Below are 71,449 nucleotides of genomic sequence, written 5' to 3'. Positions count from 1 at the left end.
CGAAGTAGATAGAGAGAAAAGAAAAGATTTTGGGTTTTAGGGTTTTGCTTGAAAATAAGAGTAATTTTCGTTTTGTGAAAAAGAAACGAAGAAAAAACCCCTTTATATAGTGAAATAACAATGGGCTAACTATGGGTCGGGCTAAAATCCACAAACGAAGTTATCCAAACGAAGATAGCCTTCGTTTGGACAAAATAATTTCTAACTATCAGAACGAAGATAACAGTTATCTTCGTAAGAACAAATCGAAGTTAGAAAATATTCCAGAATTCAGCTAAGTTTCTGAAAATTTTCAGATTTTCATCAAAGCGATCTTCCAAAACACGACCCTTCATCGCAATCTGTACATAGCAAAAACTCGTTAGAAAGCAACTTGTTCATGCCTTGTACTAAAAACGTGCTTATCACCCAAATTCATAATCATAATGTAAGTATATAACCGAACATTATAATCTTGAATGAAAACCCATGGTTTAAACACTAACCATCAACAAACCTGAAAATAATCAATTTATATATGAACCTCATTACCAATGACGATTATGACATCGAGAACTTCCTTTGATCATAGATATACGTGACGGCAAACCATCTTGAAACACTTAAGTCCCATACTAGATGTCGTCTACAAAACTTAACAAACAATGTCCTATCCAACAAAAATTCACTGAAGAACTTAGTAAAGTTTCCAAAAGGATGTCATAAATCACAGCATGAAATTCAAAGAAAACAAATATCAAATTTGATTATTTTCATTAAATACATGAATCATAAAATAAATAACTATTCCAAAAACAAGTTCATGTATTCATCCTTCACATGCTCAAATCTGCATCACAAATATTATCACTACACACCAAGGATCTTATCGTCATGATATTATCCGTATAAGTAACAATGTATTAACAGACTTCAGCACTCCAACTTTATCTTCTTAACCTGAACACTGCACACTTACTACAAAACTCATTAACGCATTGAGAACAAAACAGTATAATGCAGAAAATTCAAGCTACAAACACACTCAATCAGGGTTAACAAATATGAAATAACTAAAAATCTAACAAAAGATCAAGGGAGGTCATTTCTTGTCAAACCCTAAAATGTCACCAAGTTACTAATCAAATTCTCAACTTGTTACAAATTAAAATTGTGAGATTTCAAATAACTTTGACATTTCACATAACACTTAAAAGATCATTTTCTAAACTTAAACAAATTAATGTCCATATTAGAAAATCTTCTTTGTAAACAAACCACACAACCTCATTAAAAATTCACATGAAGGAATTCAGCAAAACATATACTCAGAATTTGAATAAGGTCTCTCGTGCAATAAGAACTTATAAAAATACTATTTTGACTCAATAAAAAGAAAAATAACACAGAATAAAAATTGCAGAATAATAAACTAATCTAAATTCTAATTAACTTGACTTTATACATTATTCACATTATGCTTGATTACTGCTGATTAGATCAGATTAGCATATTACATAAGCCTGCGGGTAAGAAATAATTCTCTTATTATACGTTATGAACCGTGACCCAACAGCGATTACCGGTATGTTTGTCCTCTTAAACACTCGGTACTTCCAGTCTCCTTTGAGTTATGACACTTTCGACATACCCTGGCCAAGGACAGTCACCATGTAACCCGAGTAGCCTAATATGCCATTTGAATAGTTTGCGAACTTATGTAACCCACATTCAGATATACTTCCGTAATCGATACAAGCACTAAGATAACAAATATTCAATATATTCAAAAACATCCTTACCAAATCATGAGACACTTTATAGATAACTGAATTTAATTACTTTGTGATTTCACATATTTGCTTCTGCATTTCATGATTTATAAGGAACCCGTGATTTTCTATGAGATCCATGTAGCGAACTTTCTGACAACCTATCCCAAGTTGGAAGCTTTAGGTAAGCTAGGTATTCAAAGATACCCCGAGGACATACTTGTCCGAATCTCAAAGACCACATTAGCCCCTTAATTTGCATTCATTTGATTTGCATAACAATATCACATGTACTTTCATGCTCATGATTGGTAGAGGTTCTTGCCTATACATTGAACAAATCTTATAGTAATGCTAGATCTTTCACAAAATTTAAGGACTAGATCAATTCATTACTGAAAAGCAAGCCATCTCAGCCATATATCTGAATATGTTTCCCACAAGAACATTGTATAAATTAAGTTCAGATTGAAGGAAACCTTGGTACTTTGTGTCTACCGATATATCCCAAATTGTAATCACTGAACAAATCAGTTATATTACGATTAAGCAGGCTTAAAAGCTAAAGTATCGTCACTTCTCATCATTTAGTGCAGTAACCTTACTTTATTCATATTTTTTGGATTTTCGATTTTTCAATGTTTTTGTATTTTTCTGACACTAGATATATACAAACTTATACTAAGACAACTCTTTTTTGTATTTTTTATGACGCTATCTATGTACGACTTACACTACAAAGACACGAAAAATAAATTTAAGTTCTTTGAGAGAAACTACTCGGCATTCTTCATACCATTGAGTTGAAATAACAACTCAAGACGAGGTCCATCAAAAGCTTTAGTGTATAGATCAGCAAGATTATCATCAGTAATAACCTTTTCTAAATGAATAAGCTTTTTCTCAAAACAGTCACGTATGAAATGATACTTTATATCTATGTGCTTGGTGACTTTAAAGTTTTTCGGATTCTTGTAATATCTATGGCAGACTTATTATCAATACAAATAGGAGTATTGGAGATATTCATACCATAATCGCGCAATTGTTGTTGTATCCAAAGCACCTGAGAACAGCAATATCCAGCAGCAATATACTCTGCTTCACAGGAAGACTGTGCAACAGATGTCTGCTTTTTGCACTGCCACGATATAATTCTCCCCCCTAAAAGCTGACATCCACCGGACGTTGATTTCCTATCCGAATTGTCACCACCATAATCCAAATCAGTATAAGCTACGAAGTCAAAAGAACCATACATGGGATACCAAAGACCTAGACGAGGCTTGGCTTTCACATAACGAAGAATCCTTTTCGCAGCTTTCAAGTGAGACTCTTTCGGATTAGCCTGATATCTAGCACACATAGAAACAGCAAAGGTAATATCTGGACGTGAGGCTGTCAGATACATCAAGGATCCAATGATAGCTCGATATTGAGTGGCATCGACGTATGGATCATTAGGCTTATCAGGACACAACCCATGATTAGTCTTAATGGGAGTAACAACATCCTTAGCATCAGACATTCGAAACCTAGTAAGAAGATCTTTGACATACTTGGTCTGATGTATAAAGAAGTCATCCTTCAGTTGATCCACCTGTAGTCCAAGGAAGAAGGTTAATTCCCCCATAGCACTCATCTCAAACTTAGCCTTCATGCTCTGTTCAAATTCCTTGCACATATTATCATCAGATGAACCAAAAATGATGTCATCGACGTAAACCTGTACAAGCAAGTAGTCCTTCCCTTTCCATTTAATAAACAACGTGCTGTCTATAGAACCTCTGGTAAAACCACTTTCCTTCAAATGTGTTGACAATTTTTCATACCACGATCGAGGAGCCTGATGTAAACCATATAAAGCCTTATCGAGACGATATACTCTATTAGGAAAGTCTGGATCCTCAAACCCGGCAGGTTGTTCTACATACACTTCTTCTTTAATGTCTCCATACAAAAAGGCACTCTTTACATCAAGCTGATACACCTTAATACCTTTATAACTAGCATATGCCAGAAATAATCGAATAGCTTCAAGTCTAGCTACAGGTGCAAATGTCTCATCGTAATCAAAGCCTTCTTGTTGCTCAAATCCTCTAACCACCAATCTTGCCTTATTGCGAGTGACGACACCTCTGTCATCTCTTTTACAACGAAAAACCCAACGCGTTGTTAAAGGAGATTCACCCGGAGGTAGGTCAACTAACGTCCATACTTCAAGCTTTCGAAACTGAGCCAATTCTTCTTGCATCGCCTCAACCCATGACGGTTCCTTAAGAGCCATTCCAACATTCTTAGGCTCAACCTGAGAGATAAAGCAATAATACAAGTACCAAGTAATTGCCCCAGTATCCTTAACTTCAGCAAACATACACGACGGTTTCTTAGATTGATTCCTCGTGCGAACAGGGGCAGAAGCATCACCAATGATTTGCTCGACTGGATGATCCTTGTTGACCCTAGTTTGAGGAACCTTATCGACTGAAAGATCATCTCCCAAATTTGTCTGCACATGTTGCTCTGGAGTTTTATAATCTGGAGTTTGAGGCTCCTCCTGAGTTTCACCTTCCGTGTCATCAGTATCATAGAAAGGAGAATCAGGTAGAGGTACATGCAAAGGATCAGTAGGAACTATAGGAGCAAGCTCTAAGGTAGAATCTGCTACTTTTGTCCCACTAGATTCTCCAGATTCAGAAGTAGGCTCAACTATTGGTGAGGAAACAGAAGAAGAACCAGAAACCGGTCCACCATCCAGAGGATCATGGAGAGTAACGACATCCTCCACAGTTGGAACACCTGCAAAAGAAACAGGACCACGAAAAGAAGTGAAGACACCATCATAATCAAAATTATTAGCAGGACCAATGTGTACAGCAGGTTTATGACTGACAATTACGACATTTGTACCAAGATCTACTTTGCCAGTCTTCTGATTGTACACACGCCTAATCGGTGTACTTGGGACATACCCAGAAAGAAACCCTCCTCAGATTTAGGTTCAAATTTCCCTTGAGGAAGAGTTTTAAGAAAAGTGCAAGGAACACCGAAAGGCTCAACATTCTGCAAATTGGGCTTTTGTTGTGCAACAGTTCATAACTAGTTTTCTTAAACCGTTTAACTGTCAAAACCCGATTCAGAATGTGACAAGCTGTATTCACTGCCTCTCCCCAGAAAGTAATAGGAAGCCCTGAATCAGCAAGCATCGTCCTGGCTGTCTCAATCAATGTCCTGTTCTTCCTTTCAGCCACGCCATTCTGTTGTGGCTCATATGGTGCACTGTACTGATGTTGAATTCCTTTGGTCAAGCAAAATACAGTAATAGTATTATTCTTGAACTCAGTACCATTGTCACTCCTGATTCTCTTAACTTTGACTCCATGGACATTTTCAACTTGCTTGATAAAATCCATAAATCGTTATGCGGTCTCATCCTTGGTCTTCAGAAAGAATACCCATGAGTACCTTGAGTAATCATCAGTGATCACCAAACAGTAAGACATCCCTCCAATGCTTCTTTTGTTCACCGGGCCAAAGAGATCCATATGAAGTAATTCGAATGGTTTGGAAATAGAGTTGAGTACTTTGGATTTATGCGGATTCTTATGTTGTTTTCCTTTCAAACACGGTACACACTTATTTTCCATCCCAAACTTCTTAACTGGCACACCGTCAACTAACCCAAGACTAGTAAGTTCATTCATCTTCCGAAAGTTGATATGTCCCATTCTACGATGCCATAGGAGAGATTCAGACTCATTTGCCTTGCTCAACAAACAAAGGGGCTCCTTTGGATTATCAACACCTAAAAGTAAGCCATAGATGTCTCTCTTCCTAGGAGCTTTGAGCATTATCCATTCTTCTGGAAAAACAAAACCCGGCTTCAAGATGTATGCCTCCTTTTCTGTGAAATGAACATTGTTGCCCTTATCACAGATCTGTGAGACACTCATTAGATTGTGAGTAAGTTGTTCCACATAGTTAACTCTTTCAAGAGTTAGTTGTCCATTGACGACATCTCCTTGACCGGTGATGTTGTCGCCCTTGGATCCAGCAAAACTAACATACGACCCATTTATACCAGTATAATTTGACAAAAGCTTCTTGTCCCCTGTCATGTGCCTGGAGCATCCACTGTCAAGGTACCACAAATGAATTGGTTTCCTAGGAACTCCCTGCACATAAAATGAGAAAAATTAGTTTTCATTGGGGACCCAAACCTTCATAGGTTTGGGTCGTCCCTTCTCATCCTTGAGAATCAGTTCAGTCCAATATCCATTGCTAGAAGTCGTGGGTGTGACTTGATTCTCAACTTGTCTTCTCACTGGAGAAGACTTTTGACCTCTCGTCGGAGAAGGTCTTGGGGAATGAGGGTGAAAAGAAGGTCTAACACTTGAGTGAATTCTGTCATAAAATGAATTACGACTTGGAGGTGTTTGTGACCGACTCGAACTCCCACTGGGGGTAGTGAATCTTTGTTCCTTAGGAGATAAACCTTTTGGTGGAGATTCACGTCGGTGAGGTATAGTAAAAGGTTTTGTAGAAGATTGAACTTTAGTCTCATTAACCTGTTTATCATTACCCAACCCCCGTTTTCCTTCCGAGGTGGAAACCTTTGAAGGGGAACCCGATCTCCGAGGTCGATTAGGACATACACTGTAAACATGACCTTTTTCATGACAAGCAAAGCAAGAGAGGACCTTAGTCTTTTTCTTTGTATCTACCTTATTATTAGTACTTACAGATTCACTATTGTCCACTGACTTACTTGTTTTTCTAGAATCCTCATGGTCTCGTTTGGTCGGTGATATCCTAGACTTACTTGGGGACTTCTTTCGTTCAGGCATTAAAATATGCTTCAAAACCTTAGTTGCTTCGACATTAACAACTAATTCATCTTCAGATTTGCTATCCCTAGACTGCTTAGGTAAAGAAGTTTGACGCAACTGACTTAATCGCTTCATATCCTTAATGTCAACATCCCAGACTTTATCAATCCTCTTAGGGTCAATAGATGCTAATGGAAATTCTAACTCAATGTAGACCCTACTACTCTTTTGAAGTGTAAAGTGAGTAATACTGTCTTTTTGACCATAAGAAGTGGACGAATCTAGGACGACACCTTTCAATTTCTCTTCCTTGGTAGGTTGAGAAGAAACTCCTTTAGACTCTGTTGTTTCCTTAGTCAAATTTGGCTTAGGAGTTGAGTCTTTTGATTTACCATCATCAACACTAGGTTGAAGTAGGACTTCAGGAATATTGGGTTCTACAGGAGTATAGTTATTGTTGAAAAGAGGAGGCATGCTATTGTAAGAAACCTTAGCAGAGTTAGAACTCTTAGATGGAGAATCCTCAAACTTTTTCATATGTATTAAAAGCTCATCATGTCTAGCAGAATCAACCTTAGCTTGTAATTCTACTATTTCTATCCTAGCATCAGCAAGTTCTTCTCAATTGTAGCACACTTTTTAGCTAACAATGCATAAGCTTCACCACCTACTCTTTCTACAGCCACAGCATGTTTAACTTTGTCTTTCATAGCACTAATGTCAGACTCTAAAGATTTAATCCTATCCTTTAAAAAAATTTTCTCTATCAGTGACAGTTAAATCTTTTTTAATCAACTTATCTCTTTCTTCATGAGCAGCATTGACAACAGATTCTAAATGCTTAATTTGTTCATTTTTTTTGTTCAATTTCATCAAACATTCGATTAACAATTTTACAAACATGAACAATAGTATGTAGAGAGTAAGATACCTGTTGATCTGCTTCTTTGCAGTCTGCCATGTAAGCGACAAAGTCATCCACACTCATGCCTGCTGGAATTTCATACTCCTTCATCTGCTCTTCAATTGTCTTTTCAACCTTTTCAGTAGCAGAATCGTCTTTGTTCTCAGCAGCATTCACCTTTCCAGAATCTTTCATATCATCAACCTCAACCTCTTCATCAGACTCATAATCAGTATCATATACCTGAACAGAAGATTCCATGTTCGAGCTTTGAACATTTTCATACAAATGCTCATCATTGTGGTAAACTGTGGTGTCCAAGAAATCCTCAACAAAATCTACTATCTGAGCCATATCATCAACTATTTCAGCCAAATAAACATTATTGGTCTCATCCTGTGGAAGATCCCAAACATAAGAACCATCAGGTTGAGCAGCTACGATAGCCTTGTCATTGTCATTTCCAGTAGTATCATCAGTCAACAAGAGAGCTCTACTTGCATTCGGATTAAAAGGACGATTACCACCTCTATCTTGACGTGTAGGGGTAATATTGACGTCTCTCTTTGGTCGTTGACATTCTTTGGCAAAATGTCCAAAGCCATCGCAATTATAACACTTAACCTTTGACTTGTCAAACCCCTGAGTACCCCCAATAAGCTTTCTACCTGTTCGTTGCATAAATCGTTGCACTCTCCTGGTGATCATCGCCAAATTCCATTTCAGATCCATTTCTTCAACATCATCTGGATCTATTTGGTCATAATCTTCATCAATGAGTGCTGGATCTGTGATCCTTCCTGCAACAAAAGCTTCATGTGCAGCACACATTGCGGCAAATACATTCATCCTTCCCTCGGCAGATTTCATATCCATGGGCATAGACTTGTAACCAGCAGAAGTAGATGAAATGTTACCAAACGTTATATTTCCTGGCTTTGCACTCTCATTAGTCTTTTGAGCCTTGTAACCAGCATCAGAAGCCATGAAACCAGCAGAATCATCTCCATCCATAACACAATTAGAACTCTCTTTCGTGCCAGAAGTACCAACCCCAAAAAAGAATGCATTAACATCAGCTGTTGGATTTTTCATAGTGGCATGATAAAGAGATGGATCTTGTGTGAAGTTGTCTTGGAGATCCTTTGCCTTATCCTTCATTTCTCTGTTTCTTAATGTGGATATAACACCATCTATACGAAGAGATGCATAATCAGCTCTTTCTTGCAATCCATGACGAAACTCTTTATAAGCTTTCGGCAAACCATCCAAGAATTTATCCACTATCTCAGTAGGAGTGTACTTAAGATCAAAATAGGCTAACTCAGCAAGAAGATGTTGAAATCTCAAGATAAGATCCTCAACTAGTTGTTCTTGGTAGCATTAAAGCAATCAAATTGTTTCTTAAGCATCTTAATTCTATTTTGCTTCAATAATGGATCACCTTCACAGTGAGCTTCAATAGCATCGAACAATTGCTTTGAAGTCTTGTACTCCTGTTTAGGAAACAGGTGCACTAATTCTTGAGGAATGCACATCCGAAGAGTAGAAAGAGCCTTAACTTCAACAGCATACAAAGATTTTTCTTTCCTTTTAACTCTCCTACCTTGTAATTAGTTGTAACACCGTTTACAGTAAGAGTTGGCCATTCATATCCTTCGGTGATCATTATCCACATGTTCAAATCTTCTCGTTGAATATAATCTTCAAATCAGCCTCTCCACGCCCAGAAGTCAGCCAATGAAACTAACTTCGGTGGAGAATTAGTACGTCCAACAAGATGATCATGATAAACAAGAGAATTCAGGTATTGTGCAACAGCAGTGTTGGTTGACGAGGAAGCCATTGTTTAAATTCGTTTGCTGCAACTTAACGAAAATAGGATTAAGTTTGTTTGAAGGAAAGAAACGAAGATAGGTCTAACTTCGTTTGAAGGAATTGAACGAAAATAAGGCTAAATTCGTAAGGTGAGAATGAACGAAGATAACTTTAAATTCGTTTGAAGGAACTTAACGAAAATAAAGCTAAATACGTTTGAAGAGATTGAAACGAAGATGAGGTTAAATTCGTTTGCTAAATTCGTTTGAGAAAACGAACTTAGCGACAGTTAGGGTATCGGGAGGTTGTTTTGAGAGAAAATAATCAAACAAACGATCTCGAACCTTCGATAAGATATCGATTGGCTCTGATACCACTTGTAAGTCCCTCGATAGCTACAGATCGCTCTCGAGATCGTCTATTGTTATGTCGTGAGTGCGGAATCCTCACGAGATAACTAGTTTGATTAGTTAACGTGTATATCGCTAATTATCAAGTAAATAATCAGCCGTATGATGCTATATTCATTTCTATAAGCTATAGAACGAACTTAGTGGTCTGGTGTACGTGTATGTCGAATGTGTTCCTCATTTTAGGGTATTCATTCGTATATATATGTTTCAGATCGAACTGGGCTTGCTGGGCTTTGTTCTTACGAACTTAGCTGCCCAGCCCATGTAACGAAGTTAATCTTCGTTTATACCAAACGAAGTTTATCTTCGTTTGCCTCTAACGAAGATATACCTTATCTTCGTTAGATGTAATACTTGGTTATATTCCTAAGTGTTTCATCTTAAGGAATCCTAACACATATTATGTTTGTATTTGTATAACACACAACAAACATCATACATAACACACATATATATAACACCAAAACATGTAATCGATCATTACCAAAACATAAAGTCCATAATCTATCAATTACATATATATAGATACGACATAGAATAACATTATGTCTTAATCTAAAAGACAGATCAAATCTAAGTTGTTGTTGTCACATCAACGTGCATCAACAGGTTTATGGTTGTATGTTGGCGATTCCCTTGCGGTAAGGTGTGAGAACCTTTTGTACGCCAACTATGTGTAGTATGTGTTGAGAGTGTAGAGAATCATCTCTATTGTGTATATTGTGTCCCTATTGGAATAGATTTGTTGCTACTTTTAGGGGATTCATAGTTATCTTCCGCGTAACCAACTGTGTAAGAGATAAGTGCAAATCTTCATATTGAGAGAATGTATATCTTTTCTATAATTATCGGATCTAAGGTAGTCTACGTATAGGCTCCGTAGTAAGGCTGCGTGTAAGCTCTGTAGTGAGGCTGAATGGGTAAAACCAACTTTTTCCAAAATTAAAACATACTTTAAAATCTCAAAGTAGAAGAAATAAATATGCAGGGAACATTCTCCACGTCATAACTCATAAATAATGAGTCATAAAAATGATGGGAATACATACAGTATAATGCAGGGGCATGGGAGTGGATACAAACGTCACCCTGATTTCTGATAAACTCTCTTTTTTCTTGGGATCACTATCACTATATATATCTATTTTATCCACAACACTACACTTTCTCCTTTTCACATTCTTCTTCATTTTACCATTTCATATAACACAAATTCAACTTCAAAACATACTTTCATCAATGGAGGAGGTTAAATATCAAGAGGTTTGCTTCTTAGCTAGTTCCCCTTCACAAACACATTTTTTTTTCTTCATTTTTCAATGCTAAGATTCTAACTCCTAGTGATGAGTTTTATATATTGTGACAAAAGTTTAATCTTAACTAAATTAACAGGTGTTTTGTATTTATCATGTATAGAACAACTATTAATGAGTTAATATAAAACAAATAGAATAATAGGTTTATGTGCATCGTGAAAATCATGGTGTACTGTATTGAAATATATATTTGTGCTCCGTGAGTTTGTGCATCAATTCTATCATTATTTAAGGGTCAAAAGTTTGTCCTATTTTATTTTACTTTAAGACTTATTTGACAATAACCAGAGTATGTGTGTTGATGTCCTGCTAGCTAGAGGTCTTATTTCGAACCTCAGTAAGTAAACATCTAGCGAGTCACCAGAAAATGAATCTTTGGTGCATAATGTGTGTTGTGTATATATCATCACAGGAGTGTATAAAAAATTCAAGAGGGGTACAACTCTTCACTTGCAGATGGCTGCCTATTTCTTCTCCAAAAGCACTTGTCTTCCTCTGCCATGGTATATATGATTTTTATCTTCCTTTTTTTACACACTCAAAACATTAGCAACACTTAGAAAAGTTTCTGATCTTATGATTTACTAATGTTGATGTTTCTTTTGCAGGTTATGGCATGGAATGTAGTAACTTCATGAGAGGTTAATAGATGTTGTTCGAGAATCCCATTTCCAATTTTCTCATGCTATTTTGATTTTATATATATTTTTCATCATTATCTTTTTGTTCTTTTTTTTTTCTTTCAAATTATGTGTCCATCACTAGGGATAGAGACAGCTTGGGAAAACATAAAATGGTGTCGCATAGATTTTTTGATTTCTAATGCACTCTTTTAGTAAAATAGAAACTAGTTAGTAAGCCCGGTCCCATTATAAACAGGGTATTTATGAAATATTTATCATATGAACCATGAAATAACTTTGATAACCAGAGGCAAAGCTAGTAGCTAGGAGGCTAAAAGGTGCTAATTGCTAAACCCCCCAATAACTAATATTTAAGTTTTCATTTTAAGAGTTAAATCAATATTATTTTCTCTGACAATTGGTTACTTCTAATCAAACAACCGACCCCATTGAATGTCAAAATTTAGCTCCGCCACTTTTGGATTGCTTGTAGACTTCTAATCCAACTTCGGGCGATATCCATTATTTTTTCCATTTTCTTACTGACTTAATAGTATATGAAGCATCTTGTCTGTACATGGGTTATTGATTTAAGTGTTATACTTGCTCGAGTTTGGTATTTTAGAATAAATAGATGACGTTTTGATTGTAGGATGTGGGACAAAGCTAGCAAGCTATGGGTATGCAGTGTTTGGGATAGATTATGAAGGACATGGCCGGTCTATGGGTGCCCGTTGTTATATTAAAAAGTTTGATAACATCATTAGCGATTGCTGCAACTACTTCAAACTCATTTCGGGTAGGTCCAAGAAAACCTCATGTTTCAATCATGAAAACCATGATGGTTCATTTCAATTCATTGAGAAGCCTTTTAAGTCATATACAAATACTTTAAATAAAGTATGGAAAATATATGTGTTTCAGGAAAAGATGAATACCGGAACAAGAAAAGATTCTTGTATGGGGAGTCAATGGGTGGTGCAGTCGCGCTTCTTGCACATAAAAAAGAAGCAAATTTCTGGCATGGTGCCATTCTTGTTGCTCCTATGTGCAAGGTAACTTATATTGGGTGCAAACACAATCCTATATTAGAAGATAATACAGTTATAAGAGAAAAACACCATTATATAAGCGTATAGACTACTTTCTCTGTCACCTAATCTTTTCGGTGTGAACCTCATCAGGAATTGTGATGGACCAAGTATTAATCCTATCAACTTAACCCTCTAAATTAAGGACACTAAAAAGAGGCATGATCATCATTTTGATTGGTTGGTTTGCTAATATAAACTATTTTGTATATATAGATATCTGAGAAGGTGAAGCCTCACCCGTTAGTGATAAGCGTTCTAACAAGAGTAGAAAATATAATTCCCGCATGGAAGATTGTACCTACGAAGGATGTTATTGATTCCGCTTTCAAAGACCCTGTTAAGAGAGAGAAGGTGTTGATTGACTTCCATTGCTACTCTTCACTCTGCCTCTTACATCTCAAGTCCTATAAGGCTAATTCAGCTAATTCACATGTGTTTCTTTCAGATTCGTGGTAACAAGCTTATTTATCAAGAAAAGCCCAGGCTTAAAACAGCTCTTGAATTGCTTAGAACTAGCATGCGCCTAGAAGACACGCTAAATGAGGTCATTTAACATCATTTTCATCCTTGTGTTGACAATCGGTCTTGTTGGCCTTGTGTACTAAAAATAGTTCACTTTTTATTTCCGCAGGTAACGTTTCCCTTCTTAGTGTTGCACGGAGAAGCTGATTCAGTAACAGATCCAGAAGTAAGCAAGGCTTTGTATGATCAAGCAAGCAGTAAAGATAAAACCATAAAGTTATACCCTGGAATGTGGCACGGATTAACTGCTGGAGAGACAGACCATAATATTGAGATTGTTTTTGGTGATATTATCTCTTGGCTTGACAAAAGATCAAGTGATGAGCTTACAATTACTAGTACTACCTGTGACACTACATCAGCCACCGTATTAGTGGACAAATCCGTACAGCACACGAACCTTCGTGGGTGGAAAGTACTGCTGCATTCCTCCATGTAGCCACTACACCCAATATGGTTTATGTTGTTCAAGTTGAAGAGTTCAAGCAGTCAAGTACTTCCAAGTTTCAATGCATATATGGTTCGTGTGCATAACCTCACTTATATCTAAATTTTGAGTAGTGATATATAAACATATCCATTAGTAAGCCTAATCAAGTCAACTATTTACGGATTTCACTCAATCACTTTTCTCGTCTTCACCTTCAATTTTGCCATTCGTGTCTTAGATTTATTTCTTAGTGTTTGGGCTTATGAATTTTAGTCATATTTATCAATTTTGTTAAATTTTTGAACTTGCAAGTTGTGAGTGTAAATTATAGTAGATCGAAGAGTTAAACATTTCAATAAAGGCTTGGTTTGGTAAATGTCATGACCGATATATATAAAATGCTGAAATATATGTTGTAACTGTTGTAGAGATTGACCTACAATAGTTGTGGAAAACGGTTAAAATGATCCTTCTTGCAGTACTGTATACTCTTGCAGTACTCGTGTTATCAAAATAAGTGACATCGCCTAATTAGTTGTTGCGTAAACTCATATTGGCAACTATATAGGCAGTAAACAGAGAAAGACAGATGGTGTAGGTACCAAGCCTGTCTAATCAACTATGCAATAGCACTAAACTCCGCGAATGAATTTGTAAAATTAGTTGCAGGATTTGACAAACACAAAAGGATTAATATATAAAATGCAATTGCATTATCATCAATAATAAAGTGCAGGTGGTAGGCTACAAGGTAAAACTTCTCTCTGTAAATTACCAATTAAGTTCCCACATCCTGTTTTTAAGATATTAATAAAATGACATACATGCCCGAAAAGCTAATATAGCCGACTCAAACCCATTACAATGGTAGAGAAGGGCGTAACCTCTGCTATAATAGTTCATGGTAAAGGGAACCGTTGCTTTAAAGACAAAATAGTATACGCCTTCCGTTTCCTGCTTCATATCATCATATTTTACTGGTATAAAAGTGTAGTCCTTTAAGCTGAGGTGGAGGATGATGAGGTGGTAGTCACACCGTTGTCCTTATGATCACCAAAGATACGTTGCCTAAAGTCAGACACCATCATAGGGAGACCTTTGCGTAGAGGCACCTTTGGCTCCCAGCCCAAGAGATCTTTTGCCTTGGTGATATCGGGCTTCCTCTTATGTGGGTCGTCCTCTGTGTTTGGCCTGAACTCTATCTTTGCATTCGGGTCAATTGTCTCTTGAACCACCTATTCACCAACGTTTAGACAAACTTCAGAAAAATACTTGATTGTTTCTGAAATCCATCATAATCATCACATCACATACATACAAAAAGAAGCATTTACCTGAGCAAGTTCAAGCATGGTGAATTCACCAGGGTTTCCAAGATTAAACGGCCCTACATGTTCACCTTCCATCAATCTCATTAAACCCTCCACCTTTGAATTCAAAAGAAAAGAAAGTTAGGACATAAAGCATTTCTAAATTGAATGATATAGTAGCAATAATAATAATCCAAGACTTGTTCTCTTATGCTTTTGAAATATTTATGTCCCACAGAGTTTAATGACATAGGACCAAACTTTCCACCCACATGGTATCCTTTGGCCCTTAGCATAATAAATTATAAATCTTGTCAATTTCCATTACACACACGCTCGTTGGACATTGCAATAATGTGACATCTATTTCTTTGTTCCTTAAATTGCGACATCACCGACACCTTTCAGGTGATCTCTTCTATGTATCATATGTCATGAGAATTGCACATTTAATTTGATATAACTGTTTAAAAAGAAGTGATTGATTATTTAACAAGTAAAGTGTACATTAACATAAGTAATATAGAAGGGGAACCATGTGATCCCAACCTAATAACTATCATTTAATTATTATAACAGGAAGATTAAGTAATTTACACGAAAGCATTCAAGTAAAACATGTTCTAAACAAGAGCCATAACCGAAATGGAAAGACCCCAAAAAAGATCATTTGTGATCCTATTCCCTAACTTACTACTAACCATATAAGCTTCTTTACCACTACAAGTAATTAGGACCCATTCGATAGTTTGGTACCCAAATGATGTAGATACTCAACAAACTAAAATCAATAACCTTTAACTACTTTTGCTATTTTCAGATTCATGAAGATAGATAACGATTGGGGGAAGTATCATACAACTCTTTTTAAGGATATTATTAGGCTAAATTGAGTTGAATACTGAATCGCCCAAAAATAACAATTACCCGATATAGAGATTGCCAATAAGCATGACTATTCATAAAGTTATACACAAAAGAGATCAAATACGCATAAAGGCAAAAAGACAATTAGACATAATAATACACAGGTAACTACAAATTTGTTAAAGTAAACAAAGAAAAACATATACTAACCAAATCCGAAACAAATTGGAAACTTCTTGTTTGCTTTCCGTCACCATAAACAGTCAAAGGCTCTTTCCTAAGTGCCTGCGTTATTATTTAACAATAGACTAATCACCATCAAAGACATTATTCCAAAGACAAAAGCTACTTTTTATTAGTCCATTTTAACATCTTCAGAAACATAATTCTTGAAAATGATCATGATAGATAATCTACCTGAGCAACAAAATTACTGACAACACGACCATCATCAATGCACATTCGTGGACCATATGTGTTAAATATCCTTGCAATCCTAACCTACATTTACAAACGAAATCAAAATCATTAATTTAAACAAACCCATAATTCTAACAAACCATTGAATCATATGCCAATATTTAGTAGCTTTTACTAATACAGACCTCAACGCCAGCACCTCTATGGTAATCCATCGCTAACGTCTCAGCAGTCCGCTTTCCCTCATCATAACAACTTCTAACACCTGCCCAAAAACATAACAATCAAAATCAGATCTCATTTCAGCTCTGAATTATACGGGATTTCCAGTACCATATATTATCATAACACAATACAAACAAAAACTAACCAATAGGATTAACATTTCCCCAATAAGTCTCGACTTGAGGATGTTGCAATGGATCACCATAGACCTCACTAGTACTCGTTAGCAAAAACCGAGCCCCAACTCGCTTAGCTAATCCTAACATGTTCAATGTCCCAACCACATTCGTCTTGTATCGACAAAATCAAAGTCAAGGAAACCGCAATTAAATCGTTAAATAACAAACAAAATTCAACATATAGGGATCCTTTTTCAAGTAAAGTTCGAGCCTTTTGGCCCATTTCCTACACCATTTATCCATCTTATCCTAAATAGGCATTATAATTACAAAATATATGCATATATAGATACATTTTATAAAATATGCATAATGAAATGTAGAAAAAGGATATAATGGTCTTGACAGGGTTATGTTTATAATGAACAGGGGAAGCAGGGCAAGCAAGATGATAGATCTGATCAACTTCAAGTAACAAAGGTTCGACAACATCATGTCTAATAAGTTCAAACCTAGGATTCCCAAAATGATGCATCACATTATCCTTATTCCCCGTGAAAAAATTATCCACAACTATCACGCTGTCACCACGCGCCATCAACCTATCAACAAGATGACTCCCGACAAACCCGGCACCACCGGTCACAACAATCCTCAACCCTTTTCTTTTCAGACCCAACGGAATCTTCCCACCCGAGTTCATCGACCCGAACCCGGAACGGAATACGGGTCGGGTCGGGTTGATGAGGGCGTCTGACGTGGAGTAAGCGTCGCGGAAACTGATCCGGTGGTTTGAGGTGGGGGATGATGATGGTGAGGATGATGAGGGGAAGATGGCGATGAGACACGCGCCGATGAGAATGCCGACAAGGGTGAAAAGGAGGCGGTTTTCACGGAGGATGTAACGGAGAGGTCTGATGATGGAAAGCCATGGTTTGTTGGGTTTAGGTGAGTATGAATCCGACGTCGTTTGGTGTTCATGGCCTCTAAAGGTTAGTTCAGATCCCATCTTTGATTAGTGTGTTTTTTTTTAGGTGTGTTTATGTGTGTGTGTATATGTATATATTGTGTATGTATATATGTAGGGTTGAAAAATGTGTGTGACAGGTGGCGGTGGCTTTAAGTTTCCGGCACGTGAGGAGGGAAGGAGAGTGGAGACACGCGCCTGTTGGGGGTTTAGTTTTTACAAAAGTTGGGGGGGTTTTTCTGGGACAGGGGGGATTCAAAGATGGGCATGTAAGATGAAGACAAGTGGATTTTACAATAATGTCCTTATATTTTGGTCTGTACTTTGAAAAGTAAACGGTTGGTGGATTATTTTTCGATTTTGTTTTTTCAAGATCTTTTGTGCTTAATAATCGTTATTCACCTGATTTTTTGTTAGAAAATGGAGTTTTTCTTGAAGTCTGCTTTAAATTTCGTGAAACATTTTCACAAAATACATTAAATGACCGATGATATTATAATCAGTAAAAATTTTCATCCAAAATCGTATTTATATTTACAATACAAAACGGGGTTTGTCAAGGTACAATAAATGGTTATATGTGTGACATGTTGTTAGACTTTCTATCACTTGTTGCGTGTAACCAAAATTATTTTGTACATATAACCGCCATTATTGTGCATAATAATTTGTTGAGCAAATACATCAAATGACCGATAATATTATTATTGTAATCATTAACAATTTTCATCCATGATGGTATCTACAATACAAAATGACATTTCACGCGATACAACAAATGGTTATATACTATGTGTCACATGTTGTTAGTTGTTACTATTCTATTACTTGTTAAATGTAACTAAAATTGTTTTGTACATGTCGACCGTTGTTATTGAGCAATATTTAATTGTTGTTAGTAATACAGATATGCTATAACAAGTGATTGTATGAATTTAGTGTGATGTATAATGTTATCATCATATTTGGTGCAATATATAGTAGTTTAAATATTGTTGCATCAAAATATTTGCATAACTCTGATATCTTCATTGGAGATGGATTACATCAAGTTTTATATCGTATTGATGAACTAAGTATTAAATTATTGTCAATACTAAAAACGTCTCTAGGTGTTCTTAATTGTCTGGTCAACCGTCAAATCATATTTTTATATGTGTATCATTAAAATCATTTCCTATCCATAAACTTTTTAATCTTTGTCTCTAATTATACAAACATCCTTACAAAGATTCTTATATATTACATGGATTTTTCTTAAAAAAGGGCAAAAACTCAAAAACATATATGCTACAAATATGTCTTTAAGGTTTAAACAAAAATAAATACCCACAAACGCCACAATTTTAAAAATGCTTAAAGAAACTATAGCTAACTAAAAATAGTTACTTAATTGGAGTTACTCTAACTCTCTAACCATAAAAAAAACCGTTTAAATTTACCAAAGTACTCAATTGAGTAAAAAAAAATATATATCATTGTCGACAACTGTATCACATTACACATTTTATTTCTTACAAGTTCATTAATGCATAACTTGTCGAACCATGTAAACCAAACAAACAAATCACTTTTATTGATTTAGAAGAGGAAGATAGCTACTCACTATTAATGAGTTTCTACAAAAACACACTCAAATTTGATGTCGACATCATTAGCGTAACCATAGGTGCCTGAAATCCAAACCAGGAAATGAGAACCAGTACCACACCCCGTACTGACACTAACACACCCTCCCGAACGAACTGATTCCAAGAAGGTTTCTCATTCGCTTTACTTGATTTGAATGTCTGACTTAGCTTAGGAAAGCAGGTGAGAAAAGACTCGGAAGAGACACTTCCTTAAGGAGTGAGAAAAGCCAGACAAAGAATCTCGTATGTGATGTTAGAGAGCATGCTCAGGTTAGTTGGCGGAGGATACTCCGATAACGAATTCTGCCTTCTCTTTACCTGTAACGGAAAAGGGTTAAGGAATATCTCAGAGCTGATGCGCGATCTCCTCAAAATCTTGTGAAAGCCTATTCTAGGAAGAGTATGGCCCAAATTTTATGATGAATTTCACGAAATAAAACATGGAATACAATTCATAAGTAGCGAAGCTTGAAAATTTTCAGTTGGGGGTCGGGATCTAAATTTTCTTTTCCCTAACACTATTTTTTTTTAAAATGAAGGGTCGAAACCGAGTATATCAAAAATTTTCTACACGAAAACAATATACCTCTTACATCGTAAAAAAAAAAAATTGGGGGGGTCGGGCGCCCCTCTCCGCCCCTTAAAAGCTACGCCCTACATTCATTAAATTCACGAATTTATTTGTAGATGTTAATTAACAAGTTATTATAAACAAAAAGAAAGGTATAGTATATCCGTCAAAATTTATTTCTACAACATGAATCTCTCCTTATGAAGAACACAAAATTTGAAATAATATAATAACTTGGGCGTGCTCTTGAGATGAGCAAACTCATCCCCGTTCCGGGCTTTTTTTTACCAATTTTTATATACTAGTTAATTAACTCGGTTTCAACCCGGGCTTATTGATAGAAATTTTGTAATATTAAGTCACGTCGATGTGTAAGAACTATGAGATAGTTCAACCATATGCATAATTTCGGAATAGTATACCCTTATATTTCGAGTATATATGATTAGCTTATTAACCCGCATATCATGCAAATAATTTAAAAAATCTATTATGATAAAATTATTTCGATGATGAAAATCTAAAAGACCATGTATAAAATATTAGAGTTTTCAAAAAAAAAACTATTTTTGTAATAAAAAAAGACATCATAAATAAAAATATAAAATTTAAATAAACTTAAAGAAGGAAAATGCTTATAATATCATAAGTAAATTAAACAAAAAATCTAAATTTAAAATAAAATGATGTCATAAATCAAGAAAATAAAAAAGATATAATTCATATGAATAAATCCAATAATGACAAGTAAGCATTATTTATAAAATAATGATATCATAAAAATTTTGTTTTATTAATATATAAGATTTTGTATACTTATTAATACTTAAAATATAAAAACGAAAATGACTAAATTTATGACCTAGATTTAAAATTTTGAAAGCCCATATATGTATAATTTTTAATGATTCAAACATGTTACTCCAGACTTTCGAGCATAATAATAATAATAATAATAATAATAATAATAATAATAATAATAATAATAATAATAATAAAAATAAAGAGTACACATGTATCAAGTATAATGTGACGATCGGTTTTTAACTCCCTTAGGACCATGAGCTTTTTTTGAGGCTTGACTAAGACAGTTAAATTAGATAATAGCTTAACCACTTGAGTTAGACCAAGTGACAACTACTCCATATGACGAGGCTTTCGAGTATGAGGTAAAGGGAGTTGTCCTTAAAGGGTTGTTTGGTTCACATAATGTTTTTAAAGAAAATTCGAATATGTCAAAAGAATTAGAATTTAAAGAAATGGGAATTTAAAAGTTAAAAATCTTATCATTTGTTTGGTTGACATAATTCAATATAATTTAGTTAAAGGAATCTGAATTCAAAGTATGGAAAATGACAATAATACCCTTTATTCAACTCTTTTTATAAAAAATAAAAAATATATAAATAATTAAAAATATATAAATAATAAATATAAATAAAAAAATGTTAATATTAATATAAAATTTATAATAGAAATTTTAAATATTAAAAATAATAAGTATAAATAATAAAAAATCTTAATATTAATATAAAAATAATAATAAAACTATTAATATTCATAATAAATATTAATAACATTAAAAAAACATCAAAATAAACAATAAACGTAATTTTAATTGGCGTTTCTGTAATAATAAAGATAAAAAATATATATATATATATTAATGTAAAAGTTATAATAGAAATAATAATATTACTAAATATTAATAATATTAGTATAATAATATAAATATTAACAAAGATATAAATATTAATAATAAAAGTAACTTTAATTCGCATTATTTTTATTAATAATAAAAATAAAAATTATAAATTATAAAAATATTAATATTAATATAAAAACAATAAAATATAATGATAATAGAAAATAGTAATAATAATGTATAAATAAATAATAATATAAATATATAATTAATAATAAATAATAATAGTAGTTTATAAATAATAATAGCAATCAAATAAGTAATAAATAATGATAGAAAGATAACAATTATTATAATAGTTATAATAATAATAATAATAAGATTAAAAATATTAATAATAATAATAATAGCAAAAACAGTAATAGAATGAATGTAAATATTAAATCAATAATAATAATAATAATAATAATAATAATAATAATAATGTAAATATTAAATAATAATAACAACTTAAAAATAATAATAATTGAATATAAAAATATAATATGAATAATAATATGAAAATAATGTATACTAATAAATGAATATAAAAATAATTAAAATAATTTAATTAAAATAGTTATTAAAATAATAATAGTAATAATAATAACATAAATAATAATAAATTTTTATTTGTTTAAGGGTTTTTTTGTAAACTTACAAACATTCCATTCCATTGTAATGTTAAACTTTCCATCCATTTTGTGATGTTCCATGATTTAAGGAATTTGATGAAAAATTTACAATTACAATTTCTTTCTTTCTTCTCAACCAAACATGGTAAATGATTGAATTCAGAATCCAATTCAAACGAATTCCTGAAAATTTCGCGAACCAAACGTCAGTTAAAGATGTTGAGTCTAAGTCTTGCTAATAATTTCTTCCTTAACAATATTTCCTAAAGAGAACTTCTCCTAGAGGTATATCGAGGGGTTACGAGTTACTTGAGATATACGGATTCATAAATGGCTCAACTCTCTAATCTAGATTAATATAGGTGTTGTTCAAATAATAATAATAATAATAACAATAATAACAGCAACAACAACAACACTAATAATGATAATAATAATAATAATAATAATAATATGAATTTTATATGCAATGAATGTTAAAATAGTAATAATAATAATAATAATAATAACAATAACAATAACAATAATGATAATAACTTATAAAAACAAATTTAATTAAGAAAAAAATAATAATTTTCCAATGGGGTTGGTGGCCCATTGGTAAGGTTTTTGACCTTGGGAGGATTGATAGAGATTTTTGAGAATCTTTGGTTTCATCCCAGACATACACATAATTTAGGAGTAAGAGTAGATTAAAAATGTCGTTCTTAAAAAAAATAGAATAACAAGGAAGTTAACCAAAACAGATAATAATGGCTTTCTTTTCCTTTCTTTTTTGTTAAGAGTATTGTTTGTATCGTAATTTTGATCGTTTTAATAGAAAAGTAGGTTTTTACGAATCGGTATGTCACTTTTTAAAGAGAAAGTAAAGATGACAACCACATGTTTAATGACGGAACCTAATAAACATTTGATTAGCTTTGCCTCTTATTCTTGTATTTGTATTATATCATTTGGGGTCACTAGTGTCTTGCTAGTCGATCTTTAATAATAAAAGCTATGTCATTCTAATAAAGAAATAAACATTTTGGAATCAAAGTTACATACTTTACGTAGTAGTATTTTATGATTTTATCCAATGTATCAACTTTTTTTTCTTCCTTATAGAATGATTTTCTTTTAGGAAGTTTTTCCTATAATTTTATTAAGATATATATATATATATATATATATTAAAAGAGTAGTTAAACAAATGATTCTAAAGCTTCTTCAAAATCAAAGATATGCTTAAACATTGCCATGTAGGATTTATCCTATGTATAATTATTATAATTTTTCATAATATTTTATCTCATATATTTATATAAATTAATTATTAAAAGAAAATAGAAATAGAAATAAACATAAAATTAAAAAGAAAATAGAAAAGAAAAGAAACAATGGTAAACATCGTCAACTTTTTAGGAACTAAATTTATTCGGAATTTATGTGTGCAATCTTTAAGACCATATTATCTTATTTTAATTTTAATATTCAGAGTAATCTATAACCAATTTAAAATATAACATTACTTTCAATTATATGTATGTAAATTGTATCAACATGAAAACAATACCATCCAATATATTTTGGATCACCTTAAACATTATTAGATTTTAGACCCGTATCAAATACACAAGTTCTATAACATTATGTCATTATCAATATAAAAATCCGTATATGTAACAAAAAAAATACTTATACCTTAAAATGTAAAAATATATTTAAAAATTATTTGAAATATTCAAATGTAAATACTAATTGTTAAATCATATCAAGATTGTATGGTGTAGCAAGTTTTTTTTTTTTATGCAAACTATTTGAGATACGCAATATCTTAACCTTGATTACACAGTTTATCGAGTTCTCATTGATGTCTTGCAAAAAAACAAGTTCGTTTATGTTAATAATGCTTATTCATGACAATAAAAGTAGCAGTTGGTTCATGAGTTTTCAGTGATTTTGTATGTTGTAATTTTATTTGTAGGGTTCGCTTTATAAAATAAAAAGAAATAAATCAACTTTAAAGCTACCGCACATCGTGCGGGTAAAATACCTAGTATATATATATATATATGTATTAAATTACCATAAAAATGTTTGTTTGATCTAATATAAATTGATATTTCTTATCAATACATTTAATAGAATTTACATTACAACAATATATTGTACATTCTTGTTAAATTAGTGTTATGAAATGCTTAAAAGTTAAATATTGAGCATGTTTTTATCTGAAAGAAAATATGTATCCTGTTAATACAATCTCTAAATAGTTGTTGTTAAAGATTCTGACCTAAAATAACAAACTTATTTTCACTGAAAAAAAACGTACTCATATTATATAGTCATCATACAAAGTCACTCTAATGATCTTTTAGAGCTACTCAAAGTTGGTTACAATAACCCTTTTCGACAATCTAGTACCAAAATCCACATTAATGTTATACATTTATAGTTTTAAACTTTAAAGTATATCATATCATATCATAATTCTATAAAGTAAAATATAACATGGTTATTAAAATAATATAAAATATGCATTGCATCAAAGAGTGTATAAGGAATGAGCATAATTTAATAAGTCCCCATCTAATTTCGACTAATTCTGGTACCAGGAAATAATATTGAATTATAGGAAAGTGATATCAAATTCCAAAAAGAACCATGTGACCGGTATCATGATTTGATCTTTTAGAGACTCTACCATAATATCGTACTAGTCTCATGTTCATTCTTATATAGGATGTGTCAAGCTTAAATAGTACAAATGGTCCATTTAGAATAACTGGTTGGCCTTTTAAGTGTATATTTTCTAAAACTCATTTATATATATATATATATATATATATATATATATATATATATATATATATATATATTGTTCTATTTTGATTGATCAAGTCTTTTTATTTCGAGTTTGACTATAAATATCTTTGTTTGTGTTATATTTCATTTGATGAAATTTATATCAATGAAAAGTACATTTAAAACTCAATCAATTCATGTATGTTATATCAAATGTTATATAACACAAACAAAAATATTTACGGTCAAAGTTAAAAGAAAAAATACTCAAAAAGTTAAATTATAACAGGGAGTATTAAACATTGCTGAAATCCATAACACCGACCTTTCGTTTTCAAATTAGGATCATAATCATATACGACTTAAATTGTCAATCTCACTCAAAGGTGGATGGTTGACTTTGAGTAATTTTGACTCCCTCAATTCCCTTAAAGAGTCAAACTTCATCAACCACTCCAAAGTCTAAACCTAAAAACAAGATACGAATAGCACATGCCAGGGTGTCAGCTCTCCTATTGCCAACAATTACTTACCCAATTGTTCCTGTTTTATATATTACAACAAGTTGTAACTAATGATGACGAGTGACGACTAATAAGATATGTAACGTTTTTCATCATACATTTTACAGAGGTGAATGTAAGTAGTATTCATAATTTGGGGGATTGAGAGACCACTAAGAATTTATAAAGGTTTAGGAGGATCAATCGTTTCCTTTTGGTATGTAATAATAAACTTGTGATTGTGGATGTTTTATCGATCCAACCCAACTCATTTTTAATAAGCCGCTGGTTGTTTGCCTGCTGAGTCCATGTTTTTATTGGATTCCCCATAGTAGTTAAAAGGTAAGTCATATGCAAAATGTTGTATTAATAGCTAAGGTATAGGAATTATACATCTATGAAGAAACAAATATCAACAACCGGATATAAAATGGTGGTTAAAATATATTATCAGAAAGACATACTAACAAGAAAATTGTTATTATAAATAGTTATCGGTTTTAAGCATTTTGTTCCAAAATGACAAAAGGCATCTTGTGATTTAAAAAATACATTATTAGTAAGAGTCTATTTTTTAAAATATTTAATACTAGTATAAGTAGAGTACTATGAAACAAGTTTTTTTTATAACCTTCTATAGAAACTAGACAAATACTCGTATATAGTTAAATTAAACAAAGATACAAGTATTTCGACCAAGACAAATTAAGAACGATCTCTAGGTGGCGTCACCATTGTTCAAAAGATGTTTTTCGATCAATTGAATTAACTTAACACCCGACTTAAAGTCTTGTATTTAAAAACTCTTTTCAACTAGTAGTTAGCTAGTTCGTAAAAAGTAAATATAATATTGTAGTACTTTTATTTCAGTTTTATCTTTACGCAGTGAAGTAAATTGCGAATTTTGTCGATATGCAAAATGTGAAAAGAAAAGGATTAACGTAGAAACATTTGCTTGATATTTTGTGAAAAAAGAAAAAAATGGATGTGATCTAAAGGTGCGCAAAAGGTAAAGATAGGAAACATGGGACCTGGGCTGCTCATCGGACTTTCTTACACGTGGAATACAGATCTTTCTCTTACAAGCAAGCAGGGATCATTTTTTTACCCATGAGGTGGCTTCTTGTAGGCTTCAAGGAAGGGTGGTTTGTCTTGTTCAATATTAGCAAACTTCTACTTAAACTTAATAGATGCTTGTTGTGTTAAGTTGTGAATTTTTATGTTACTTGGTGGATTGCTAAAAAAAAAAAGTTTGGAGTTCCATTAATAAATTTATTAATGACTTGATATTCAAATTTTGTCCATCTCAACTTCATGGAGATTATTCGATTCGTGGACAACAACTATAATGATAAGTATTACAAGTTGATCATTTATGTTATCATTTATGTTACTTGGTGGGAATTGTGGAGATTTCAGAATGATGCAATTTTTAATCTATCCAAGAAACGTGACATAATTTTGTTCAATTCTAAGTTACCTTCTCTTATTTGTGGTTTTCTAATAGATTCAAGAAACATAGGATTTCATGGGAAGAATGGTCAGAGAACCCTCTTTTGTTTTCACGTGTAGGAGTATTATAGCTAGCTGATCATGCGGATAAGAGATGTTATATTGTTAACTCTTTATTTATATATGTAGTTGTACTTTTGACTTCTAGCATCTTGCTGGTTGTCTATTTAATATAAAACTGTCGTTCAAAAAAAAGTTGTGAATTTTTATGTTACAATATGATTCGATGGTCTCAACTCTCAATACATGTCAAATTTCGGTATTTAATATTTTAACATAAAATAAAAAAAGTATTTTATCTTGTATTTTTAGTAAAGTGGTTGCTATTTCATGACTCGTCGTCGTTCATTTTAATTAGTATTTCATAATAAAATATAAGTTTTAAAGTTCACAAATAACAAATAATAACATTAATATATTATAAAAATAATTTTAAAAAAAATTCACAAAAAAGAAATTAAAATAACAGAACGGTAATATCGGGAATACCAGCTGGTATTGAATAATAGAAATACCGGAAAAAAATACCAGACTTAAAATACCAAGATAACCTTCGACACCAGTAATACTGGCCGGTATATACCGGTATTTAAAATATTAACCCACCCCTTTCAATCTAGAAAAATTGAGATTATGGGACCATATAATCTTATTTTTTTGGTATTTTTGACCACTGATGTGTATTTTCTAGTCTTAAATTTATAAACACGAAATACCTAGCTACTGACTACTACACACTTGCGGGCAGTGTACCCGTTCGTATGCAATATAGTGACTTGGTAAGTACGAGGTCGAACACAAGGACTTATTAAGCAATTATTACAATAAAGTGATTCAGATTAAAAGGGGGTTTTGTGGCCGAATTGTCACTTTGCAAGAGTTAGTAAGATAAGTCAGTAATCCCGTATGATTAATCGCAAGAGAATATTTGTTGTTGAATTTCGAACAATAATTTAAAAGGACACCCACTTGGATCAACTCACATGCCAATCATCGGGTCTAAACATTACTTGCATTTGTTGAACGACTCAAAAGATAGACAAGACGAACTTCCGTTATACTTGACACTTTAATTGCTCCAAATATAGTTATCGCTTCCGCGTTTAATTTCTATTCAAAACAATTAAGCCTTAAGATCCTGAGTTGATTTTTACGATTTAACCTATAAAAGCTTTCTTCCGAACTGCTTATTAACCTAATCAGATTCCTCTATCATAAGTGTTTACACATTCAAAATGAATTTAATTGTTTAAAATCTTTATCGTTGTTTTCTTCCGAACTCCAACGACTGTAGATTAATCATAGACCGATCAACCTTTTCATAAACCAATTGACAATGACATAGATTTCTTCCGAACTTCTAATTACGATTATCAATCAATAAATACAAAAGATGAAAACAATATTTAAACTCAAATAAATATGGATCTTCGATTAAACGTCAAAACCTTGTTCAACGTTTGCAAGTAACATTCACAACGACCCTATGACATGTTCACTACCCAAGCGGGTGCAAATAAGATTTAGCCACTCATAATAACCAAGGAAACACAAATACTATTAAAAGAAATCATATTGTACCGATAGTATTGATGAATTCGGAAGAAATAATGAATCCTTGAATAGAACTTGATATTCTTGAACAAATAGATGATAGAAATCGACCTACAAGAGCTTTCCAATTTGTTCTTCGCGTTTCTAAGGTTTTTAAGCGGTAAAAAAGAGATAAGTTCCGTCCATAAGCAATAAAAGATGTTATATATATGAAATCAGCGACTAACGGCCGTTAGGGAGGTGTAACGGCCGTTACATGGGTCAACTAGCAAATTTGTGCACTTTTGGTCCTTTTTTCTAACGCCCGTTAGAATTTTGTTGCACCATCAGTCCTTCAGTGAGTTAGAATTTTGTTGCACCATCAGTCCTTCAGTGACTAACGACTGTTAGTCTGACCCCTAACGGTAGTTAGCGAGAGCTTGTAATCTCACCTTCCTCTTAACGGCAGTTATGATTTGGCTAACGGGAGTTAAGTGCTGAAATGGTTATACTTGGTCCTTTTAACGGGAGTTAACCATTCTAACGGGAGTTACACTTCTTCCATCATGATTTCTTCACTTTAACATCTTTTTCCACACCTCCTTCACCCGTAACTTCCACAAACATCATTTCATCCTTTCTAAAGTCGCTTTTGGCCATTTTCATCCGTTTTAGACGTCATAAACCTGAAAGCACTCGCACATACCATAAAGCATCGAATATACATTAAAATGACTAACAATTACATATAAAACAACCTAAAAACAATGTGGGAAATAGCTTTTAACATAGACCCGGTTAAGACAACACATTATAAACTCTCATTGTGATTTTGGATTTACACCGGTAAAATTATAATTTTATGTTAGAAACTTAGAATCGTCAAACTTATAATAAGCAATGGACTCTCACGAATTAAAGCCCAAAAGAACTGGCCTTGGCTGGGCTTACTAAATTCATATCCTTGGAATATTCTTAAACGAAAGCTTGCTAAAGCCGTTAGATCCACAGATTCAAACTCAGTTCCACCGTACACTTTAACACACTCCATCAAATCCCCACACTTCGTATTTCACTTTCTAATCTAACAACTTTGTATCTATCTGTGTCCGAACCCTAACTACTTCTGGCGGCCGGATCTATCATATTTTCAAAGGTATTATAATTATCATTTCCGTATATTATATATCAACAATAATTTCCGATCGCAAGGTTACGGTAATTTTATTTAATCTATTCAGATATTCTTTAAGAAAAATCACTTATTTCATATAAATATATTGTTATTGTAAACAGGAAAAATGAGTAGGTCAAGCAGGACTTTATATGTTGGAAATCTTCCGGGTGATATTCGCGAACGCGAAGTTGAAGATTTGTTTTACAAGGTGACTGATTTTTATTTCATCTCAAACATTATTATTATTATTATTATTATTATTATTATTATTATTATTTATTATTATTATTATTATTTTATAAAAGAAATTGTTTCGAAATTTAAGCCGTAGCTCAGTATTATTATCATAAGTCATATATATGTAATGAATATCATAATATGAATATATATATATATGTAGGGAGAATTTGTTAGGAATGTATTGCTTGAAAAATGAAGGGTTAGAGTCGATGTTTAGGCCAATTGGCGATATTGAGAGTAGTTCACAAGCTTGTAGATGCTTTTGGGTTAAAAAGAATAAGTAACAAGGAAATTCATAACTTTACTGGATTGTACATGTGCGTAATTTTAAAGTTCATTTAGGTGATTTAAATTGTAAGTGACCCTGTCGTAGAAGTTGTTATTTTTGAAAGTTGCATGTTTAAGAGAGCGTTTAAATTTTGCCATGGAATGAGGTCGTTGTTTAGGGTAGGTACTGTTCAAACTTTGGAACTTTTGTAGATGCTTTTGGGTTAAGAAGGATAAGTAACAAGGAAATTGATAACTTTACTGGATTGTACATGTGGGTAATTGAAGTTCATTTAGGTAATTTAAAGTTTAAACTACAAGTGACCCCGTTGTAGAAGTTGTTATCTTCATAAGTTGCATGTCCAAGAGAGTGTTTAAATTTTGCTATGGAATGAGGGTACGGTAGGCAACGTTTAAAGTTTGGAACTTTTTGGATAATTAGCGATAGGGAGAGTAGTCTACATGCTTGTAGTGACTAAGCAACTAAAAAGTGAAAACTTTAATGGATTCTACATTTGGGTGATTTTAACTTCATTATATTTAAACTGTAAGTGACCTCGTCTTAGAAGTTGATATTTTTGAAAGTTGCATGTCTAAGAGAGTGTTTAACCTTTTCCATGGAATGAGGTTGTTGTTTATGGTAGGTAATGTTCAATGTTTAAAACTTTTTAGATAGTACTGGAAGTTTAGATAGAGTAAATGGAATTTAAAAAGTTATTATTACCTACACGAACGATCTGTGCTATGATCTGGCATCTGCCAAGAAGCGATATTGCCACGCTTAACAGTTTATTGTTTTCAAATTGTTTTTGCAGTATGGTCCAATAGCTCGCATTGATCTGAAGGTTCCACCTAGACCTCCAGGTTATGCTTTTGTTGAGGTGAGGATCTTCATCTTTTTGAAGTTGTTGCTTATGTATTTTTTTTTTCTTTTTTTTTATACGGGATAGTTTTTTTCATAGTTTGAAGAGGCCCGGGATGCTGAAGATGCCATCAGGGGCCGGGATGGCTATGATTTTGATGGGCATAGATTGAGGGTATGTCATGGATAACTTGTAAAGCTGTTTTGATGGTAATGTTAGTAACTGTCAACAAAGTAATAATTTTCTAATAATAGGTCGAGCTTGCTCATGGTGGCCGTGGCAATTCATCTTCTACGGATCGTTATAATAGTCATGGAAGTAGTCGGGGTGGTGGTGGTGGTGGTGGTGGCCATGGTGGAGTTTCTAGGCGGTCTGATTATAGAGGTGGGGTTTCATCTTGAAAGTGCATGTTTTAGCCATTTTATTGTAATACTTTGATCTTATGTATGTTCATATATATTCTATCTATGCAGTTTTGGTGACTGGATTGCCTTCTTCTGCTTCATGGCAAGACCTTAAGGTCAGTATGGTTTATGATAACTAGTGGCTTCATCATTCCCTTCTGGTCGTAATTGTTGGTGGTGTCAACCCCTTATTTGTGTTAATGACTTCTTGGTTTTGATACTTCTAGCTAGTTGAGTCACTTCAGCATTTTGTATCTGACTTATGGGCATTCTGATCTTTAATTGAAGCCGAATTGTTCTTTTAGGATAATATTGAAGTATTTAGTTTGCTAAAGTAGAACTTAGTAAATAAGTGAATCGTACGAACTCAATAGAGGGGAATCTTGGCCTATGTTTTTAGTTTGGTTTAGGTTGTCTTTCGATGGTAGTCTACTCGCTATCTAAAGGCCTTGGTCTCACCGATTGCAATGATTCTTTTTCCTCAAGCAGTTTTCCGAGTTTGATGACCTCATTCTTGTTTTCCAGGATCACATGCGTCGAGCTGGGGATGTTTGCTTCTCCCAAGTTTTTAAAGAGGGTGGTGGTAAGATTATTAGCGGATTGAGGTTTTCAATTAAAATGTATCTTGTTAAATAGATATGTTAATTCTACTTTAGTTGCAAGTCTAACATTTTGATGCTGGTTGTTTTGCAGGAACCACAGGGATTGTAGACTACACAAATTATGATGACATGAAATATGCAGTAAATAATATTTTATTATCCACGTTGTGATTTATCTTTTGAAGTTACAAGTGACGTTCAATACTCACTATTTTTTTCTTTCCCCGCAGATAAGGAAATTGGATGACTCTGAGTTCCGAAATGCTTTCTCACGTGGAGTTATTCGTGTACGATCATAACTTTTATGTTGATGGTTATGTGCATGAAGCATTTTTTTTTGTGCCTTTTGTGGTTTACCCTTCTTAAATTACTTATAGGTAAAGGAATATGATTCAAGCCGCTCTAGGAGCCGGAGCCGTAGTCGCAGCAGGAGCAGGAGTAGGAGCTATAGCCGTAGTCGCAGCAGGAGCCGAAGGTTGTTAAAGCAATAAGAAAGCTTGTTCTGTTGTACTTCAGTCTTAAGATGACGTTGTTTCTCATTTCAAAATTATATTTTATCTTATTATACTTGTACAGCAAGTCTCCAAAAGCGAAATCTTCTCGTCGTTCAAAATCTCGTTCGAAGTCTGCTTCTCCTCGTGCTCGTTCGAAGTCTGCTTCTCCCCGCCCATCAAAAGCAAGGTACAGGATACATGCTTTTCATAACGTTGCTGTTTATTTCATATTGTACTTTATTTAGAACGGATTCAAGTCCAATTGCATATACTATTTATAAGTCATGAATCCTTTGCTATTTCTTGTTGAGTTGCTTTGGTCAGTTCATTAGTATTTGTTCATATCTTATGTTATTGTTATGCTCAGAAATTATTTTTTCAATATATGCAGTAGGAGATGTGCATAAGCTATAGGATTGCTTCAGATAAATATTATACAATATAGTTGTAGGAACGAGTGTTCTAATAGAATTTAGTTTGAAAGGTACATTCTTATTTAGGGTCCTGGCTCGAAAGTATATTACAGTGTGGGTTGGATTTTGGTTTTGTGTCGGTAGACTTGTGAAGAACATGGTTACCTTAGCAATCAGCGATTCTTAATCGTTAAAATTGTTTAAATATGAAACTCCCTTGTTTCTGCCTTTCTAGATATGGATATATACAGCTCTCATGGGATTGCATGTTAGGATCTTGGTGGGATATCATATCACCAACTATAACAATTTTTATTGGAACATGAAGAATCATGGATATGGATTGCAATGAAAAAGCTGGATTGTGAATAGATGCTATATGATAATGGATTATGGGCTATGGCAATCAGGGTCTTAACAGTTGGATCATATCATTGCTTCTGCAATTGACATGTAGAAATAAAGCATGGTGTCCAACTTATTTGTTGGCTTAATTGGTATCTTGTTCACTTGCATCTTAATTTGCATACTTTTCTTCTCATTTGAGGATATATGGCTGGCTAAATTTTTGTGGATTTTGCATTCATTGTATTGATTTTGGTTACTGATTCTCTGACGTGGAAGTGGCATCAAGGCTCTTGGCCCAGAGTAATTAAAAAGAGGAACTTTTGGATATTAAACTCGCTTGTTTCTGGAACTTTTGCAGATCTCCCTCAAGATCCAGATCCCCACCACCATCTGTAAGTCTAACCTTAATTCAGTTCCATCTTCTAAAGCTAAACCCCCTTTTAATTTGCTCATAATATGTCTGTCATCGTCCCATCAAAATTAATAGAATTCATACTCACAGTTAAAACCCTTGGTATTTGTGTTATGTTGTATTTTCTTCTGAACTCAGCGCTCTAAGCGTGTTAGTAAAAGTCCTAAGAAGCGCAGTCCTAGCAAGAGCAGGAGCCCAAGCAAGAGCAGGAGTCGTAGCAGGAGCAAGAGTTAATCTCGGTATGTTTTGCATGTACACATTTCATTCTTTGTACATCCACCTTGTAATAACAATTAACATATAGCTTCAAACACATGTTGGTTGCTGTTTCAGTAATGATGGAACTTTGGCAGGTGATAGAGCAATTGATTGTTAGGCAATGACGGATGCAGGAAGGTTACTTGGTTACATGTTTGCCGTTTAAGAGTGGGTTATCAGTTACCTAAGCTAACTAAATTGAATATGGAATATTTCTTGTTACAAATGTTCGGTCATGCATGGATTTGGGATTGGTGACTGCCTATTTATATTTGCTAGACCAAATTTCATAAGTTTGTTGTATTGGAATTTATTGTTGGACCGATTTACTGTTTTTTATTTAAAGCTCGCTAATTCCAGTTCGTTTAGCAAAGGATGGGTATATGCACCGTAAGACTTTGCATACAATATCAACGGTTGCTTTAACACACAAATGTGAGGATTAAGTAGCATACAAAGTTACAAACCATCAAGTGGCCGTGTGGGTGCTTTTTAACACGTCAATTGTTTCATCTGTCTTGGTCTCGTGGAACATAGGGCTGTTTTTGGTTTGTCAGCCTTTAAATGTCACAAAATATTGTTCTTTTCTGGAGTTGTGTCCATATTGAAAAAAATGTGTATGAACAAAGTAGAATGGATTTCTTATCTAAGTAAATAACCAAGAAGAGGATTGAAGCTAATAATAGAGATTGAAGCAATTTTGCAGTGACATATAGGAGGGTGTCTGAAGTTATGAATGACACACATGAAAAAATCCAAGGATTTTTAGTCATGCTCATGGAAGTATTACAAGTATAATTGATTAGTAGATAGTTTTTTTGCTGATAAATAGTTACAAAGTTTTATTCATTAAATGTGAGTTGTCTGTTAATTAGTAGTTGCATGAATTGATGGTGTCATTGGGTATTGTAGAAGCAAACTCGCAGTTCAAGTTTAACATAGATGAATGCATGGCTACCTGGGATACCCAATGAAGACAGTGCTAGATTAGCCATTGCCCACCAAAAACATCAGTTTTGGGTAATGTCAAGAGGTCCACTGTGGTAAAGCCCGTCTGCATCGAATTTGAATGAGACCTCGTATCCATCCTTTTATTTTTCCATGCCAATTGAGCTAAATCTCCATTGTGTAATTAATGTGCTGATTTCATTCGGTTATAAATTTAAGTGACCCAGGTTGTTTGGTCATACTTTTGATGGTCTCACCATTTTTTCCCTCTTACTATCACACAACCATTGCCGTCATAACAACAGATATCATTATCAAACTCATCATCTTTCTAAACTGTTTTCTAAATAGTAATCAAGAACAGATGCATGCTTCAGAGAATTTGGTGAAACGGGTTTTGCATTGGACCGCATTTAACTAGGCCAATAGCATGGGCATAGTGTTGTTCCTACCCGTTTGGAATCGACTGCACCAGTGGGAACTCCTCAACTGACTGTTACATTGTGGCTCATAATATATTGCTTGCACAGTTGCATAAACTACTGCTGCCAGACTATACCAAAGAAAATAGAATTTACAACAATTACCTTCTTCCAAATCAACATTACAATCCAAAGAATGTATACAGTAGTCGTGTGTTATGATCAGTTACCATGGGCCCCTATATATAGACTTCCATATTACACATGTACAATCTACTCTGTTAATTTATAATTAAGTATATATAAAGTGTAATATACGTCTTCAAGTTAAAAAAATTTTGTTGTGAAAATAAAGTAGATACTGAAGAGCAAACTTATTGTTGCTGATGTCCGGTGATGAACTGCTGGTGATTCAGCAATCAGCATACTCTCATTGGATTAAACAGTTAGCTGCATAGTGTGAACCTCAGACCGATTGGCGGAAAATGCCATAGCAAATATGATTCAGATTTGTCAACCCTTTGGGGTTTGGAGACTATCTTGATGTATAAAAGAACAATGCATCCACTGTGGATTCCAACATTTACCGAACATGAAAAGAAGGTGATTAAAGGTTTATACAGGTATACGACGTATTGGGTGTGAACCACTACAATACAATACAATGCGATACAAATCAGTGATGATCACTTAAATTCTTCTCTTATTTGCAGATGGAGGTTTCATAAATCAGGTACGGTGATGTAATCTAGCTAGTTTGGTCGACTGATTTTCACTCTGTCCATTCCCATGTTGCTAGGATGTTAGTGAATTATAATTGTCATAATCAAAGTTTGGCTAGCTTTAGAAACTGAGATGACGTATTGCACTTCTAGCAAAACTAGTGTCAGTATTGAACTTGGAAATTGTAATTTGACTTCAGAAGACCAAATAGGTACCATTGTACTAACTCTTATGGTATTATGGATACTAATAAGGGTCTATCTGCCACAGTTTAAAACGAATCTATCAGGCTTAGAAAAAATTCTGGCGTATTTCAAACATGAGTATGGCAAATTGGCAACCCCCCATTTATATTCAAGAAAATGGTATAAATATTGTTATATATCTACTTATATTCTCATGGTCTGACATGAATATGGCAACCATTGCTGATGAATATTTTGTTAGCATAACATTTTGTCAGGCCAATTAACTCCACACAATGGTTCGCTGAATGACATAACACACAAAGGTCAAGTACTTGCATGCATACATAGTGAGTCTGCTTGATGCAGTTAGGTTGTAATGGTTGTATCCGCACAATTTCTCCAGAGAATGTCATATTCTCCTACATAATCCTAGATTAGCATTCACAGGACAACTTATTGTTGTACTTGAACCATGCTCAACTATTAAGCATCTTTTTATATCTAATAATATGCTTATCAAATAACGATATCTCTCTTCAATGCATATTCAGGAATGGGTCAAACAGAAAGGGATACTTTGTCTGGGCCTTCGACCTTCATAGATGTTTTTGTCCTCTTCTGTGACTATGTTGATTTTAATGAAACCTACTTGAAAAGATCTCCCAGGGGATCTGCATATTGGTACTCTGTTTTTCTCCCCAGAAAAAACTTTCATGAGAAAAGGTCGTGGTTAAAAAAATTGGCAGACAGTCTGAATTTCATTTAGTGTTTCCAATATAATGGGTTTGACTTTCCTTTGCGTATAATTGGCAGAAAGTCATATTGGCACTAGTTACCTATATCATATAGCGAATATGAGTATCACCTTACTACCATGATTTCAGATTAGTAGGTTGTGTATTAAGGTATTACCATCTCACCATAAGATAAAATTCATATTGCCATCCATTTACTAAGGGTTTCAAGAGAAGCAAATAGTCAATACAGGTTTATTAAGAGCCATCAAACATGTATGACGAACACTATCATATAATCTTTATATGACACATACACAAACACCCTAGTAATGAAGACCAACGTCCTTTCAAGTTGCAGTTGGTTGATAAGGTAGACAGACACTAATGTCTACAACAATTTAAAGCCAAGACTGGAAGAATATAATTACAGCAAGCAAAAACCACCATTTGTTGCTTACTCGGGGTAAAGCTGCCAGGTTTGCTTAGTGTTTGGTTTTCGGCTTCTTCACTATCATCACTGTACAATGGGCGTGATGTGTAACATAGTCACTTACACTCCCCAAAACAGCCCTACAAAAAGCATTTTGTACGACGTTAAATAATGTAGACATGATCAGACACATAAGTGATCTGCAATGAAATTTTAACATACAAAAATCGAAAGCCACTCTACCACTATCAGAGATTACTTTCATTAATTTAGTATTTCTATAAATATTCACTTACCTTTTAATTGCTCCATAACCATGACTACCAACTACCAACATTGTAGCATGGTGCCTCTCTACAGCTTCACATAGTACATTCCTAGCATCACCTTCCACAACTTCAAATTTCACATCATCGACCTACATAGATAAATGAACTCTTAGACACCATTCAAACAAGTGCAAGAAAATAAATCAATATGTAAATAAAACAATTTAACCTCAAACGACCAAAAACTTCAATCGCAATTCATGGTAATAGTTCCAACGAAAAAAAAAAAAAAAAACAAAACAGAAAGGACATTCACAATCCACATGTTATTCCAATTCCACATGCCCTTAACTCTAAACATTAGATGGCATATAGTTTCAAATGAATCATTCAACATCTATTTCAATTACCCAATCACATAACCACTCATCTTATATAATTTTGTGAAAACAGGTAAACAATGAGGATCCCCAAAGCCGAGCCTTCGCCTCTGATGTATGTGAGGTAAACAGTATTCATGTGGCTGTTTCCTAGAAAGCTTTTAAAAGGTATCAAGTTTTTGGAAAACTTTTTTTTCCCCAAAATTCATATTGCCCGTTTGTTTGTGACTTTGTGTGTGTATTGAGAAAAAGCTTTTCTTCAAAAGGGAGCATTGCCAACCTTTTGATCAAAAAAGCCTTTTGCACCTAATGGTATCAAGCTTTTGGAAAACTTTTTTTTCCCCAAAAAAGGGTTTTCATCAACCTCTGCTCTAAGTAAGGTTCAAAGTTCAAACCCAGGTCTCTTGTAGTCTTGTGAGACCTTTAGGACGCTTTATATAAAGAAGGATACCCAAGGAAGGCAAGTCTTTTTTACTGGGGTGTACAAGGCCTCATCGAGGTATCCCTGTAAGATTGTACCTAATAGGATTCGAACCCAAGAACTCATCTCGTAAATAAGTAACATGACACCAATTTGCTTATGCTGACAACTTATGTGACTGCTACCGTCAGCAAAAAGTAAAATAAAAATACAATTACCTAATACTAGTAGTAACAAACGGGAAATGATATCCTCCCAATAAATAGCCTAATAATCCTCCTAAAACCTTAAAACATAATAAGTGTAATCCACTCGTTCTCAGTGGCGGATCTCAAATATTTTAACGGTGGGGGCCAAATTTTTTTTTTTACCATCGCTATGTTCCGCGTATTATATTATGGTCATGAAATACACTTAATCGGGTCGGGTCAAACAAAAATAACACTAATAATCTAAGTTTTCCATTCAAATTACTAATACATAGTTTCTAACCAACAAAAAACTACAAAGACTTATGAATATACCAAGAGAAAAGACGTTGGATTGTGGATTGTGGGAGAAATACCTTGTTACGTGGATTGTGGATTGTTGGCTAAAACATAGAATTATGAATGGACCAAGTGAATTGTGGGTTATAAAAACTAAAAAGGTAAATTTTATTTTTCCTTAGAGCCTAAAACTCAAAAAAGGAAGGAAGACCTTGTTACGTGGATTGTGAATTGTAGGCTAAAACATAGAATTTTGAATGGACTAAGTTAATTGTGGGTTATAAAAACCAAAAAAGGTAAATTTTGTTGGACTATTAAATTTATAAACGTATCAAAATAATCCTTGGGGCCGATTTAATAGATATAGATTATTTTGGACGAAATACGGGTATATTAGTACTACTAAACGAAAAAATGGCGGTGGCCCGGGCCCCCCACGCCCCCCTAAAGAGAACCGCCTCTGCTCATTCTGTTTCCTAATATCATCCTTTGATTCTAGCAAGTGGTCAAGATCACATGATTAGGAGGATTTATTATTTTCCGTGCTGTACAATATATCTACATCAATTTCTGCCATCTATAATAAACATACATATTATACTGCACAGTGTACAACTGTATAAAGCGTGCATTGATGTAGATACAAAAACTTGTTGTAGATTTATCACTCCCCGAAAAGTTAATACATACAAAAGCAAACTAAAAAAAAAAGAAACACGAACCGATTTCGAATGGCAAAGCTCCTTAGCTCGTTCCACAACTCGCGCGGCGATCTTCTTCAAATCCGAATCAACGATCGGAAAGACATCGGCCACACCTACACAAATCAAAATCATCAAATTTAACTTTTCACAAACACAATTCATAACTAAAAAACTATTAAAAAAAAAGTAAATAATAATAATAATATAGGAAATCTGAATCGGTTAAATTGAGGTAATTAATTACCAGGACCGGCGAAACCGATAGCGGCAGTAGGAGAAGGTTTGGAGTGAACAACTACTAATTTAAACTGTAAATTAGAAGCAGTAAAAAAGTGATCTAAAGTCCATTCGAGTGCGTAAAAACTATGATCGCTGTCATCTACTCCAACGATCATCACAGGTTGCTTCTGTTCTGCCTCCATTTCTGTTTTATGTAACTGATTCTTTGTTTATATATATATATATATATGTGTATAGGTTTTGGGAAACGGTTAGTTGTGAAGTTATATATTTATATTGATTGATGATGATGTGTAAAAATGAAAATAAATACAAGGAAGGAGTTTGTATCGAAAGTGTATTCTAGAAAAAGAGGAGATAATATTCCATGTGATTTGTGAGAGAGGTGATGTGGATTTTCTGGTAGGCCCCACATGACACTTTGTATGGTATGTGGACAATGGGAACGAACACTGATTTTTCTTTCAAAAGCGGGAATGGAGATTGTTTGGAAATTGAATACCGCAGCTGGTTTTGGAGTGTATATTTCTTGTGCACACGCTAGTGAGATCTTTAACCGATAATTTTTTATTATTATTATTATTATTTTTTTTTTGTCATAAACTATTAAAATGATTAATTTGATCCTTTCATACTTTATCCAAAGCAAAAAAAGAGTCCTAAAATCAACCGTAATGGTGTACTCAAATTTGGTTGAATCGTCATCATTTTAGATACTATCGTTACATGATGAGTATCAATATAACTTAAAAGACCGAGTATTGTAAAATAAATATTAAAATAAAATGTATAGGATAAAAATTTAATCATTAGATCAATAATATAACTTATTTTAATAGAACCAAAAGTTTGAAGATTCTTGTACGGTACGTGAAATTTTATTTAAGGGTACATGGTCATCTAATTTATTTTAAATATATTATATTTATCAACTAATTTTACTTGATATTTATATATATGAGCAATACGATGGGAGTCCGACCACTTGTTATGGTGGTTTTTGCTAATGGCTACAAATAATGTTTTCATTTTGTTTTAAGACATATCGGTGACTTCTACAATTAGCATTAAAAACGTATAAGTGGAAATAAAGTAAATTAATTAATTGTATAAAACAAAAAGTTTGACTAACCATATAATATGAGCGTTCATTAAAAGTTAAGGTGTATCAGTCATTTCGCATATCAAAATTTGTAACTTTTCGACAAAAAAGGGTGTTGTTTTTATAAGGGTTTCATACATATAAGTTCTCTTGGTGGATAAGGCTATTATCTCTAGAGTATCCGTTGAGCGACGACCTTTCCACTCCCCACCATTGGATCAATAAGGCCGACTTTCGTCCATGGTCAGAGGTACTACTCTCTTTTGTTAAAGCTTATTATAAAGTGTTGAATGAAATGCTTGAAAGTTGAAACTTGGTGAATATAAAATCATCTTTTTCTCTTTCTCTTTTTTTTAGATTCTTTTACTAACATGATTATAAGGCTGTTAGATTGTTTTGGTAGAAACAACATTCTAATTCTGATACATTGTTTTGGTAGGAACTGCATTCCAATTCTAATACTCATACATATTATTACATATATATACACAATCCTGATCTTACGAACCAGTGAGGGGGTAAAACATGATACCAGTAAGCTAATTAAGCTAGAACCTATCTAAGGACAAAATGTTCAATGACTTGGAGACTAATACGAGTAAGAATGTGACATGTAGACCAGGTAACCCACAATGTCTTCATTAATGGAACCCAAAATAGGAATGCTAGGATCGCCACCCGTAGCCCCTAGGACCTTGCATAGGTTGACATCCACCTGGGCCCGCTTTTTGGCTCCAGACTCACTGAATTCTATGGGGGGAGTCGGGAGTTTTTGATAGAATCACTTTTAATCATCATTTTGTGCGTATCGAGGTAAAAGAACTTGTGACTCGGACTCGACTCAGCAAGGTGGGGATTCAAGTGTTTATTTTAGGTACTCGGCCGACTTGGGAGAGTTTTACAACCATGTGTGCACTTCGTACCTCCAACTCGTATCAAGCAGATTAAAAATCCAATCAATACTAGCATATTAGAATGGATTTAAAAAAGACCGCCAACCGTGAGGGGAGAACGAATGGCTCAGGAATCGACTGGTTCCGAGCAGACTCGAAGACATCAATGTTTGAAAACTGTACACATACTAAAGCTAAATACTAGTAGTATAACATAAGCACAAATTACAACCAGCTGGGAGCTTATTTAGATGCAACAACAACAACATGACCCAATCCATGCGCGGGGTATGGGGGAGGTAAGCTGTAGACAGTCTTACCTCTACACAAAGGTAGAGAGACTGCTTCCATAGGGACCTCCGGCCACAAAGGAGTGCAAGATGGAAAAAGAGAAATGTTTAGAAAAACATACCTCTCTGCCGAGAATCTGAAAAGAAGAAATACCTGTCTGCTAGGTCCGGCTACTATTCGGGTCGAACGAGTATCAATCATGCACCCTACTGATATCTTAGAAACATGTTTGACAATACAAATACAAATACGATAGCAACCATATTGGGCATATTAAACAACATAAAAGTAGCAAAATAATAAGTAACTCGAACAAGTAGTGAGAAACAACCAAGACAAACATACATATATATAAGAAATGACAAAACTTGAAAGGAGCCCGATTGTGCCAAGGCAGTAATGACTTCTAAACAACCTATGGAAAAAAGGGAACTTAGGCCGCCTAGCTATACTAATCCTAGTCCTCTCACCGGCTCTCCAAACCATTAAACTAGTCCTAAACACCTAGTCCTCTAGATAAACTCTCATTGTTCACGTCCTCCGACAGACATTTTGGGGGAACAAACACAAGCGTAACCTCCCCCCTCGGTTTAGGCCTCTCAAGACTCAAGGCCAACAACCCCTACGAAAGGTCACAGAGAACCCAAAGTCTAAATAAAAAGTCTACTAAATCTAAAACCCATATGTCTTACCCTCGCATTCCACTACCTCTACTCGGAAGCTCCTCTAGCGCATTCGGAATTCCGTGCTTCCACCTCCATCTACCTACCACTCTTCCTGTCACGTCAAAATCCTCTGTAGCGTAGCTGAGCCACTTCTCTAGGCCAAACCCTCACAAACCTCCTTTGGCAAGGCAATATGGGAAAAGATGACTATCTAGGTCGCCCAAAAATCCTACCCTAACCTAATATTCTACTATAATCCTAGTTCTCCATGCCGTCCTATCCGACGTCATGTCCTCCGACAGGCCAAGTTCTATTAGGTCCTTCACTAATCGATCCTCCCACCTCATCTTAGGCCGTCCCTTTCTTCGTATGCCGTCCACGTGAATAGACTCCGCTCTCCTTAGTGGTGCAGTTTCATCCTTCTATTAACATGGCCAAACCATCTCAAGCGCTCTTCCCTTAGCTTGTTAATGATGATCCCTACTTCAAAATCTGCTCTAAAAGCCCCCGTCGGGATCCTGTCTGTTAAGGTCTTCCCGCAAGTCCACCTTAACATCCTCATCTCAGCCACCTCTACTCGAGCCGCTTGGGCTTTCGTCATCGCCCAACATTCTGACCCGTATAGCATAGCCGGTCTAATAGCCACTCTATAAAACTTCCCTTTCAGCTTTAGCGGGATCCTCTTGTCGCACATGACTCCAGTAGCTGCTCTCCACTTCATCCATCCGGCTTGGATTCGATGTGTCACGTCTTCGTCTATCCCCCCCGATTTGTGTATCACCGATCCCAGATATCTAAAAGACTCCTTCGGACGCAATATCCGGCCCCTAATGCTAATATCATCATTCCCATTTTGTCTTATCACCTGCTTATCGAAGTCACATCTAAGGTATTCTGTCTTCTCTCGGCTCATGCACAACCCATGGTCTTCAAGGGCTTCTCTCCATTTTTCTAGCCTCTGGTTTAGTTCCTCCGTCGATCTCGCTATCAGCGCAATGTTATCGGCAAAAATCATACACCACGGTAGTTCCTCCTGTAGGCCCTTGGACAGTTCGTCTAAGATTAACGTAAAAAGGTATGGGCTAAGCGCCGAACCCTGGTGTAGGCCCATATCTACCGAGAAAAGATCCATGTTCCCCACAGGGGTTCGAACACCGGTCCTCGCCCTATCGTACATATCCCTAATAACCCTAATGTATCTCCCGGTAACCCCTTTCGCTTGTAGCGTCCTCCAAATCTAGGAAGGCACAGTGTAGCGCTTTTTGTCTTTCCCTATACTTCTCCATAAGGCTTCTGGTGATGTGCACTCAAGGTTGGAGAACTCGTGACTCGGACTTGACTCGGGGAGGGGAGGGGGGGGGGGAGTCTGGAGTTTTTGATAGAATCACGTTTAATCATCAATTTGTGCGTATCGAGGTAAGAGAACTTGTGACTCGGACTCGACTCGGCAACGTGGGGATTCAAGAGTTTATTTTAGGTACTCGGCCGACTTGGGAGAGTTTTACAACCATGTGTGCACTTCGTACCTCCAACTCGTATCAAGCAGATTAAAAATCCAATCAATACTAGCATATCAGAATGGATTTAAAAAAGACCGCCAACCGTGAGGGGAGAACGAATGGCTCAGGAATCGACTGGTTCCGAGCAGACTCAAAGACATCAATGTTTGAAAACTGTACACATACTAAAGCTACATACTATTAGTATAACATAAGCACAAATTACAACCAGCTGGGAGCTTATTTAGATGCACTCAAGTTATATTAATCAATAGTATTGATTCAAGTTACAATCTTCATACTAAACCAGAATTAAACTAAACCACTTCAAAATTAATCTTAACTGGGGCATAATCCCAGAGAAAATGAATTTTCAATGTAATCGGAAAAAACTACAAAACAGGAGTCTTGAACCTGACCGGCTTCATATGATTACAGCTTTTCATATACCAGAAGACCGGTTAGCATACTCTTGAACCAATGCCCCAAACAGAGAAGGTCTCTCAATCAACCGTGAAGGTTTGTCAAATTCTTTAGCATAACCTGTTTCCAACAAAAAACATTCACAATACAGTGAGTTCAAGTTTAAAAGCACATATTAAGATTTACAGGAACAAGACTTACCAGCATCAACTACTAGAACACGATCACAGTCCATGACAGTTGGTATTCTATGAGCAATGCTAATGATGGTACAATCGGCAAAGTCCTCACGTATGATTTTTTGAATGACAGCATCTGTTTGTGAATCAACAGAAGCTGTTGCTTCGTCCATGAATAACAGCTTACTGTGCTTCAGCATCACTCGTCCTAAACAAAGAAGTTGCCGTTGTCCCACACTCCAGTTATCTCCATTATCAACAACTAGAAACAACAAACAGTATTTTTAAGTATAGATGCACAGAATTTCTGCAATTTGAGAAAATCACGTACATTTCAGAGTTTTGATCAGTTTCTAGTACCTGCAGAATCTAATTTACCAGGTTTTGCAGATACAACATCCCTAAGTTGGCACCGCTCGAGACTCTGAAAAAGAAGTGAATGTGTTATATGACTCATTGGAGGTCAAAAGAAGTTAGAAATAATCGTCAATAGGAATATGAGATTACCCTCCAGATCTCTTCATCAGAATGTTCACCAATGGGGTCAATATTGCTTCTAACAGTGCCTTCAAAAAGGATTGGCTCTTGAGGAATGATACCGAACCGTGACCTTAGATCATGTAGCCCAAGGGTGGATATATTGATGCCATCAATGGATATACTTCCACCAGATGGTTCAACCAATCGGAACAGAACCTGGATTAGAGTTGACTTTCCACTTCCGGTTCTACCAACAACACCGATCTTTTCACCACCTTTAATGCTTAGGGTAATCCCTTTGATCACCAGAGGGGTGTTTGAACGATATCTAACCTGAACTCACAAGTAAACATTCAAGATTTTTAATTGAGATCCTCAAAAAAAGAGTCCACTAATTTGGGTATAGGATCACATTTTGTGGTAGTTGCAAGTTACCTGTAAATCTTTGAGTTCTACATTGCCTTGAGAAGGCCAATTTGAAGGAGGGGGGTTATCCTTTTTAACCCATTCGGCTTCTGAAGGTATGTTGGTGAACTGTTTAATTCTTTCAACAGAAACCATTCGGTTCTCCACCAAACAACTAAAGTATAAAGCCAAAAACAGCACTCCATTGAGTGACAATCCATACGAGAGCGATAATCCAACGTTTGCTGATCAAGATTGCATATGCAAAGATTATTTCTATAAAGAAATAATAAAAAGTGGCAACAGGGTTAAGTTGTGAATATACCTGGATTTATGATGCTGCTAGGCAGGATGATCATGAAAACTGTGGAAACACATAGAAACAAGCTTCCAATGAACTCCAAACGGAAACCTAACCACTCGTTCGACGCATTATTGTGGAAGTCCATTCTGAGGTTTCCATTCACACGATCAATGTTTTCTTGAACAAACTTGTCTTGCTTCCTGAAACACCGAATTGTCATAACCCCTGCAATGCTCTCCGAGAAATGGTGAATAATAGGTGCTTTTGTTATGGAGTCGAGTCGTGTTATTTCACGAGATGTTGAAAGATAGTATCTCTGAAACAGTGAGGCCATAAGATGATATTAGATTTCCAAGTCCACTTGTTGTATCATTAACACGTTAAAACACATTAAACGTACCCGATACCATAAATTTAGCCAACCAAGAGGAACCACTAAGAACACAGTAGGCCAAGCATTCTGGCAAGTAACAATTATAATTCCAAAGACTGTTGTGAACATGGTTAGAGCCAGGCTCATAAAAAACGGAAGGAAGACATCAACGGTCGTCTGATCACTTGATGCCTGAAAAGATCAAATAAATGTCCATTAGATGGTTCTCTAAATGCATAGCAGTTAACATATGGTTAAATTTATAGAAACTTTACCCTGCTGAGAATTCTCCCTGAAGGTGTAGTGTCAAAAAATGACATTGGAGCATGAAGGATGCTGTGAAGAATCCGAAGAAAAAAGACCTGGGAAGTTTTAAGTCCAAGGATTGTTGAACAAATGACTCTACCGAATACCATCACCATTGATACACCTGCTATAACCGTATAAACTTCTATAAACAGCGAAGGGTTAAAAGAGGCAGCACGAGCATCAGCAGTTTCATAGGCCAACCAGTAATCACTTGCCATCTGCGAGCCTTGCCACAATAATGCAAATAATATCACAATAATCACACCCCACCACCCAAACGCCTCGGTCACATAAACCTTATAAACGTTCAAGCTGATTCTTCCTGTTTCCCTCTCTTCTTCTTCGACTAATTTTGATGTGCCAACGATTTTACTAGAAAGGGATCGTTTTAAAGCCTTTTGATCTTCTTCCTTATGGTTTAGGCTAGGAGATTTTTCAAGAGGTTTAGGGGAGCTTTTATCTGATGTTGTAGCTTCCATTTCCACCAGTTTCATAGAGGTTTCATGGGCAGAAACTAAAGCTTTAAAATCGAGTCCAGACTCTAGTAGTTCATCATACTTTCCTGATTGAACAACCATCCCATCTCGCATGACCTAACAGAGTTCAAGTTAAATTCTAGTCTTAACAAACACTGAAAACTGTAAAACTAAATTAGGACAGTAGATGCATACCAAGATCAGATCAACGTTATGGAGAAAATCAACTTGGTGCGTCACAAGCAAGATTGTCTTGTTCCGAAGGATCCCCCTCACACATTCCTTTGATCAAAATCAAAAAAGCAAAACTATTAGGGGGCAGTTATTTCGGGACAACACCCCCTGTTTTCAGTTATTGTTTTCTATGCAAACATGGAAAACATAAAATACGATCAAATCATAGTTTTCCAAGAAAATTTTCCATGAAAACAGACAACATTGTTTTTTACGTTTCAATGGGAAACTTGGAAACACCTTTTTGTTTTCCACAGTTTCCAATTTCCAAATCTTAAAAACACCAATTTATATTTACTCGTCCCACACCACTGACCATCCTCCCCAAGTAGATTTTAACATGTTTTTTTATATATATGGAAAATGAAAATAGCATCTTCAAATTTTGAATGCATTTACAGGTTTCATTTGTTTTCTAGAAAACTGGAAATGGAAAATTAGAAACACTTAATGTAGACTTTGATTCTAATATGATTACCTTGAATATTTCTGAACCAGTGTGTGCATCAACAGCACTAAAAACATCATCAAGAAGATAAATGTCACAATCTTGGTAAACAGCTCGGGCGAGTTGAATTCTCTGCTTCTGGCCACCACTTAGGTTAATCCCACGCTCACCGATTTCAGTTTGGTCACCAAATTCCATCATCTCCAAGTCCTTATCCAAGCAACAGTTCTTGATTACTTCCTTGTATCTTTGTCTATTCATAGGCAAACCGAACAGGATGTTGTCTTGAATTGTCCCATTTTGGATCCATGATGTTTGTGCAACGTATGCAGTACTCCCACATACCGTCACCTGTTATACGATCAACAACAATATTTATAATCTTTTTTGTTAAACCTTATGGTCCCATCTACAAATGACTTATTATAAAGATTAATGGTACCTTCCCGGAGATTTTGTGCATTTCACCAATAATGGATGAGAGAAGTGATGATTTCCCTGAACCTACTGTGCCAACGATTGCTGCAAGTTCACCTTTCTTGATCTCAAAGTTCAGATTCTTGACTGCAGCACCTTCAGCCACTTCATCATCCCAACTAAAAGACCCATCTCTGACTTCAACAGCTGTGCTGCCACCACAACCCTCCTTCCTCTCCACCGCATCCTCTTTCAACTCCTTGCTCATCATGAATGCATCCAATCTTCCCAGTGAGATCATTGCCTGAGAGATTGATATCATTGACTGAGGGAATGTCCGAATAGGCTCTTGCAAGTTCTTGAACAATGATGTAGCAGTGAACACTGTCCCTGCATCAAGTGGGATTCCAAGCAAAATCGCACTCCCAAAAGTGAGTGAAGAAATAAACAAAGGGGCGCTCCACAACACGATCATATTTCCTCCTACAGAGTACATGAATTTAGTGAGCCATCCATATTCAGACTCACGAAATGCTTGAATCCTCTTGTTGAAATGTTCTTCCCATGCTTGGAACTTAATCACCCTCATATAGTTAAGCATCTCATTGGTGGCTTTCATTCTCAAGTCACGGTTTTGCATTATATTATATTGAAACCGGTTGTTACTTTTAGTGCCCAAAATTGCATACAAAAGAACCAACGAGATTCCGAGCAAAGATACCAAAGCTGGCAGCCCAATGTAATTGTAAAGTATCGTTAATGCCACAGAAATTTGAACAGGCATGATCCAAATAGCATGCAACTGCATCATCATATCACCGAGTTGCTGTGTATCTACAGCCATGTAGTTCACAATCTGTCCAACACCATGTGATTGTCGAGCAGAACACGTGAGACGTAACCCCTTTTTGTATAATGAAGTTATCAATGTGGACCGGATCAACATTCCCATCTTCAGAGAATGAAAGTTGAACTGGTGGGCTGATAAAACTTCTACAAATTTTGCAACAAGAAGTATCATTATCAAGTAATAACCCTCATACGGGGAGGTTCTCTTCCCTGCAGTGTAATCAACAAATCTTTGGATCAATAGGGGACCGACATACATTACACAGAGCCTCAGAACTGCAAGGGATGCTGTGAAAGCGGCGTGTTTCCAGAAGCATCGGATCAATGTGAGTCGAACAGGATGTTTTGAGTTTTCATGAGGCTTAGGCCAATTTTCTTCAAAAAGCTTTGACATTTTCTCAGCTCGATGTTCAGGTGAAAGTGATGGAATGTCCTCGAGTTTTAGAGGGGCAGTGTACCCTTTGGTCAACAACGGGTTCATCCACAGCCAAAAGACTTTCGAAGGGATTGAAGCTGATGCCCATCCACTCACGAGTGGCGACTTGTTCAACTCATCAGCAGGTATTACTTTACCATTCCCATTGGCATTTAGGGATTCGGATTCTGTAGTCACTGTGATCCCGGTTGATCCATTTACAGATATGACCAAAAGAAATATTGAAAATGGTACATATATCAACGGAATTATATCTTCAGATTTGAAAGCTGAAGTGTTTCTGTTTCCAGAAACTAGTCGGACAACACTGGATGAAGCCAATAAAGCAATGACCACGAAATTTACAACCCAGAAAACACGAAGAGATAATGGATGAGTGACAGCTTTAAATCTTTTTTCATGAATGATCAAAACAGTAATCACTAGGAAAGATAAAGTTTGGACTATCCAACATATTCCATCTATCAGCTTCCATGGCATTTGGGTATTTTGTGTAAATGCTAAGACCGACGACACAACTGACAAAACCGTTAAAACAACACTCGCGACAACTGACAACTTAAACCAAATATTGGTACTGACACCAATTTTGGTTTTAGTGATAAGAGGCTCATGAACATTTGAAGTAGTGTTGCTGGAGGTGAATCTTGAATACAGTTTTTGAATAGCGAAAACGAAAAGGATAAACAAAAAGACAACATCAATGGAGGTCAAAAGAGCCCTTTGAGGACATGGAGATAGGAATATAAATTTTAACCATTGAAGTATGAATGAAATTCCTTTGGCATCTTCATTCACAACAGAACTTGAAGAACATGAAACAGAAGTAACCCAAGAACCCATATCTTTGTATTCAAATTATCCCACTAAAACATCTAAGGCCAATATATGCAAAAACAACAAATTGCTTCTTTTGGTAAATTTGTATCTTACCAAACTGCATATAATATGTTCCTGTATGGTAAATACATCCAAAGTTAAAGAATATAAAATCAACTCAAAGGACAAAATAAGGACCTATCACTATGAAAAATCTCTAAAATATCAGATAGTTAAAGAATATGTACAAAAGATTGACAAACATTTTTATAATTATAAACAAAATCTTCTTAACTGATTAAGAACAACAAACATTGGATAATTGCGTCACGTGCAGGATCTACTAAACAGAATCTTCCTAAACTTACAAAAAGACATACAACTATATACTATTATATGCCATCATATACATTTAACAGCGGGGTATGATATTCATACAACAGAATTTAGCCCATCAACAACAAACGTACAGATTTTAATGCACAAAGTACAACTGAATGATGCAGTTAGTATCAACTTTAACCTGAATTTGTTCACTTATACAATTTATATATGAACATATCTAAGTTATCAAGTTAGAATTTAAAGTATATATACATACACACATGAAACATGTTCATCATTCATCATTGAAGTTAGAAAGAACAGATAGTGAAATTAAAGTACATTTCTTTGAAAAAACATACTCACATGTCACATATTCTTGAAATCACCAAACACCCAGAAGAAAAAATAAGTAGTACAGTTACTACACTATTATGAACTTGTAGCTTTTTTTTTTTTTTTGAACTTGTAGCTGAAAGTAAAAAGGTAAGGAAAAAAAAAAAAGTACAGATTTGGTTGGTATACTAAGTGTTCATTGAGGGATTATTAATATATTTACATAAAGAAAAAAACTTTTCATAGATAAAACGAGTCTAGAAAACGACTTTTTCTATTATTCCGAACTTGAATTACCTTTTTTTTTTATCAGCTAAAGATGGAAAACTGAGTAGTAAAATATTGCCTTTTTCTTTATGCTTTTTTCTTTGCTGGTGAACAAAGTATTAAATATCAATGTAAGCAAGAATGAAACACGCAGGACAAAGGTGGAAGGTGAAGTATGTGGTTGACATTGGTTAAGTTTAGTAAAGACAGTGTAGTAATAATTTTAACGGACAAGAATTTTGGGAGGATATGACTATTATTATATTATTATATAGATAGATGGAAGAAAAAGGGAAACATTTGGTCACATATTGTGGACACCATTGCTTACGTATACGTAGTTATGTATACAACCTCATGTTTGTTCCCTACCTAACTCACTACAAATGCATAATCATCAAAATCTATTTCCTATTAATCGACATATAATGTTGGATAGAAATTTAAGTTGCAAGAGATAATGATCTTTAAATTATATCAATGATCATAATTTAAAAATGATTTTTAAATTTTGACTATTGACAACTTTACTATAGTATTTCAATCCTATAATAATATTTTATTAAATAGATAAATCCTAATTTTTATTAACGTTAAACAATTACAAAATATCTTTAATAAAATCTATAGAAATATATATCCATCAATAAAATTACCATAAATTTATAGGGGAAATGATATATATTGTATTGTATACAGAAGTTTAAAATTAAATTCGTTTCTTAAAGTTAATTACACGTACATTTTTAGTTCACGGTCTCTGGGAGTAGTGCCCTGAAGTTATATTAATCAAAAGAAAAGATTCAAGCTACAATCTTCATACTACACCATAATTAAAATAAACTACTTCAAAATTAATCTTAAATGGGACATAATCCCAGAAAATGAATTTTCAATGTAATCGGAAAAAACTAGTCGTACAAAACAGGAATCTTGAACCCGACCTTGATATGATTACAGCTTTTCATATACCAGAAGACCGGTTAGCATACTCTTGAACCAATGCCCCAAACAGAGAAGGTCTCTCAATCAATCGTGAAGGTTTGTCAAATTCTTTAGCATAACCTGTTCCCAACAAAACACATTGACAAAACAGTGAGTTCAAGTGTAAAAGCACATACATAGATATTAGCATGTTATTTAGACAAGAACAAGACTTACCAGCATCAATGACTAGAACACGATCACAGTCCATGACAGTTGGTATTCTGTGAGCAATGCTAATGATGGTACAATCAGCAAATTCCTCGCGTATGATTTTCTGAATGACGGCATCTGTTTGTGAATCGACAGAAGCTGTTGCTTCGTCCATGAATAACAGCTTGCTGTGCTTCAGCATCACTCGTCCTAAACAAAGAAGTTGCCGTTGTCCCACACTCCAGTTATCGCCATTATCAACAACTACAATCAACAAACACTATTTTAGTTATGGAAACACAGAATTTCCGCCATCTAGGAAATTCACGTACGCTTTAGAGTTTTGATCAGTTTCTAGTACCTGCAGAATCTAGTTTACCAGGTTTTGCAGATACAACATCGCTAAGTTGGCACCGTTCAAGACTCTACAAAACAAGTAACTGTATTGGATGACTCGATGGACGTAAAAAATGTTAGAAATAATAAACAACAGAAATATGAGATTACCCTCCAGATCTCTTCATCAGAATGTTCACCAATGGGGTCAATATTGCTTCTAACAGTGCCTTCAAAAAGGATTGGCTCTTGAGGAATGATACCGAACCGTGACCTTAGAACATGCAGCCCAAGGGTGGATATGTTGATACCATCAATGGTTATACTTCCACCAGATGGCTCCACTAATCGGAACAGAACCTGGATTAGGGTTGACTTCCCACTTCCGGTTCTGCCAACGACGCCGATCTTTTCGCCTCCTTTAATGCTTAGGGTAATCCCTTTAATTACCAGAGGTGTGTTTGGCCGATATTTAACCTGTACTCACAAGTGAACATTCAAGAACTTCAACTGAGATCCTCTAAATAGAGTCCAGTACTAATTTGGATATATGATCACATGTTGCCATAGTTGCAAGTTACCTGTAAACTCTTGATCTCTACATGGCCTTGAGAAGGCCAATTGGAAGGAGGGGGATTATCCTTTTTAACCCATTCGGCTTCTGAAGGTATGTTGGTGAACTGTTTAATCCTTTCCACAGAAACCATACGGTTCTCCACAAAACAACTAAAGTATAAAGCCAAAAACAGCACTCCATTGAGTGACAATCCATACGAGAGCGATAATCCCACGTTCGCTGATCAAGATTGACCATTTCAGATTACTTTTATAATGAAAAAAATAAAAAGTGACAGCAGGGTTAGGTTGTGAATATACCTGGATTCACAATACTGCTAGGCAGGATGATCATGAATGCAGTGGAAACACATAAGAATAAGCTTCCAAGGAACTCCAAACGGAAACCCAACCACTCGTTCGAACCAATATTGTGGAAGTCCATTCTTAGATTTCCGTTCACACGATCAATGTTTTCTTGAACAAACCTGTCTTGCTTCCTGAAACACCGAATAGTCATAACCCCCGCAACGCTCTCTGAGAAATGGTGAATAATAGGTGCTTTTGTTATGGAGTCGAGTCGTGTTATTTCACGAGATGTTGAAAGATAGTATCTCTGAAACAATGAGGCCATAAGATCATATTAGATTTCCAAGTCACCTTATTGTATCATTAACTCGTTAAACACAGGAAACATACCCGATACCAGAAATTTAGCCAACCAAGAGGAACCAGTAGGATAACAGTTGGCCAGGCGTTCTGGCAAGTAACGATTATAATTCCAAGGACTGTTGCGAACATGGTTAAAGTCAGGCTCATCATAAACGGAAGGAAGACATCAATGTTCGTTTGATCACTTGATGCCTGAAATGATCAAATAAATAACCATTAGATGGTTCTCTAAATGCATAGCAGTTAGCAAAAAGTGGTAATTAAAGAAACTTTACTCGACTAAGAATTCTTCCTGAAGGTGTAGTGTCAAAAAAAGACATTGGAGCATGAAGGATGCTGTGAAGAATCCGTTGAAAAAAGATTTGGGAAGTTTTAAGCCCGAGGATTGTTGCACAACTAATTCTACCAACTATCATAACCAGGGCGACACCTGCTATAGCTGTATAAACTTCTATAAACAACGAAGGGTTAAAAGAGGCAGCACGATCCTCAGCAGTTTCATAGGCCAACCAGTAATCACTTGCCATCTGTGAGCCTTGCCACAATAATGCAAATATTATAACAATAATCACACCCCACCACCCAAATGCCTCAGTCACATAAACCTTATAAACGTTCAAGCTGATTCTTCCTGTTTCCCTCTCTTCTTCTTCGATTAGTTTTGATGTGCCAACGATTTTACTAGAAATGGATCTTTTTAAAACCTTTTGATCTTCTTCCTTATGGTTTAGGCTAGGAGATTTTTCAAGAGGTTTAGTGGAGCTTTTATCTGATGTTGTACCTTCCATTTCAACTAGTTTCATAGAGGTTTCATGGGCAGAAACTAAAGCTTTAAAATCGAGTCCAGATTCTAGTAGTTCATCATACTTTCCTGATTGAACAACCATCCCATCTCGCATAACCTAACAGAGTTCAAGTTAAATTATACAGTAAGAACGTACAATGAAAACTGTAGTATGCAAAAGTACAAAACTATATATCAGAGATTAGGATGCATACTAAGATCAGATCAACGTTATGGAGAAAATCAACTTGGTGCGTCACAAGCAAGATTGTCTTGTTTCGAAGGATCCCCCTCACACATTCCTTTGATCAATATCAAAAAACAAAACTGTCAGATTTTACAACTCAAACACGACGGTAGACTTTCATTCTACTATAATACCTTGAATATTTCTGAACCAGTGTGTGCATCAACTGCACTAAAAACATCGTCTAGAAGATAAATGTCACAATCTTGGTAAACAGCTCGGGCGAGTTGAATTCTCTGCTTCTGCCCGCCACTGAGGTTTATTCCACGCTCACCAATTTCAGTCTGATCACCGAATTCCATCATCTCCAAGTCCTTCTCCAAGCAACAGTTCTTGATTACTTGCTTGTATCTTTGTCTATCCATTGGCAAACCGAACACAATGTTCTCTTGAATTGTCCCATTTTGGATCCATGCTGTTTGTGCAACGTATGCAGTACTTCCACATACCTTCACCTGTTATACCATTAACAACAAAGTTTGTAATCGTTTTTGTTAAACCTTCGTGTCTCATCTACAAATAACATGTTATAAAGATTGATAGTACCTTCCCGGAGATTTTGTGCATTTCACCAATAATGGATGAGAGAAGAGACGATTTGCCCGAACCTACTGTGCCAACAATTGCTGCAAGTTCACCTTTCTTGATCTCAAAGTTTAGATTCTTGACTGCAGCACCTTCAGCCGCTTCATCATCCCAACTAAAAGACCCATCTCTGACCTCAACTGCCGTGCTTCCACCACAACCCTCCTGCCTCTCCACCGCATCTTCTTTCAACTCTTTGCTCATCATGAATGCATCCAATCTTCCCAAGGAGATCATGGCCTGAGAGATTGAAATCATTGACTGAGGGAATGTTCGAATTGGCTCTTGCAGGTTCTTGAACAATGATGTGGCAGTGAACACAGTCCCAGCATCAAGTGGGATTCCAAACAAAATCGCACTCCCAAAAGTGAGTGAAGAAATAAACAAAGGGGAGCTCGACAACACGATCATATTTCCACCTATTGAGAACATGAATTTAGTAAGCCATCCATATTCAGACTCACGAAACGCTAGAATCCTCTTGTTGAAATGTTCTTCCCATGCTTGGAACTTAATCACCCTCATATAGTTAAGCATCTCATTGGTGGCTTTCATCCTCAAGTCACGGTTTTGCATTATATTATATTGAAACTTGTTGTTCCTTTTAGTGCCCAGAATTACGTACAATAGAACCAACGCGATTCCGAGCAAAGATACCAAAGCTGGCAGTCCAATGTAAGCGTAAAGTATACCTAATGCCACTGAAACTTGAACCGGCATAAGCCAAATAGCATGCAACTGAAACATCATATCACCAAGTTGCTGTGTATCTACAGCCATGTAGTTCACAATCTGTCCAACACCATGTGATTGTCGAGCAGAACACGTGAGACGTAACCCCTTTTTGTATAATGAAGTTATCAATGTGGACCGGATCAACATTCCCAGCTTCAGAGAATGAAAATTGAACTGGTGGGCTGATAAAACTTCTACAAATTTTGCAACAAGAAGTATCATTATCAAGTAATAACCCTCATATGGAGAGGATCTTTTCCCCGAAGTGAAATCAACAAATCTTTGGATCAATAGGGGACCGACATACATAACACAGAGTCTAAGAACTGCAAGTGATGCTGTGAAAGCACCATGTTTCCAAAAACATCGGATCAGTGTGACTCGAACAGGATGTTTTGAGTTTTCATGAGGCTTAGGCCATTTTTCTTCAAAAAGCTTTGACATTTTCTCAGCTCGATGTTCAGGTGAAAGCGATGGAATGTCCTCGAGTTTTAGAGGGGCAGTGTAGCCTTTTCTCAACAATGGGTTCATCCACAGCCAAAAGATTTTCGATGGGATTGAAGCTGACGCCCATCCGCTCACGTGTGATAACTTGTTCAACTCATCAGCAGGTATTATTACTTTACCATTCCCATTGCCATTTAGGGATTCAGATTCTGTTGTCACAATGATCCCAGTTGATCCATTAACCGATAAAACCAAAAGGAAGATTGAAAATGGAACATATATCAACAAAATTATATCTTCAGATTTGAAAGCTGAAGTGTTTCTGTTTCCAGAAACTAGTCGGACAACACTGGATGAAGCCAATAAAGCAATGACCACGAAATTTACAACCCAGAAAACACGAAGAGATAATGGATGAGTGACAGCTTTAAATCTTTTTTCATGAATGATCAAAACAGTAATCACTAGGAAAGATAAAGTTTGGACTATCCAACATATTCCATCTATCAGCTTCCATGGCATTTGGGTATTTTGTGTAAATGCTAAGACCGACGACACAACTGACAAAACCGTTAAAACAACACTCGCGACAACTGACAACTTAAACCAAATATTGGTACTGACACCAATTTTGGTTTTAGTGATAAGAGGCTCATGAACATTTGAAGTAGTGTTGCTGGAGGTGAATCTTGAATACAGTTTTTGAATAGCGAAAACGAAAAGGATAAACAAAAAGACAACATCAATGGAGGTCAAAAGAGCCCTTTGAGGACATGGAGATAGGAATATAAATTTTAACCATTGAAGTATGAATGAAATTCCTTGGGCATTTTCAGCCACAACAGAATGTGAAGAACAAGAAACAGAAGTAATCCAAGGAGTCATATTTTTTTGTCTTCAAATTATCCCACAAAACATCTAAGTGCAACAAAAACAAATTGCTTCTTTTGGTAATTTGTATCTCACCAAACTGCATATAATATGTTCCTGTATGGTAAATAAATCCAAAATTAAAGAATATTAAATCAAACCAAAGGACAAAACATGGAGTCCCATCAATAAGAAAAAATCTCTAACATATCAGATTGTCTCAAGAATATGTACAAATCATTTTGATAAATATAAACAAAATCTTCTTAACGGATTAAAAACAACAAACATTGGATAATTGTGTAACGTATAGAATGTACTAAACAGAATCTTCCTAAACTTATAAATATATATATATATATAGGGGTTAGGTATTGTAAAACAAGTATTAAAGTAAAACAAATAAAACAAGATCTTGACCTTTAGATTATGGTGCACGACGCAATTGATGAACGATGATTTTCATGATGCACGATGATTATTAATGAATAAAAACTTATTATTTTATTTGTTTTACTTTAATAGTTATTTTATTTTACCTAAAACATATATATATATATATTATATGTGTATTCAAACATGTTCGTAACTCATCATTGAAGTTACTGTAGAAAGAAGAAATAGTGAAACTAAAGTACATTTCTTTGAAAAATTATACTGTACTCAGTTGCTCACATGTCAAATATTATTCAAAATTTGAAATCACCAAATACCCAGCAGAATAAATAAGTAGTACAGTACTAGGAGCTTGCAGCTAAAAGTAAAAAGGTAAAGAAAAATGAGTAGAGATTTGGTTAGTTTACTAAAACTCTAAAAGTTTTGGTACGTGTTTTTATATTTCATTTATAAGTGTTCAAGGAGGGATTTTATATATAAATGAAAAAAGTTTTTACCTTTTCTTTTGACTAAACGAACATGAAATACCTTTTCTTTATCAGGTAAAAGATGGAAAACTGAGTAGTAATATTTCCTTCTTTTTTTCTTTTTTTTTTGCCTTTTCTTTTCTGGTGAAGAAAGTGGTCACAGAATCACAGTTGAGTACTCTTAAATACGTATCATGTAAGCAGAATGAAACACGCAGCACAAAGGTGGAAGGTGGGAGTATGTGGTTGACGTTGGTCAAGTTATAGTAATGAGATAGTGTAGTTATAAATGGTGCTATAGCAATAATTGAAACGGACAAGAATCTTGGTAGGATATAGTATTAATGATTATGAATTAGATTGGAAGAAAAAGGAACACACTTTATATATTGTGGATACCATTGCTTACGTATATGTAGTTATGTATACAACCACTTGTTTGTTCCCTACATACTTTACTACAAATGCACCAATCTTCAATTTTAGATATACATGCATCATAATATGCTCAATTAAAAATGTTAAGGAATTTTTTTAAAAAGATCTCACAGGGGCTAAAAGATTCATAAAAAAATCCAAAATAAGACAAAATGTTAAAGATGTATAAGAAAATATCAAAATTCCATTCAGCCCCTTCCACTCCCCCACCCACCACCCCTTCCATTGTTTTTTCCTTGTTGTTTTAAATTTGTAAGTATAGAATTAAATAAAAGATGAGTTCAAGATTAGTCTTTAGTACTGGGCTTGTTTAAGAGGATTAGTATCTGGGAGTGTTTTGTTGATGTGACCCTGACTGAGACTAGTCTTTCTGTGCTAAGGACTAATCCTTAGTACTGGGCAGCCCCCTAATGGCGAATAAGAAATTGTCTTTAATTCTAAGTTGGTACTGATTTGACATAGATTGTCCATGACAGTTCGCTAAAATGCCTACTCGTATTTACAAAAAAGATGGTGCAAATAATAGTCTTGGACTCTTGGTCTGGTTTCAGGACCATCTACACAACAGCCTTCCCGTTTCATTTAACTTTGTTAGAATTTCAGCTTTCACATTTGGATGTTCTAATGGCACTGATGTCATATCTATATTAACTAACACTAAATGACAAATGGAAACTCTTTACCCACAGTTTGGCAATAAATAATTGTCAACATTAAGATACCAAATAACAGTACAACCCTAAAAATACAGTGCATGGTCAGTAGAGAAAGCTACTCAAATCTGACAAGCAGCAAAGACTGTGATAGTATAGTAAACCTGTTGAAGACTTGAATCTTTTAATAGCAGATGAATCAATCTAGCTACTGATAAACTTCACTGTTTGATTACTTGTAGATCGGTATAGCTGGGGTATCAAAATGAAACTCAGCAAAGTAATTGTGATGATAATTACAGAACTGATTTCAGTGTAAATATATGACAGAGTGGTCTTCAAATGTGGAGGTCATATATCTAGTTTTTCAGATTAGGGTTACATCCCGGCCGGCGGTGCTGGGAACAACAGAAAGGAAAAAATGACAACAAATCTAAGAGGGTGGGGATCTACTGTTACAGCTGCAACTAGTAACTACCCACATCATTCGTTCATTCATAAATCTGTGATTAATGTGGCATTTGAGAAATCCATACAACTCATCACATTTACCTAATCTGATACTAAAATGCTAATTGAAATACATGACAATTTTAACATGGCATACAAATCTATACTATTATGTAAAACATTTTATCTTGCTTGTTAGGCCCTCCAATCCTGGTAACCAAACACACTGTCATTTTTCCGCGGCAAAACCTACACACACTCTGACACTTTCTATCATCTTGCAAATACAATGCTAGTCATTTCGCATAAATAACAATTCCCAAACACTAAGTAATAATTCAACGTATATATAAATATTTAAATATATAGATATAGATAGATAGATACCTTGCAGGGCCAGTTTTCGCGATAAAAATGACAAACGACACGATCACTAGCTTTAAGAATGGAAAAGAAATCTTTTTCAGAAAAGATTTCGGTATAGTCTCCATGACCAAGTGCGTGCCACCCACTTGCTACGTTTCTCAGCCATTTTTTTCATCTGTTGTAATCTCCTTTCTCGCAAGGCATCGATATCGTCTAAATCGAGTTTATCTAAAGCCGCGATTTCATCATCTATCTTATCCTCAACTGCTTTCGCTACACTCAATACTTGTTTTTCTATTATCTGACCAACCAAAATCAATATTATTACTTATTCATTGACTAAAAAAATAAAGTAAACAAGCATTATTATATATATGTTATTGATTATTTGATATGAAATCATGAGAGCGCATAATGATAACAAAAAAAAAAGTAAAAATGACCTCTTGCGCTTTGTTCTCCATTTTGATAGATTTTAATTAATTTGATGTTAATAGGAAAACATAAATAAACAGACATTTGAACAAAACAACTAGAAGGTTTCTTGTATTTTTGTAATTTGAATTTGGTCCCGGTAGGAAAAACCGCATGTTTTAATTTGAATTTTTCAAACTGGTATCGGCTGATTTCGGTATGCGAAAGCTTATGTGTTAATGGGTTGGGTTAAAAAAAGGGAAAATTACCTCTTTGGTCAAATTAGAGAGGTATTGCCTTGCATTAGACAACTTAAAAAAAAAAAGACCAATTTGGTCACAAAATCCGTGGCCTACGATGGCAAAATTCACAGAACACTTTCCAGCCAATCAACTCAAGACACCTAGGCACTCCTTCTCTCTCCCCTCTTTCTTCTTCCCTGTTCGTGACTCTTTTCTCCCTTTTCAATTCCTTTATCATCTTAAGAAAAAGAAAAAAAAAACCGTAGACAGGTTTCATCAATGATTTAATATGATTTTTTGGGGGTTTCAATCAAGATTGATGCTATTCGAATTTTCACTTCCACTCGGAGCTCGTCATTATTTCGATTTGTTGCACTTGCTGCTGGCGGTGGCTCCATGGCAGATGAATAATTGTTCGAGATTTTTGTTGAAACAGCGTTGAAGCTATTAGGTGGAGCTTATTTAGATGAGATACTTCGAGGTAAGAATTCTGATTTGCTTTTCTATAAAGATATGCAGGTATCCATTGCATAGGTTTATATACATATATATATATATATCACAATAAGTCATATGTAAAAGATTTCATTTTTATACCTGGATTTAAACTTGGGTACTTTAAGATTTTTATACTTGTTTAGAGATTGCTTGATATATCACAATAAGTTATATGTTATCTTTCCTAGAATTTGTGATGTTCTCAAGGTCAATGTTCTTTTTAAGTGAATTTTTTCAGAAATGCTAGAATTTCTACAGCAACGAAACCCCTGTTTAGTAATTGCCATTAATATATTTATCGACGTTTTCAGAATGTTTGTGGATGCATTGGATGCGCAAGTATACGATGAGCACCATCAGAGTGGTCTCTGCTACCTAAGTTTATCGAAGGTAAGCATTGACTTTCATGATGCTTGTTTCTATAGAATGCTAGTGAAGAGGAATGATAGAAGTTGATGATGATGCTGATAGAATGTACGAGTATTAGCTATATATACTTTCCTTCCTCAATTTTTGGCATCATTTTATTAGTCATCATTTCAGTAGAACAACAACTTAATTTTTCTTACTTGATGATCAACCATTGCATAAAGTGATAGCGTTACGTAAACAACAAACACCACCAGTCATATGTTTTGTTTTGTTTTGTTGTGGTAGTTTAGTATACTGTATTATTTGAAGTGAATTCACCTTTTCGTATCAACTTTGGTTGTATTAGAGCTTATAATTTGTGTTGGTATTTAAAGGGTTAGATATAAGTTGCTCTTTTATCTTGTTTGTATGAGTTAAACATGTTTGTTATATGTGTAGTTAATTATCTTTGTGCTTATATATCGAATTCTATATTTGACCAACTAGTCATAGCTTTGAAAATGTTGTTCTAATGCTGTCAAACACCTCCATTGCAGGATGGATTGAAGAGAATGGAACCGCGCCTGTGAAACCAGGCACGGGACTTACGGTTGCTGTTAAAACTCTCAATCATGACGGGTTTCAAGGCCATAAAGAGTGGCTGGTTGGACTCTACTTATTCATTTCCTTTGCTTAATTATTATTATTTGTGCTATCATGTAACTTTGGTTTATAATAAATGTGATATTATTGGCAGGCAGAAGTAAATTACTAAGGTGATCTCATTCATCCAAATTTGGTTAAATTGATTGGTTACTGCATTGAAGATGATCAACGTCTGCTAGCATATGAGTTCATGCCTCGAGGGAGCTTGGAGAATCATTTATTTAGAAGTAAGTTGGTTGCTTCATCTTCATTTAAGTGATGTCAATTGATGCAAAAAGGGTAAAATAATGGATGTTCTATGAATATTGCAATGTTTGACACTGCACAATTTAGTGAAAATGTCTGAATTTTTTTTTTTTAAGTTGATAGATATGGATATTATATTTCCAAATTTAAATAGTATAAGTATACGGGAACCTACCTTTGTGTTTATTTATGTTGATTTAATGATGCCTACTGATATAAGATACATGGTTTGAACAAGGAGACTCTGTATCAACTAAAATCTACGTATCAAGTTTTGACTTGCCTAACGGATAAGCATATGTTGTCATTGCAACATGCTTTTATTAGTAAATCAGTTGTGGTGATCTTAATTTGTGCCTAATTTTGTAGGGTCTTTGCCTCTTCCATGGTCCATCAGAATGAAAATTGCATTGGAGCTGCAAAGGGTCTTGCTTTTCTTCACGAAGAAGCATTAAAACCTGTGATATATCGTGATTTCAAAACCTCCAACATTTTGTTAGATGTAGTCGAGCCTACATCATAATCTATAGTTGCATGAGTCCTCTTTTTACATCATAATTTGTTTACTTCTTAGTTTATGTGACTCTAGACTAAAAGTGTGTTGACAATTTCTTAGTAATTGTTCATATTTTCCTACTTTTTAGCTACTGAAGATAAAAACACTTTGTTTCCACGTGAAGTATTTGTGTAAGTATTGTAAGGCATGACCGAAAAGATATGTTTTCGAATCAATATCTTGGGTTATTGATTATACCATTGCTAATTTGCTATAATTGCTATTATTTTTGCACCAGAAGTAAATTGTAGTTATGACAAACCTTAATCTGCAAAAGGCTATAGATGCAAATCTAACAATTTATTGAAAAGACCATCATCTACTTGTAGGTAACATTACGAGAATGCAAATGATATTGTTAATCACCAAATTGGTTACTAAATATAAAAGAACACATTCAACTACTCAAACAACCTTTTAGAGCAAGAAGCTTTTTCCTGTCTAGTTTTGATTGGGAATTTGAATGGAGGGTCGGGAGTTTTTTCAACATTTTCAGTCAACTCCACCTGCGAGACGTAAACATCGACTTCTCTCACCTTTGTTCCTCCGTCTCCAATATGCTTGAACATGTTTGACCTATCTCCAAGATCATTACTCAATCGACGTAGTCCATTATCCAAGTCCCCTTTGGGATTTCTAATATAGTAGTACTTGGATGACTTTGGATCATAACCTAGTTTTGTTATCATTTGATCCATTTGAGCAATGCAAAAAGTATTTGTGCTAATACAATCTACATAAGTTATTACACCGCCATTATAACTCCTTTCAGGTGGAGATGTAAAACTTCCATAGTGGTGCAATTTGATAGTGAACAACCAAGGAACATCATCTGTGAATATTCATGTCATTATATATAGCAAGAATTATTTCAAGTATCATGTCATTATATATAGAAAACTTACCATAAAACTTACCATACATCTCGTCGGTAATATTTTGTTCACCAGGAGATCTAAAATACCAATCATACCACTCATGATCCATGTTGTTTTGTTTGTCAATGTTATAGCTCCATATAGCCCGTATTTATATAGACTAATTTTTGAGTTGTCATTTCACTCAATAGTACACCTATCTGGCATAAAGTATATTTAAACCTTTTTTTTTACTGTTTGATTCCCTTTTGATGGTGCTAGAAACAATTAATAGATAATTAAACAAAGAAAGTTTAACCTTTATTAATATATAAATAACAAGATGATCATTATTACATAAACCTAATTCTTTTTATTAAGCTGATCGAGACCCCATATAGCTTTTTCGACATCTGCAATGCGATAACCCAGTGAGAACATAGCATTCGATACTTGTAAAATTAAATTATCTGTCCTCGTACACTTTTCTTGTAGGTACCCAACATAAATTTCTTCAAGTGGGGAAGTTGACCTTCCCTTTCTTAGTCTCTCGATTGCACGTTGGCTAGCAATTTTCGACGCCATAAGTTTGTGTACAGTATCATACATGTCTTCCTTATACTTTGTTTCCTCTTTCAAATCTGCAATCATTGCAGATTTTACTTCATCAACTGTCATATGCTTAGTATATGACGAAGAGGCATCCATTTTCGTGATTTTAAAAAAACTAAAAATTTATAAATCCTGTTATGATATGACTAGATGGTTAGAAAAGATATCCCTATATATAGGACAATTGTCAGGGTCTTGCAAGCTAAAGATTACCGACATCTACAGTAAAAGTCCGTGTTAAAGTTGTTTAGTCACCTCGATGTTCAGTATAATTCCGTGTTAAAGTTGATATGTCATTTTGATGAACAGTCGTTTCCCGTGGTAAAGTGTCCTTCTGACATCTACAATATTTAATTCTGTGGTAAAGTTGATTAGTCATTTTGATGAATAGTTTAATTCCGTGTTAAAGTTGACAAATCTTTTAATGAATAATATAATTCCGCGTTAAAGTTGACTAGTCATTTCATGACTAAGTATAACTTTGTGGTAAAAGGTTTTTGCTTATAAATGACTTATAATTATGAACACATGGGTGCAACGAAAGTAACTTAACACCTAAACATGTCTTCAGCCTCATCTTCTTCGACAAACAGGCATAGTTCTAGTTCACGAAGAATTAGAAGTGTTGTATGTTATTGTAACCCTCCACAAAGAGCCAAAGAATTTACGTCTTGGACTAGGAAGAACCCTAACAGAAGATTCTTAGGTTGCCGTAGTTATAATGTAAGTCATTTTGATGTATATGCTTTGACAATATCTATAATGTGTTAGTCAAATTAACTTAAACACATAATGCAGGGTTCTGGAGTTGGTTATTGTGACTACTTTGATTGGGTTGATCCAGAAATACCCGATGAAAGATACAAAGAAGCAATGTATGAGCTTCATCAAGTTTCTGAAGGTGTTAGAGAGGCGGAATTCACAAGAGAGTCTGAGATTGTGAGTTCGTTAAAACAAGATTTGGCAGAGCAAAGGAAAAAGACTACTCTTTATCAAACATGCTTGATTGTGATATTGTTTTTAATTGCAATTTACGTTTTTTTAATGTAATTGTTTCCAACGAGGATCAATAATAAGGCGTAATCTTGTTTACTAGAAGTTAATAAGTAGTAATGAAGCATTCAATATATAAACATAAAGTTAAAATAAATGACAATAAATATTTAGTTTAGCCAATATTTAGTTTACTGATCATAGGTTGTTCAAAATTACAACTAGTTCGGAAAGTCAGGTCTAATCTGTGATAAAAAAAAATATGAACCTAGTACCCTTCGAACCTAAAGCAGGATAACGTCTCTATATTGTTGTTTTGTGACAGAAGTACAGATCCTAGTTATGCATCATACAAGGCACTGAACTTTGTTTCAGAAATTACAACTACATTCACACCTCGGGTATGTTTTGCTTATGTTGACCACTCATCAAGTTTTTCCAGTTTAAAATTTTCATCTTTGTGAATTGTATGAGATATATGTAGGCAGCTTTGAAGATGATAGAAGTGTATATGGAAGGGTATTGACAGGATGGAAGGTGGCTGGTATGTATCTTATTGACACTAATCATTTAGAAAAGAGGCTTGCATACTGGTTTTCAGAGCTAACAGAGTTTTTCAAAAACCCAAAAAATCGTTATAAGTGATTTTAACATCTACCAAAAGAAAAGGAATAATCTATTTTGTAGTCGGTTTGTCCATCTGAACTGCAGCAATGGAACCTATATGTATATTAATAGAAGCTTATAGTTTTTGACCTAAAGTTCAAACAGAAAAATTCACCAGAAAACCAACGTGTTGCTAGTCATGATGTGGTGGCAGTTTTGACCTAAGCAACATCTCATACATTCACAAGGTGAGTCTCCCCATGCTATGCATTACTATTATTATCTCTAGCAGCCCCACACATTTTGCCAGCTTTACTAGAATTCAATTACAATGGTTTAAGTAGTACCTCAATCCAAGGTGTCACCGGGCGCGGCATATAAGACTGCACCAATGCCTTCAGTTTGTTGAAATCTTTCTTCGTGTACCCGGGCAACGATGCCCGGGTAATTTCTACAGGTTTTCCTCTTTTAAAAGCAGTGAAATTTTCTTCTTGATCATGGGTAGATGGTTTACTCACATTAGCACTATTCCAAGGAAAACTTGACTTTCTTTTCCTAGCTTCTAAATCTGCTCGAAACCTTAGGTAATGGTGTGACTTTTTGAATTCTTCGTCACTGATGAAAGGTTTCTGTTTGTCTGATTGTGTTAAGATCTCCCCTAAACGATTTTTATTAACATATAAACAGCTTCTTCCTGTTTATAAACAATAAGAGCATTGAAACTTATATTAGGACATGCATTTAATAAAATAAAAGATGTATCTAGTAATTTGTTATGCGCGACAACCTTAACAGGTGGTGGCTTCGGGCAAAGTCCTATTCCTGTAGCGGCAGTATCCTGTCATTGATTCACAACATTGATTAACAACGGCTAATTTAAACCACTATCTTATGTAAATGAGTATATCAACTTTAAATTCAAGAGTACCATTAAAATACCTCAAGAACTAAATTATCAACCAAAACATCATCACACGGATCACTTAGATATGAGTATACGGATCTCATTCGAGTGTCCACTAGATCAACTATACCCTCAATCTGATCAAGTTTTCTACCGAGCTCATTTGCACTTGAACATAACCCCTCTAAATTATGCAACTCGGCTACGTTTTCCAGGCCAACAACCTCTTCATTTTTTTCCTCCATGAGCTTCTACATATGTAAAAAAAGTATTAAAAAAAGGTTTTTCATTTAATAAACAAATTTGTATAGGACAAGTTAAACAAAACCTTATGTTCATCGAGCAGTTCATCCAACATGCGCCAATCATCAACCTCTTCTTTCTGTATGTATGACTACATATATGAAAAAAACTATATATTCACTTAAACATATCACTATATATTTTCTTAATTCTCTGTGCATTATCATACCTGAAGTTTTTGCTCAAGAGTGGATACACGGTCCTTTAGACTACGCAGTTCTGAATGAACCATCGACTCCAATGCAAGAAGTCGTTCCTCAGTAGTAGGGACTCTCGGAGGTGGGTGTACTTGTACATTTTGATTCACTCTAACTGCCGGCTGGGGAAACCTATTTAAATAGGCGGAACTCATTATGTACCATTCTTGTGCAAGTTCATTATCCTTCGGTTGTAAAGGATGTATTGGTGGATGAAGCTACAAAATAAATGTATTTACCCGTTAGTAACAATTAATATATTGACATATAGATGCAATCAGTAACTAGTATCATTCCATGAAATTTTCTAACCGGCAAGCATTTAGAAATAAGTTGTAATCTTACATTATGAATGCTACTTAAAAGTTCAACACCATCTTCTTTCACATGAAACATGGATATCTTTTTCCAACCAAGTGCTCTCGGAATCATGGCATAATCATGTTCCCAGCAACGCACATGCGGAGAAAATGTCTCTAATATCCAAATCTAAAATAAAGTATGTACAAACACATTAAAATAAATTCAGTAATGTATTTATTTTTGAAAAGTTGTTATAAAAGTTTTATCTCATCACCTTAAATGCCCAAAAAAATCCGGTAAAAGTTAATTTTGGCATCTTTGGCTTTGTAGTATTGTCAGAAAGTTGACCCGCCTTTAACAGTTGATGATCCATTCTAGTTTTTGCATTCTTTAGGCTTGTATACGTGTTGGACCACACATATGAGCCCCATGCAAAACCATTCCATGCATTTAGATCTTCCACCAATCTTAGTAAATACCTTGAGACGACACATGTATGCTCTCGCCCGGTAAATATCAATTCTAAACATATGATCAGACATACACGTATAGCATCTTCGTCTCGAAGATCAGCAAACCGGTCACTATGAAACAAGTTTGTAAAGTCTCTTAGGGTAACTGACTTTGACTCGAAAGATCTAAAAACTCGGTCTTTAAATGGAATATCACCACGTGAATACGGCAACCAATTCATTGGTCCAAAGAGCATACCAGTAATTAAACAGAATTGCTCACGGCCAAACTCAAGTTCAAAACCACGAACGTTGTACACCAACGGGTGGTATTCCTCATGAAGATTCTGGTCAACAGGGATTTGAGTCTGAAGAATGAGGTTTACTAAACCGGGTTCATTATCCGTATACGGGATATCCAACCAATGCCCAAAACATGTTTCTCTAAACATGTTTTCTCTGTTCTCATTTTCGTTCAATTTACTCTTTATAAGGGTAAGAAAACCCATCTTACTCCTAATCGATAAATCAGCTTCATAAAACTGTGTTGACAAAACGCAACGCTGGATCATATTGCATTTCATATATACATTTGAAAGCAAATACTTATGAAAATATAAGCACCCAAAAAAAAAAATACAAAAATAACATTTTCAGCGTTAAACATGTCGTTTTCATATCTTTTTGTTAGGGTATATAAACTTCAAACATGTCGTTTTCGTATATTGACTATATATTATGATATTATTTAAAAGAATAAGACAATTTGGGAATATTACCTCATTTGCACCTGCATGTTGTTCCCTTATTATTACTATTATTATTATTATGGGTATTATTATTAATAGCCACTAGCCTGAAAAATATAAAAAAAAATCAGTAATATATACTACAATATAGATTAGTAATCAGAAAAGCAACAAAACACAAACCTTGTGAATCATATTGTCGTATCCCGCCATTAAAGTTTTGAAAAAAAACCTAAAATTTCCATTACACCACGAGCAGCATTATGGTTAAACATTTTTAGGGTTTTGTGACAAAAGTTAGAGCACGAGCAGCATCATCTTCGTGAGAGCAGCATTAGGGTTTTGTAATTATGTGAAATAGGATTATGATTGATGAAGATTAAGATAGTTAGGGTTTTTCTTTTGGGATCCCTTTTCTTTCTTTTTACTGAAGAGTGGAAGAATGTAGGGGGGAAAGAATGGGAAAAGTGGGAGGATTGTTGACGTGTATAATTCTTATTGGATAGAAAGTGTTCCGTGAGTTTTGCCACTGTAGGCCACGGCTTTTGTGACCAAATTGGTCCTTTTTTTTTAAGTTGTCTAATGTAAGGCAACACCTCTCTAATTTGACCAAAGAGGTAATTTTCCCATAAAAAAAACCACAAATTTTTACAAAAATAAAACAAATGTTAGAAGAATCATAGTTGGAACGTATTCGTTTTCCTTTTTAAGGACAATACCACGACATAATCATGTTTATGTTTACTTTAAAAAATGACCTACAGACAAAATGTTAAAAAAAAATCCGAAAAACAAAACTACAACAAAATGTTAAAGAAAAAAGTTTTTCAGATAAATAATCTAATGTTACACCAGGAATTGTTGAAGAAATTGAAAAGTATAATGAAAACAAAAAGGTTTTAAAATGAAAAAGTTGAAATAACAAAAAGTTACAAAACGAATATAAAAAGAAAAACAAAATGTTAAAAGAAACTTCCAAAATAAAATCAAAATAAACTAAAATATTTTTAAAAAACCCTTAAAATTCAAACAAAACAAAAAAATTGCAAAAAAAGGGCCAAAATGTTATTTTCAAATCAAACAAAAATGAGGGGTGAAATGTAACAAACATCAATTAAACAATGAGATAAACAAAAAACAAAAAAAGATAAAGGGGAACGGATTTTGAACCAGTGACCCCTCCCAGGGATTACCTCAAGTTATATTCTTAACAGGGGTTAAGTTAAAGAAATATTGACCTTTGGATTAAAATCATAGAACAAGATTTAATGATCATCTTTAAATCTTGACTCTTAAGTATAATCTAATGGCCACTATTTCTCTAACTTAACCCCTCAAGTTATTTTCAACTTGAGAAAATCTCCATCCCCCATTGAAACCAGTAGTCCAACCTATCAAACAAACACATCTCTTGTTTTAGTATTGCTAAATCAAATATTTATGTAAAAGTTTCAAATAAGGACAATAATGTACTGCTCACATCAAATTGATTTATTAAAGAAGATAATGTCAAAATCTATTATTCGGTCCCGATAAGCGGCTTTATGGCGATTTAGTAACTTGTAATTGAAAGAACCAGTTTATAACCAGTTTTCACCGGCTTTTAGTTTTATGTGGGTTAGTCTTGTTTTTCCCAGACAGTTTAGACCGATTTGTGATCCGTCCCTTCAATCCATGTTTAGCAACTCCTATGATACCATATGCAGTCTCTCTACAGTTGTTTGGTTACAACAACCAGTTAATAACCGATTATTTTTCCTCAAATATTCAATGTAATTGCTAATGATTTATAGTTTGCCAGACATGACTGCTAATTGTTCACTTAAAAGTTGCTAAAAATTCAAAGTTGTTATACGTAATTGCTAATAATTCAATATTTTACCTAAAATATTCGACTTAATTCAACACTTGGCTTAAATATTCGACATGATTGCTAATAGT

The 71,449-nt window shown here is 34.7% G+C and overlaps 6 protein-coding genes and 1 pseudogene across 11 annotated transcripts; 3 read left to right on the top strand and 4 right to left on the bottom strand.

Moving 5' to 3' along the window:
* Positions 1–10,877: 10,877 nt before the first annotated feature.
* Positions 10,878–14,004, top strand: LOC122582186 (caffeoylshikimate esterase-like). The gene is made up of 8 exons (XM_043754545.1): positions 10,878–10,978; positions 11,444–11,534; positions 11,640–11,672; positions 12,307–12,453; positions 12,579–12,709; positions 12,962–13,099; positions 13,194–13,292; positions 13,380–14,004. Exons 1-8 carry the CDS (start codon positions 10,955–10,957, stop codon positions 13,707–13,709), a joined length of 993 nt encoding a protein of 330 aa, XP_043610480.1. The 5' UTR covers positions 10,878–10,954; the 3' UTR covers positions 13,710–14,004.
* A 386-nt stretch (positions 14,005–14,390) lies between these two features.
* On the bottom strand, positions 14,391–17,707 carry LOC122581496 (UDP-glucuronic acid decarboxylase 2-like). The gene is made up of 7 exons (XM_043753727.1): positions 17,036–17,707; positions 16,668–16,815; positions 16,483–16,562; positions 16,295–16,378; positions 16,088–16,162; positions 15,035–15,127; positions 14,391–14,935 (listed from the first exon to the last, which is right to left on the bottom strand). The coding sequence occupies exons 1-7, from the start codon at positions 17,648–17,650 to the stop codon at positions 14,699–14,701; spliced, it is 1,332 nt and encodes a 443-aa protein (XP_043609662.1). The 5' UTR covers positions 17,651–17,707; the 3' UTR covers positions 14,391–14,698.
* Positions 17,708–29,490: 11,783 nt separating this feature from the next.
* LOC122582429 (serine/arginine-rich-splicing factor SR34-like) lies at positions 29,491–34,315 on the top strand. 6 transcript variants are annotated; one of them, XR_006321181.1, is made up of 14 exons: positions 29,491–29,620; positions 29,761–29,849; positions 30,964–31,029; positions 31,111–31,185; positions 31,266–31,395; positions 31,485–31,531; positions 31,941–31,998; positions 32,109–32,158; positions 32,248–32,304; positions 32,395–32,492; positions 32,594–32,698; positions 33,160–33,421; positions 33,549–33,664; positions 33,823–33,888. XR_006321181.1 is itself a non-coding variant. In XM_043754819.1 (14 exons), exons 2-13 carry the CDS (start codon positions 29,766–29,768, stop codon positions 33,916–33,918), a joined length of 900 nt encoding a protein of 299 aa, XP_043610754.1. In that variant the 5' UTR covers positions 29,498–29,620; positions 29,761–29,765; the 3' UTR covers positions 33,919–33,923; positions 34,038–34,315. The 6 variants fall into 6 exon arrangements, 3 of the variants coding, with proteins under 3 accessions (XP_043610754.1, XP_043610753.1, XP_043610755.1); XM_043754819.1 differs by lacking the exon at positions 33,160–33,421 and adding an exon at positions 34,038–34,315 and having other exon boundaries at positions 29,498–29,620; positions 33,631–33,664; positions 33,823–33,923; XM_043754818.1 differs by lacking the exon at positions 33,160–33,421 and adding an exon at positions 34,018–34,315 and having other exon boundaries at positions 29,498–29,620; positions 33,631–33,664; positions 33,823–33,923.
* A 2,830-nt stretch (positions 34,316–37,145) lies between these two features.
* LOC122582432 (universal stress protein PHOS34) lies at positions 37,146–40,198 on the bottom strand. The gene is made up of 4 exons (XM_043754821.1): positions 39,897–40,198; positions 39,671–39,765; positions 37,687–37,808; positions 37,146–37,530 (listed from the first exon to the last, which is right to left on the bottom strand). Exons 1-4 carry the CDS (start codon positions 40,072–40,074, stop codon positions 37,443–37,445), a joined length of 483 nt encoding a protein of 160 aa, XP_043610756.1. The 5' UTR covers positions 40,075–40,198; the 3' UTR covers positions 37,146–37,442.
* Positions 40,199–44,582: 4,384 nt separating this feature from the next.
* LOC122580936 (ABC transporter C family member 4-like) lies at positions 44,583–50,533 on the bottom strand. The gene is made up of 11 exons (XM_043753082.1): positions 48,416–50,533; positions 48,004–48,324; positions 47,487–47,573; positions 46,782–47,408; positions 46,534–46,698; positions 46,155–46,449; positions 45,860–46,074; positions 45,452–45,757; positions 45,305–45,368; positions 44,967–45,206; positions 44,583–44,885 (listed from the first exon to the last, which is right to left on the bottom strand). Exons 1-11 carry the CDS (start codon positions 50,516–50,518, stop codon positions 44,785–44,787), a joined length of 4,524 nt encoding a protein of 1,507 aa, XP_043609017.1. The 5' UTR covers positions 50,519–50,533; the 3' UTR covers positions 44,583–44,784.
* Positions 50,534–52,083: 1,550 nt separating this feature from the next.
* On the bottom strand, positions 52,084–57,875 carry LOC122581240 (ABC transporter C family member 4-like). The gene is made up of 11 exons (XM_043753421.1): positions 55,699–57,875; positions 55,287–55,607; positions 55,121–55,207; positions 54,397–55,023; positions 54,149–54,313; positions 53,771–54,065; positions 53,476–53,690; positions 53,066–53,371; positions 52,920–52,983; positions 52,583–52,822; positions 52,084–52,486 (listed from the first exon to the last, which is right to left on the bottom strand). The coding sequence occupies exons 1-11, from the start codon at positions 57,802–57,804 to the stop codon at positions 52,386–52,388; spliced, it is 4,527 nt and encodes a 1,508-aa protein (XP_043609356.1). The 5' UTR covers positions 57,805–57,875; the 3' UTR covers positions 52,084–52,385.
* Positions 57,876–61,212: 3,337 nt separating this feature from the next.
* LOC122583147 lies at positions 61,213–63,623 on the top strand (annotated as a pseudogene).
* The last annotated feature ends 7,826 nt before the right edge of the window (positions 63,624–71,449 follow it).

This window comes from Erigeron canadensis, chromosome 9 (assembly GCF_010389155.1).
Source record: "Erigeron canadensis isolate Cc75 chromosome 9, C_canadensis_v1, whole genome shotgun sequence".
In the NCBI taxonomy this organism is placed as follows: Eukaryota; Viridiplantae; Streptophyta; class Magnoliopsida; order Asterales; family Asteraceae; genus Erigeron; species Erigeron canadensis.
The sequence above is the reverse complement of the archived record's forward strand: the minus strand, read 5'-3'. Positions and strand labels throughout refer to the sequence as shown.

Bases quoted from the DNA above. Each gene is read 5' to 3' on its own strand.
- LOC122582429 (XM_043754819.1), top strand. From the start codon at position 29,766: ATGAGTAGGTCAAGCAGGACTTTATATGTTGGAAATCTTCCGGGTGAT. The intron at 31,396-31,484 runs GTGGGGTTTCAT...CTATCTATGCAG, and splicing joins TAGGCGGTCTGATTATAGAG to TTTTGGTGACTGGATTGCCT. The intron at 31,999-32,108 runs GTAAGATTATTA...GTTGTTTTGCAG, and splicing joins AGTTTTTAAAGAGGGTGGTG to GAACCACAGGGATTGTAGAC.
- LOC122582186 (XM_043754545.1), top strand. From the start codon at position 10,955: ATGGAGGAGGTTAAATATCAAGAG. The intron at 11,535-11,639 runs GTATATATGATT...TTTCTTTTGCAG, and splicing joins ACTTGTCTTCCTCTGCCATG to GTTATGGCATGGAATGTAGT. The intron at 12,454-12,578 runs GTAGGTCCAAGA...TATGTGTTTCAG, and splicing joins CTACTTCAAACTCATTTCGG to GAAAAGATGAATACCGGAAC.
- LOC122581240 (XM_043753421.1), bottom strand. From the start codon at position 57,804: ATGACTCCTTGGATTACTTCTGTTTCTTGTTCTTCACATTCTGTTGTG. The intron at 55,608-55,698 runs GTACTATCAATC...ATGGTATAACAG, and splicing joins TGCACAAAATCTCCGGGAAG to GTGAAGGTATGTGGAAGTAC. The intron at 55,208-55,286 runs GTATTATAGTAG...TATTGATCAAAG, and splicing joins CTGGTTCAGAAATATTCAAG to GAATGTGTGAGGGGGATCCT.
- LOC122581496 (XM_043753727.1), bottom strand. From the start codon at position 17,650: ATGGGATCTGAACTAACCTTTAGAGGCCATGAACACCAAACGACGTCG. The intron at 16,379-16,482 runs GTCTGTATTAGT...TTGTAAATGTAG, and splicing joins ATAGAGGTGCTGGCGTTGAG to GTTAGGATTGCAAGGATATT. The intron at 14,936-15,034 runs GTAAATGCTTCT...GTTGGTGAATAG, and splicing joins CCATGCTTGAACTTGCTCAG to GTGGTTCAAGAGACAATTGA.
- LOC122582432 (XM_043754821.1), bottom strand. From the start codon at position 40,074: ATGGAGGCAGAACAGAAGCAACCTGTGATGATCGTTGGAGTAGATGAC. The intron at 39,766-39,896 runs GTAATTAATTAC...TGATTTGTGTAG, and splicing joins TATCGGTTTCGCCGGTCCTG to GTGTGGCCGATGTCTTTCCG. The intron at 37,531-37,686 runs GTAAGTGAATAT...TGCTTTTTGTAG, and splicing joins GGTTATGGAGCAATTAAAAG to GGCTGTTTTGGGGAGTGTAA.
- LOC122580936 (XM_043753082.1), bottom strand. From the start codon at position 50,518: ATGGGTTCTTGGGTTACTTCTGTTTCATGTTCTTCAAGTTCTGTTGTG. The intron at 45,758-45,859 runs GTAACTTGCAAC...TTGTGAGTTCAG, and splicing joins TAGAACTCAAAGATTTACAG to GTTAGATATCGTTCAAACAC. The intron at 45,207-45,304 runs GTACTAGAAACT...TGTTGTTTCTAG, and splicing joins TGGTAAATTAGATTCTGCAG to TTGTTGATAATGGAGATAAC.